Source organism: Arachis hypogaea, chromosome 16, assembly GCF_003086295.3.
Source record: "Arachis hypogaea cultivar Tifrunner chromosome 16, arahy.Tifrunner.gnm2.J5K5, whole genome shotgun sequence".
Taxonomy (NCBI): domain Eukaryota; kingdom Viridiplantae; phylum Streptophyta; class Magnoliopsida; order Fabales; family Fabaceae; genus Arachis; species Arachis hypogaea.
The window spans coordinates 18306239-18377343 of NC_092051.1; the positions used below are offsets into that span (position 1 = coordinate 18306239).

The following is a 71105-nucleotide window of genomic DNA, read 5'->3' on the forward strand; positions in this document are numbered from 1 at the left end:
AAATTCTAAACAAAACTCATTAGGGGAAATTTTTTCGCAAAAATTTTCGAATGAGTTTTAAACTTTTAATCTTCTTTAAAAAAATTTCGAATTTATCATTTTTCTTTCTCTCCCTCTCTCTCTTTCCTCAATTTGTTTCTCTCTCAATTCAATCTCACAACCATTCACGATTAGAAAAAATACAGAAGCAAAAAGGAAGACTGGAAAATGCGTGAATTGAATAAGAGGGCAAAGGGAAAGGTCTGCGAGTTTGATGGTGTTGTAGTTGGTTGGTATGCATGTTGAGGTTGGTAAACGAATCCTTCTATGGGAGAGGAGGCTGAGACCCTATAGCAGCAGCGACGCGTTTTGCCTTAGGAGTCGTGTTTAGCCGAAGCACGACGCTGTGTTTGCTTTTGATTTTACTTACTTAGTGTTTCGGTGGAATAGCTGCTGCGGTTTCAAACTTTGGTTCGGGTTGTGGATCTCTTGGTAATGTGAAAGCTGATGAGGTTTTCGAAGACACTGTTGTTGTTATTCATTGAGCTTTGAGAAGTTCTTCATCGCTCAAGGTCTCTAAAGATGGTCAGTTTTGGGTAACTTAATCACTTTATAGAGTTTCAATCTTTCTTTTTTAACACTATTGGGCTTCAGTTTTCAACATTAGAGTTCTTTTCTTTTGCTGATTGCTTCAAGCATGATTTTTTTTGTCGTTTTTGCTTTGTTGTTTAGGTTTTGCACATATACCAACAAGTTACAGCTTAAAGTGTTGTCGTAAATGATTCTGTAATTCATGGGTAAAAATAGGTAAGCATAGGATTCTTGCAGGTTCCATCTGATTTTGTATTTATGTTTATTATCATTCTACATTGCTTGAATACCAAAACCGAAGCTGACATCTCTTGGGGCTAATATGGCTGTGTGCTTAATAAATATGGTTGATGATGGTTGTTAATAACAACAATGATATATATTATAACAAAATTAGTATTTCATTATAATAACATAATAGTGATAGGTGTTAATAGTATGCACTGAGAGTGATTCCTATTTTCCATAGGCCATAGCAAATTCACTATATATTCCTTTAATATCTTGATTGTAGATATTTTTACATTCAAGCAGAAGAGCTAACTTCATGCCTATTTCTTGCTTTCTGTGAATAATATAAGTTGGCTTTCTGAAAAACATTATTAGTTTTTGGCTTAGGCAATTTAATGTGATATTGGCAAAGGTTTTTAATGACATAGAAAAAAATCCTAGGGATTTTATTGAGTCCTTTCAAATGTGATTTCATTTGGGATAGGAATTTGGATTACCATTTCGGCTTCCCTATGATGAAAAGCTCCTGGCTTGCTTAAATGTTTTCTCCTAACTAATGAAAAAGGATAATCTAACATTGGTACATGGCTTATCCCTTTAGATTTTAATAATATATTTTTGTATTTATATGAGGATGTCTCATCTCTTTTATTTCTATTTCTGATAAAAAAATTTTCTATAAAAGAAAATAATAGTTATTTACTGTTTTGTATGTGTGCTATGCAGATTACAAATCTTTTGGATTGCACTTCATGGTCAGGGGCTGGACCAGGGCTAATGGACGATGTTATTCAAGGTGCTTTTCAAGTAGGACCAGTTGGTGGATTCAAGTTTTAGTCATCTGATGTATCTTTGTCATAATAATTTAATTTATGTCCTATTAAAATAGAAATTCTCATTATAATGGCTTTTTATGTAAATGAAGCTTATTGAAAGAGGATGTGAAGCTCCAATCTATACGGTAACTCACCTTTCTTTATAATTATTTTAGACTAACTATGAATTGTGCATTTGTTCACTCCGTGTTTACATCTTTGATTGATGATGTCTTTTACTACAGATTCTTTTAGTGTTCAGCTACCACAACATGTTAGAGATAGTAGGTTCTTCTATGGCATCCCCTCATTGAGTTTTCAGAAATATCTCAGGAACTGAAGACAATATACACATATGAGGTTTCATGATTTCTCAACCACTCCTAATTTGATTTTATTTGATTTGTTGTGCCTCAACTTTGTGGTAAACATATCTATTAAGAGAGTCTCATTGCTATTATCATGATCTCCCCTTTGATAAAGGATGATGCGGAGTTGGGGTTGAGGTTCAAACAGCAACTGTGCCATTTGTATCAAGATCATAGCTTACTCTGACCTGCCCACAAAATTTGTTCCTAATATTTTATTGTTGGATAGTCTGTATTTGTCTTTTATTAATTATATTGCTGATTTTTTTACCGTTTTCATGTCTTATGTCAGTTCTTAGACATTGAGAATTCGAGGTTGCAATTGACATGCATTGTAAATGTGTTAAGCAATCCTTTTATGTGTTAGCTATTAGGAATAGTAAATATATGAATAAGGAATTTAAAATGGCTTATAAGAATTCTTTTATTTGTTGTGTACTTATCTGATTTGTAGAATTATTGTACATAGAAGTAAACCAGTTTTTAATTTTGATTATTTGTGAGCAAAGTTTGTGAAATAAAGAGTGAAAAAACTGGAAATATTCCTTCGTTACAATTCCATCCCAACTCCTTCGTTCTACCAAAAGTATCCCTTTTTAATTTTTTTTTTCACTTTCTTTTCCATAGTTTGCTATATCATACTAATAATATTTGTTAATTTTTCAGAAGAAAGTGTCGGGCTTCATTTCCAAGTGTTTGGTACCCACTAGCATCTTTAAATATGTAAGTAGTCAGAGGAACTTCCGCAAATCTAATATAGTTATATGAATTTTTTTAGATAATATTTATATTTTATTGGATGATTAGGAGAAAATATGTAGGTGTTAGTTACAACTTTTCATGTGATTTAACGATGTTAAAGTTTCTTTTTTCTGCATTTATTTATTTATATTTTGTTTCAACTTGAGTTTTTCTTTCTTGGAAAAAATAAAAGAATGTGAATGACTTGAGTATGTGATGCAATGGTATGTGTTGTTAACATTCACCGGGTGGTTCATTGCATAAATAAGGAGGATGATTCAGAATGAAAAATAGGAGAAGCTAATAACAAGGAGCTTCGAGTGACTGATGGGCTGGAGTAGAGGCAGGTTGTTACTGTTGATTTAAGCGTCGGAAGAGATCAGAAATAAAAAAATAAGTGGATACATATAATGTGTTGATGAGGTTAAGTCCTTTCCAGACTTTTTTTTAAACCTTAAATTCAAACCTAAAAGTAGAATAACAATCTTTTGTATTAGGATCTGAAAAAAGCATTCTTTTTTTAAATAAAAAAATTTCTACAACAAAAAAACTATGTTAAATTGAGGAAGATATGGCATTTAACAAGATAAAGGTCTCAACTCTCAAGGTGTTGTCCCACATTGCATTTAGTAATAGCAATACTTGCTGGGAGGAGCTGGAGTAGAAGAGAAAGCATGGGTAGTTACCAGTCAATCATGGTTGCCATTAAGCCACATTAAATATTGATCTTGAATAGATTTAATCTTTGTTTGAGCAAACAATTCAGGCTATGCTTGGAAACAAGAATAAATTTTGATGCACATTCAGTAGGATATACACAAAACTGTATCATTGTATTGCTAACTTAAATGTTTCACTAAATTAAATCTAAATCTTAAATACCATTGTAGTGAGTTTTATATACTTAAAAAAGGTTATGTTGTTATAAATAAGATTATACTTAAATTTTTTACTTTTGTTTGATGGCTTATTTTTAAAAAATTTATACAGTTTCAAATTTTGTAATTGCCATTTTTTATTTGATTTTTTATTTATTTATTTTAGCTAACATTGGATATAAAAGTTATTATAAAATTGTGTGTATTGACTTTGTTGTATGTTCAATATGTTACTGTGAAAATTATTGGCTAATTATAAAATAGATGCATGAATTTAAGTTTTTTAAAAGTAAAGAAGTATATAGTAGATTGAAAGGATAGTTACATATTTGTTCTTATGGAAATATATATTAACAAATACAGAAAAGACAAACATTTTTGAAAAATAGCATTTCTTCAAAAGTTAAAATTCTAGAGAAAGTCCAAAGAAAAATGCCTTTTTAAAATCAAATTGTTTAGTTGCTGTAGTAGATGATATTAAAGAATAGTATATAAAAAATATAGTCAAAAGATGAGTCTTCTATACAGAAAAAATATAAATGGATATATATATCTTTTTTATTAGCAGTTATGATTTCTTTTTATCTTTTTTAATTTGAATCTTTCTTCTTGATAGTATATTTCTTTTAGGTTATAAAAGTACTTAATCTATTTATGGCCAAAATCTTATTCTAAAAATAATAATAATTGATAATTTGATAATAAAGTAACTAAAACTTTTTCTTTTTTTTTTTTTAATTTAATAATGCTATTTTTTGTTTTATATATTTTTTCTATTATATTTCTATTTAATTATTTTAATTTCATGCAAATTAGCAATTGCTCAAGATTTCCATGATTCAAATATAAAAAAGGTATTTTATGCTTTCTATTTTAGAATAAAAATTTCCAATAACAACATCCACTTTTATTATTATTGATATCTTCTCTAAATGTATTACTCTTTCCTTATCCACGGTAGCTAATTATGTAAACTATACTTAAATTATTAATTAGTGTAAAAATAAAAGAGCACTATTGGTGTTTGAAAAAATAATATAATATAATTTAATATAGAATAAAGTACTCTTCTAATTTTTAATATTTGGATAAAATAGTAAAAATTCAAAACATCATTCATATTTTTACATCACTTATGAATGGCAACATAACATAATACTTTGTAACATTTTTTTTTACTACCATCTTTTTCATTTGTTTAAAAGATTTCATATACTTTTTTAAACCATATCAATGCTCCTTTATTTTCTACAGCAAATAATATCCTAAAATAATTACATTCATGTTATTATTTATGATGTACAGACACTGATACGGACACGGACACGCCGACATGCGAATTTTAAAATCTTATAAGATACGGGGACACGCGTACATATAAAATATAAAGTATTTTTTAGATAAATCGTAATGATATTTTGATATTTTATTGATATTAAAATATATTTTTTAATTTTTTAATTATTTTTAATGTATTATTTTAATTATATCAAGTATGTAAAATATTTTTTGTTTTAATAAATAATAATATATATTGTATCTAAATTTATTTTAAGAATATATGTTCAAAATAAGACTGAACATGTTGACATGTCATAATATTTAGATGTGTCCAAGCATGTTTGGAGAAGAATTTTTTATTTTTTATTAAGACACAGTTGGACACAGCAGATACGCGTGTCAGAGAGTGTCGTGTCTGAAATGTATCCGACATACAGACATGACAACTCAACAAAGTGTCCGTACTTCTTAGGTTATTATAATTTTTATTTGTTTTGCCCGCGCATCGCGCGGATTTCTTGCTAGTAACAATAATAAAAAGCAAAAACCCGACGAGTTTAGTTCCCATAGCTATAAATCATATGGATTTTTTTTTTTGGTCAGGAAATCATATGGATTAAAGAAGAAGATCCCTTACATGGGCCAGGCCCATGAGTTTTATTATTCAAATGATTTTACTGGACCAAGAATCATGCTTTTTTTTTAAAACGCATCTAAGATGTTCTCACAGCCATTTCTCACCAACCCGGTTTAGCTAAAGCAAAAGCACTAAAGCAGCTGGAAGACAATAACGTAATAAGTATACTAAAAATTAAAAGTACCATGGTTCTCATATTTAGGGCTGCACGCGGATCGGATCGGATCGGATCGGATATGGCCAAAATTTCGATCCGATCCGCACTAAAATTATCGGATCGGATTGGATCCAATATTCGCAGTTTTTAAGGTTGGATCCGATCCGATCCGATCCGCACATTTTCGGATCGGATCGAATATCGGATATCGGATATATTCACAAAACACAAAAATATTTTTAAAAGTTTATTTTTATTAAAAAAATATCAATAAACTTCATTTTTTCTATTCTTTTAAATATGTTTACTCTTAAAATAATATTAAACATACTTTTCTTAAATAATAAATTAAAATAATACAACATATATGATAATTATTAGTTGAAATAAAATATAAAAATAATATTTATTTATTTATTTCTTTATTTTTGCGGATACGCGGATACCAACACAAAATCCGCAATCCGATCTGATTAGTGTGCGGATCCGATCCGATCCGATCCGAAAGCCTTGCGAATCGGATCCATATCCGTAATTTTCAGATCGAATTCGAATAAATACCGCGGATATACGGATCCGATCCGATCCATGAACACCCCTACTCATATTTATTTCCAACGCGGGCAACGCACTAGTGCTACTTGAATGTAACAAATAACTGTGGCTACTCTGGTACATAATGAAATTTTGTGGAACATACAGAAGAAGAATAATAATGTATGATGAATTGTGTGTAACCCATCACTTTTTTAAATAAAAAATAATTTTACTATCAAATATATTATACGAGATAATATTCAATTTAGTCCTTAAACTTGCATGCGAATCTCAATTTAATCTCTGAAGTATCAATTTTTTCTATTTAGTCCTCAAACATTGCTAGTGTGACTCATCTTAGTTTCTAAAACAATTTTTAACGTAGACGTTAATAGAACACTTGCATAGATAATCGGATGTCAAACCGTATTATGTGAAACGACATTGTTTTTATTTTGGCATTCAAATAGCCCAAAATAAGTGATGTTTATTGAAACTTTTCCTCCCAAAACAAGTGATACGACATTATTTTTCAACTATTTGAATGTCAAAACCAAAATGACATCGTTTTACAAGTTCTAGTATGGCATCTGACTATCTATATCAGCGTTTATTAATATTTGTGTGCCGAAAATTGTTTCAAGGACCAATGTGAGTTATGTTTACAAATTTTAAAGATTAAATAAAGGCAATTGAAACATTAAAGACTAAATTAAGGCTCGTATGTAGATTTAGGGACTAGTATTAACTCAGCACTATACTTTATGTATATATTTACTCTATATGTGAGTATTGCCCACAAAGAATATGTACCAGGCTTTATTTTTTTATTAATAATTTAAAAGCAAGTCTAAGTATTTATGTAGAAATAGTAGAATGAGGAGGAGATGGTTTTCACTTGTCATATCTTTACAACTAGAACTGAGGAAGTAGCCGTCATTATTTAGAGTGTATAAGGGTAAATTGTGATCTAATTTGATGATGGACTTTTAATTTTGTTTGAATTTCTTCAAAACTTGGATAGAACAATTTCCCGCATAAATTGATCAGGTGCTGCACAAATAAAACAAAAAGCAGCAATGAGATACACATCATAAACTATATAACATAGAATACTAACCTACCAAACCTAGTTGAATTGTTGCAGGACATGCAGCATAGAATACTAAGAATCACATGTTGCAATTGAGAATTGTACCTTGAAGACCCGTGAAGAGATTGAATTGCCCTCTAGCCTGGCGTAGGAACATTTCTACCCCACTCACTGTTATTGCTCCAACTGCTTCTGCTGCTTTCAATAGTCTTGTTTTTCTTGGTGTATACACAGCATCAAACACCAACTCATAATCTTCCAAAGTTTCCTTTTAAAAACATATCAATTAATAAACCAAACTCAGCAAACAACACCACTTACCCTTTGATTTATATACATCAACGGGTGTATGTGTAAGTGTGTAACATCATATAGTTTTAGTTGAGGAGTAAATAACCTTTGCCATATCTGACCATTTGTCCAAAGGAGAAAACGACTCTCCACAATTCGAAAATTGTCCTCAACCATTCAAGTAATTTGTCTAAGCGGCCCTTGTAAAAAGTGACATGCTGATGTGTCGGGAGCCTTTAGACCACCAAGAGAGACCGTTTAGACCAGTTACTTGAATGATTGAGGACCGGTTAGAGATTTACAAATGTGGAGGATCGCTTTGTCCTTCGGACAAATATTGAGGGATTGGAGAAGGCATTTAGTTAGTTCAGTGAAATTATATTTTCTAAACTAGACTCCCATTAAACATCATTTCATTATCTAAAAGAATTTAAAGTAAGAATGTAGAACCTCTGATACTGAAATTCTGTCTGCAATATTAGGATGCATTCCTATTGGTGTTGCATTTGCAAGAATTGCTCCTTTCTCTGGCTGAAAAATGGCCAAGTCTTTGTAATGCAGAGCTTCACCAAATACAGCACTTGCAAGAGATTTTGCTCTGTCTGATTCAACAAAATGAGACTTAGGAAACAATATCCTTAAAGAAGTTCAAATAACAGTTCAATTTGTGAAAGGCATAATAACATGCTTTTAATACCAAAATCAATGTCGAAAATGACTATGCGAGCTCCTCTACTCTTAGCACCAAATGCCAGTGCTCTTCCAGCACCACCGGCACCAACTAGCACGAACAATCTTCCAGCAAGAGGTGAACTTAAGCATGCTCCACCATCATTGCAACCATGCTCTAGAATTGGTTCATAGATATATATATCAATATCATTATATCATCTCAGATAAAATTACACCTATTATAATCTGATCAAAGAACAATGACATTGACAACTAAAGCGCAAAATGCGCATACGTTTAATAGATTTCACTTTTAAGGATCATACAAAAACATTTGACAAGTTCAAAGCAGTTATAAACATAGCATTTGAGGAGTATAACCTATGAGAGCATCCTCAATAGCAGTGATTGCACCCTCACAATCTGTATTGTAGCCAACTAGCTTCCCATCAATTGGTCTTCTTACAATAGTATTAACAGCTCCTATAGACTGGTGAAGCACGAACCGAGACGATTTTATCACTTAATATTTTCACGAAATCACAAAAATTTAAGCTGATAGGAAGAGGTATATGAATGATTATGTATCTAACAAATACGATCAGATCATTTCATAGAAGATGGACTTCATCACAAAAGGACAAGCAAACCTGAGCAAGAGGATGGACTTCATCACAAAAGGTTAGAACTTTTTCCTTGTATGGAAAGCCAACACTGAAGCACAGAAGAAAGAAGCAGGTCAGAAATCACAAAATAAGAAAAAGGAATACCAAACATATAAAATGGGTGACACAAACATATAAATATGGCATACCTATAACCCGCAAAATCGGGGCTTGTGTAAGTGCTAAAGAATTCTTTAAGATCATCAACAAACATGGGGACATACATTCCATTAAATTTTGCATGTCTGAAAGTAGGATTATGCAGCAAAGGGCCTTTGCTGTGGCCAACTGGTTTTGAAATTAGGCCAAAAACTTTGGTATCCTCATTTACATGTTCCAATTTATATGCTTCCCGGAGAGTTTCCAAAGAAGGCATACCAGGGATTGGATTTCCATCCAAAGATCCATAGACAAAGAACCCTCCGAATTTCGGACACAGAAGCTGGCTTATTAACCCTCTGTCTCCAACAGAATAAGCAATTAATGGTACCTACAAAATTGTTACCACAAAGAAGAAACAATTACTATGAAAATTCTTACATCCATGTGAATTAAACCAATGAATATATGAAAATCACATGCCTGAGAATAGGGAAGTATACTAAATATTCTTTCAATTTCTGTAATGTCTTGTGCATTTGTGACAAGCTTGATGATATCTGCTCCAGTTGCTTTCATAAGTGTAACAAGCTTAAGGAGTTCTGATTTTGGAGGGGTCACTCCATCCACATAGGACGAAACAATTATTTTTCCATGATTACCATGGTTTTTCTTATATTCCATCATGGTCTTAAGACAAGAAGAAGCTGCCTGAGAAAACATTAAGACATAAATGAAGACAAATTGGACCAACCATACTTATACATGGTGGTACTAATATGTTTTTCTCCAAGAAACCAAACACACCTTAAGCTCAATGTCTATGAAATCAGCTCCCAATTCCATAGCAAGTTGTAATGCTTCCAACCGAATATTCTCATCTCCTTCGTATAAACCACCCTCCCATTTTGGCCTTCAATAACACATCAAGCACAGTATTAACCATCATGGAGTAACAAATGTATAGAACAGAAAATTTTGAATTTGTATCTTATCAATGTTTTCAAAAAATAACATATATATTAAATTTTTACGTGATTTAATTTTCATGCACTATGCTATAAAATAGTTTTATACAGACAAGTATGGTCACGTTAGTAAAAATAACTAATTTTTAAATTCACTACTTAAAAATTAATATTAACATATAAATCTGATTGAATTACACCATAAAACCTTTTACAATACATAAAAAATTAAACTCATTTTACTCATTTAAATATTTAAAAAATAATTAAAAAATAAATTAAATCTTCCAATCATTACTCTAGAATATAAGGCACAACTATTTCTGTGCATATAGGAGGCACTATTTCATAATTGTGTAAAGACAGAAAATAAAGAGACAATGAGAATTTGTATTTCTCTACTTTTTTTTAATAGAAAAAGTTATTAAAATCTAACTAGCACTTAACCAGCCAAAGAAAAGTGAGTAATTACACATTATTGGATGAAATCTCACACCATTAAAAATATCAATAATAACTAATTGATGGCTACAAATTACAAAATTTGCTGCCCCTAGCACTCCTCTTCTTTTATATATGTCTATATGACTATATTATGTGAATACTAAGATCCGCTACTAAAGTTAGTCACAAGTATAAAATACATATTGAAATATAAATACATATTGAAAATAAATTAAATTATACATATATTTATATACAAATACATTGGTAGCTGACATTGGTAGCTGACTTTAGTATAAGAATAGCATTTTTGATATCCATAATTCTATCTTGATACAATCTATCAAAATGAGATGTAATTACCTATAAGAAAAGAGGATAGGGAGAAGCTTATTGGTGAGGATAGTTTGAAGGTCATTGTGGGGGTGGAAGTTGGTGATATGGTCAAGGCTAACCTCAACAACATCAGCACCTTGTGCCTTTGCTTCATGCATTTTCTTCACAATTTGCTCAACACATTGGCTTCTGATTGGGGCACAAATCATAAGTGCCTCTGCTGAAACTTCGTTACTACCCATTTTCTGAAGGAACTGCACAGACACCCCTTCAACAAAAAATAAAGAATGAAGAGAACTGAAGTCAAATGTTGCATAAAAGTGTGTATATATATAGAATCAGAGAGAGAGAGAGGGAGGGAGGTGAAGTTGTAGTTGGTACAAGTCCTTTTCTACCATCCAATCAAATTGAAATGGAAAGAGTTATGTTGATCCAATATCATTTTTTTATTATTTATGCCACATTGGACATTTGTTGGTGACTCTAACGATGGCAAGTATGTGTACTAATCATCATAAAATTCAGTTTTATTAACAAATTTTGTAATTATTTCTTAAAAAATCTGAGGATCAAACTTTTGTTTTTATTCAAATTAAGTTGATGTACTAATAACACACAGTACACAGTTTTATTTCCGAAAGAATTCTTGTAGTTAAGTTTTTTTTTACACAAATTAAAAGAATTCAACACATTAAGATAGAAAAAAAATAATAAAATAAAGACAAATCTAAGGTTGTTATTCTAATATTATCATCAACAACAAACGTTATCAATATCATACCACTTTTTATAGTTCATGATCAATTTGTGTATGACATCCGCTACATCTGATGTTTTTTGTTAAAAAATTTTCACTTTTTTTTTTCAGTCACATATTTTTAAACTACAGATAAAAAAGTTAATAAGATAAAAACGAACTTGACTATTCAAGATTAATTAATTTTTTAAAAATTATTTTTATTTTAAATTCTAAACTTTAAATTTTAAATGTTAAAAAACACTAGTTATTTTATAATGACAAATTAATTAATATTAATTAATTAAAAGTTAATTATACAAAATTTAAATAGAAACTAATTGTCACAGTCGTGAAGTTCCATCCAAGAGTTGAAGAGGGTAAACAACCACAAGCAAAGGATGAGGATGACAAAATGGAATTTGGACATCATTACCTGAGGGAGGTTCAATTCAAACAACTTGGATAAGATGACAAAGAAATATTTGCATGATATATAATGCTAAGCATGTTGGAGCACAGAGAATGCAAGAGTAAAGGCATGCAGCCAAAAATGTAAATGTAAATGAAACAGCAAATTGTTCTTATTATGAATATATTTTTAGTAAGGTGATAACTATAATACTTAAATTTTGATACTTAATTTATTAAAAATAATTAAAAGTCAATATTTAATTTAAATAATATAAAAATAAATAATTTTAAAATATTAAAAACTTAGAAAAATAAGACAAATTCGACGTAGGAAATGAAAATATATTGAGAGTTTTACTGTTGAAGTAGTAGGTCAGCAAAGTGAATAAATAAACATAAGGAGGGGGGTAGGTGAGAGTTACTGACTAGATGATGTAGTCAGCATGAGTTGGATCCTTGTACCCAATCTCTGTATTGACCAGAAAAGGACAAGTGGTTAAGACTTAAGACACAGATCTCTCTTATCCATTTAGGGTTTTTTCTCTAAAAAAATACATTGCTGAATTTTAAGATACATTGTTAGCCGCAGCATCTTCTGCTCTATTTAAGGCATATGCTCGCCCCAAACACATTTTTTAAGGCATAATTTCACTATAAAATATTCAAGTCAAATCGTATTCTGCCATATTCGGCAAAAAATTCTGATATTAATATATATATATATATATATATAGAGAGAGAGAGAGAGAGATAAAAGGTAAAATATTCACAATTTTTTTTCTATCTTTGTACCTCTTAAACAAGTAATTTTATCATTGAATTAATTTTTTTAAAATAAAAGAATTAATAAAGTGATAAAATAAAAAATAATTATTTTTAAATTAAAATAATCAGACTCAGATATGATAAAAATTATTAATTTAATAATAATTAATCATCCACTTTATTATTTCACCAATCTCAGAAATTTTAATTTTTTATTGTCAGATTTCTTTACAAGTGTTATTTGGCAAACGAAAATATTTGGTAACCAAAATAAATTAGTCAAAAATAGTTAAAACTTATTTTATTTAGTCTTGATTAATTATTGTGACAATTAATAAATACTAAATAAGACAAATTCTAATTTTTTTTTTGTTTTCCTAGTATTATCGGCTATAAATTACGACTAATTGAAAATTTTCATCCCTTCAAAAATAAACCACAAAAACTTTTATAACACTTAAAAAGGTGTAACTAAAATTAAAATACATTTTTTAATTATTTTACAACACTTTTTAATGTGACCACACTTTTTTTATTTTTTCAAATTAAGGAGTATTATTAAATAATAAAATGTGTAATCTTAATTTTAACTACATTTTTTAAATATTGCAAAAAATTCATAACCACATAAAATGCACCATTATTTATCCGGTTGTGAATTGTGATAAATGATAATCTCCGAATCCAAAACATGTGTTCATTTTAATATCTTAATTTGTTCAAAATAATTATTTATTTAAAAGAATTAGATAACGTTAATTTTTTTACTAATAATCATGTTAAATAAAAGAAAAAGAACTATAAGATAAAAAGAGTTAATAAAAACAATTTCGTACAATTAGTCTAAACAGAAACTCTTGAGGGCCAATATTTTTTAATATTTTTTTATTAACATTTAATTAGTACAATTATCAAATTATCTTCAACAAATAAATTTTTTTAATTCGTGTGTACAAATTTTAATAAATATAAATACAAACTATATTAATTTATATGTGTACAATAATAAATATAAATACAAATTATATAAATACAAAATATGTACTTCTTGTGTGCAAACTCTTGTAACTATAAATACAAACTATTATTGATCAAGTGCTGTTTTTAAAATGATAATATTTGTTAATTATATAATATTTTTATAGTGTAAAATTAAACCGACATTTTGGCAGGTAAATAATTCATTTAATAAACTAATCATTCAGATCATCAAGCTAACTATATGATGCAAAATTTGGGATCTTACATACGCTACATGTATAATTGGACAAACGAATGGTAGGGAGAAAAAAAAAAAGAATAGATGACGAGTTAACCCATGCCCAATTCTTAGCGATGGGGGTGGGCATGAGTTGAAGAATGTTTATTGTTTGTTTTTCGTTTCAACCCGACCCGTATTTTATGGGTTTTTTGGGTGTAGGGGGCGGAGGAGGGTCAGAACCTCAAAAAAGATTGTATGGAATATTGAAAGTTCCTTATAAGCAATGGATTAGTTTAAGATCGTCATTAAAGAAATCACCCTCTACCAAATGGTGATCGGTACAATAAAATTATACTATCGTAATCTCCATACAATTTGCGTCCGAACCAACAAGTTCCTCAGGAGCCCTTTCTATACAACAAGTTCAATAACATTTGATAGTGTAAAGATGGCAAAGTAACAATTCCCAGTCAGCAAATTATGCAAAAGAACTTGCAGACATCGTAACATTGTTCTCACTTCCATCATTGACATAACTGTGAACTCATCACGCTTTTACACGTACCACAAATGAGCCTGCACGATTATGTACAAAAGGAGACTGGTTATAAACAAGGAAAATGTTTCAGACACAAACATTGCATATTACTTTGCCATTTCACATTGTGTACAAAGACAATAGTTTGTCATAACAAAATATAGCAAACCATTCGTCACTATTAATGAAATTAACAGCATCAAGTATTCCAGATATAAAATTATACACAAATTAAGCCAATGATGTCAATATCTCTATCAAGTTAAATTAATAATATCTCGAGTCTTGACCCTACAACAGTTATCTCATTCTCAGGGTATAATACTATAATCGATAGTAAGAACAAATAACCAACTCTATTAACAGGTATAAACAAAAAGGGAAAATTCAAATTAAACCTCAATTTTGATTTCGGTATTCAATATGTGTGAAAATTTTCTACTAACAAGGGTACAAAATAAAACTTCCTAACTTGGAACAATCAATTATTGCAAGGGTTGCTGGATTTATTCCACATGGGAAAGATTTGGAAGTCATGAAATTTGAAAGCTAAGTCATACAATCATCATCAAGCAGGACATTAAGAAACTATAACATTTTTGAAAATTCCAGAACTGTTTTTGCCTACAGCTGGATGGTATCCCTTGGTGCAAAGGCAAATACAGCAGCCTGTCTGTGATGGCATAAGGCTGGTCGCATGGTACACAATCAACATGTAAAAATGATACTTATAGTCTATAGAGTGAAAATACCCTATAAACTTCTCACCATTAGCCATTAGATATCAAATAGACTGGACCCTTTTCAAACCTTTTTCAAACAGTTCCGATAATTTCACACAATAACTCTTACACCCAAAAAGAGATAATCATCACTCAAACTTACATAAGGTTATATTATAATCTGTACTCAGAAGATAACATTCATAGTGAATGCAAACTATTCCTTACAATCTCTTCACTAACAAATGCAAACTAAATAGAAGTACTCACATGCTGGAAGATTTGATATATCTGCAGTAACTGCACAAGTAATTCCCAAATTTGAAAGAGCTCCTCTAATGATGCCACATGGGTAATAAAGATGCATGCTTATTGTGCTTGCAGCCTTGTTTTCAGCTGTAGTCAAAGAATCGTCCTCGGCTGAATTAACTTTATCAGTTGATGGATCAATCGATATCCGCTCAAGCCAGGGGAACTTATTATCTTGCAATACAAAGGTACCCTGCAGCAAGTAGCAAACGAATACCATGACCATCCATTCCAATCTAAAACCATATAACAAACACCACCAAATGAATACAGCTCTAATCTGAACTCACTCTATGGTTTGTTTTCAAGTTGTCTATTTGCTTCTTAAAGAGCTCAGTCCAAAAATCCTTGCAGATGAACTTTATGGCTTCCAGATGATCACTGAATCGCGGTCGCTCCATGGTGTACCTGACCAGTCACCAGAGTATGTTTAAACACACCAACACTTTCCTCCAATTCATTAAAATTTCATGATCAAACCATTATAAATATTCATTAAGTAAAACTATATAGAGAAGCAGAATCATGAATCATAGTTAAAAGGCTTAATTTATTGTGGTGCATCTTAATTTGCAAGTTAACTTTCTAGATCGGTCCAACTAGTGTTAATGAATTTGGCAACAGATCTACATCCAGAAGCTGAAACGACGCAATGGTGGAAATTAGGGTTTACCTTTCGGAGAGTTGATGACCGACCTGGTATCCAATGGCCTCGATTCTGCGGGCGGCGAGCTCAGGCTTGTTCGCGTAGAATCGGTTGCAATAGCTCGCAACCATCTCCGTCAACAAGCTATCAACGCAACTCTCTGCAACTTCCCTCACCATTTTCACTCTCTCTCTCTCTCTTTCTCTCTCTCTCTCTCTCTCTCTCGCAGAAGATGGAAGAAGCAGAATCACTGTTCACTGGCTCCGATCCACGACATCACTGGGGCAGGAATCAACGCTTTCTCTTTTCGGTTTGGTCAGAGAAGAATCAACTCTTCCATAACTTTGAGTTTAAAATGGGCCTAGGCCCATATCAATTGGGCTTGAGTGTATTGTTGAAGTTATCCCAAATAAAGTTGGTTCTCAAAAAAAGAAAAAAGAAAAAAAAAAGTCATGACCAAAAAAAAAAAAAGAAAAAGAAAAAAGAAGTTTAGCTCCGAGTCGGACGAGAGGACTCTTTCGTACACTCAGGAATGACGGGTCCAATTTCACGCACCTACTTATTCTCAGCGTTCTTCTCTCGCTCACACTCTTCGCATTCTCCGCCACCTTCTCTCCTCTATATTCATTTTCTTTTTCTTCTGCGCTCTTTCGCTTCAACGCACGCAGTATCGCGATGGCGGCAAATGCACTTACCGGAAACTCCATCTCTATGCGCTCTCTCCGCTCTCAGCTGAATCAAATACCGGTATCGTTTTCATTTTCATTTCCAATCGATCTCTCCTCTTTAATCAGTCGTAACTACTACTACGAACTTAACTTTATTCCTTGTGTGGTGAGAATCTGTTACTGATTTCGCTGCTGTTTTCTTTCTCTAGTGCTTATTATTATGGCTTTGATTCAGTTCTGTGCTGTTTTCCTTTGATTTAGTTTTTTACTAATTGGTTTGTCAAGAATTTATGAGGTTTATAATATCATTTATCTATTATCTTTCGGTAGTTCGTAGTTGTGCAATTTAGTAGCATACTTGTAGAACGTGACGTGATTGAGGTTTATACTAGTAGTGTTGCTACATGTGAAACCCTGCGTTAGCGTCTGCCTCTCTAACGCGGGACCACATAGGCTTTGATTGAACTCCCTGAGTTTCTTAGGATTGAGAAATGGAAATGTACGAAATGAATATAGAGTTGATGTAAAGCTGAAAATTTTGGCATGCACTAAGATCGCTCAGAAATAGCTTATAATTTCCCCACTAAATTGAACAGAAGCAGTTTTCTTAGGAATGTATTTATTTTACTTTATTTTGGTGTCATTTCTTTTAAAATTGACTATCTCAATAAATTTGTTGAACAGGCATGTAGTTTAATTTCCAGCTCAAGTTCGGTTTTAACTTCCAGCTTTGGGCGGAGGAATGTTTCTTTTAACTTGCGGCCACGCTCAATTCGCCTCACAGTTTCCTGTGCGGTATGTAGCTAGTGAAGTGTTTCAGCGTTTATTTTTCAGAGATTAACCATCATTTGCATGAACATCAAATCACCATATGTTAGACTGCTTGAAACTTTAAAAAGGACTTTGTCACTGGGTTGCACCTTTAACAAGTTATATTATCTGTTTGGAGCTAATTAAATTGATAGAAGTTGTGATTGGAAAAATAAAATGATACACGGTTTATAACCTGTGATCACAAATCTCAACTATGCTTTTCTATTAAACTAGGGATTGTTTTTTCATTGAATTAAATACTGAACACATAAGATATGGTTTGGACTGAAGAAACGTGAGTAAACTAGCCAATAGCCGTAACCGTTTTCTTAGAATATGTGAACTAAATAATATAATGGGTTCTGGGAACATGTTATCTGAAGTCTCTACTTTGTTTATCAGATGAAGATTTAGTCTGACACTATGTCACTTGCCTATGATAGTTCGTTATCCAAGAATTTTTGTTTTCCTTTTATTTATTTTTTCATTGAGTACACTGCTATTGAACGCCATAACCAGGCTAAACAAGAGACAGTAGACAAGGTGTGCACAATAGTAAAGAAGCAGCTTGCTCTACCTGATAGTTCTCCAGTTACTGGGGAGTCAAAATTTTCAGCCCTAGGAGCTGATTCTCTAGACACGGTAATCAAGTAATTCTTAACATGCTATTGTTTAATGCTCATTTCTTACATTGCATTCACCACTTTGTTCATAAATTAAGAACCATGGGTCTTGAAACTTGACTTAATTGATGATATCATGCCTTTTAGGTTGAGATTGTGATGGGTCTTGAGGAGGAATTCGGTATTAGCGTTGAAGAGGATAGTGCACAGAGCATCACTACTGTTCAGGAAGCTGCAGACCTTATTGAAGAGATCATTCAGAAAAAGTGATAAACCATGTATACCGGAAGATATTGGTACACATGGACTCATTATCAGAATTGTTCAATATCTATGGTGTGGGATAATTTTGTGTGTCGTGTTGTAGCTGTGTGAAGCTGCGAAAACAAGTTTGTCAACCCTATTGTTTGTCGAAATGATATGGAACCTTTATATTTCATCAAGTGGGTTATAATTAGTGCTATTCCATGTTATCTTCATTGGAGCAACGGTTGTAATCTCATATATTGATGTGTTATAATAGCAATTTCAATTGGCCGTTGCTGCAATTCATGTTTTTTCCGTCTGCTTCCAAGAATAACAATGATGATATGGCCTGGCTTGAGAAAATTAAACATGTTCATTTTCGGTTAGATTTGGCCACCTTATGAAACCATAATTGGAAGGAGATTCAGACTCATTAAAAGTCGGTTCCGAACTAAAAATGCGCGCTTAAATACCAAATGAATAGATTATATAGTTTAGGAAAGTTATTAGGTGTACCGAAAATACTAATGTTTCAGTTGTTTTAACTGTTGATCTAAATTATAAAAAATATATAATATATATTAATTATAAAAAATATATAATATATATTAATTAAAATCAACAGTTAAAACAACTGGAACACCGATATTCTCAGATATACCTGATAACTTTCCTATAGTTTATTCAAGTCATTGATTGCTTGTAAGCCGTTTGTATTAAATACCAAATGAATAGATTATAGTTTATTCAAGTCATTGAATAGTTTATTCCATGAAGCAAAAGAAGTCATGGTGTGCCAGTAAAAGAAAAAAAGACGCATCAGCTTTCCAGTTCCTCATGCATTTCTTAACCAAGGATAATTAACTATCGCGCATTTCCAAAATCACTGAAGCTTGTCATATATCTTGCCTTAAAAGTTAAAACTATTCAATGTCCACTGCCTGTTTGACGCAACAATTATATAAACAAAGCTTATGTAGAATAAAAACAGATCATATGTAATAGAAACGCATAAACTAATTTTTAAATTCTCTGCTCAAAAGTCATCTAAATGTATAATATAAATATGATTGAATGATGGTGTAAAATTTCTTACACTATCAATACACTAAAATTAAAATTTATATAACGGCAAATGACATGTATAAAATAACTGAATGAGAAATTTATGCAAATACAACATTCTAAAATACATTATATTTGAGTCCTAACTCTATTCTATATAAGTTGTTATAAGCTACCATGGTTTTGGTTGTTGAATTTATACGTAAACCGCAAAATCTTGTCGCGAATTATGAGAAGTAATAAAAGCCCGTAAACCGCTTGATTCGGGTGAGTTTTGTAAAATAGATTAAGTGAAAAAAGGTTAAGATGAGAGATTAAGGATAAATAAACTTGTGAGAAAAATACTTTTATTAATGGCAAATATGCAACACAAAAACTAAAGATAAGAAATAGAGGTAAAAAACAAGTGTTAAGACCTTCACTAATGTCACAAAAGAATGAATGAGCTCTTTTAGAATTGACAATGGTTAATTAATCTTGTTGTTGGAACACCCGAATGCTAATTTTTTGAATTTTTGTTTGAAGTTGATGAACAAAATGAAGAACAATGGAAAAGAATTAGAGAAGAGAAATTGATAGGAGCTCTCTGGTTTTTCAAAAAAAAAAAAGTCTTTTTAGAAAAATGAGTTGAACTCTTTTTATAGTGTAAAGTAGGGCTGTAAGTGAGTCGAGTTGAGACGAGCTAGACCAAGCTCAAGTTCGGCTCACAAAAATTGAGCTTGGCTCACGGCTCGACTCATTAACAATCAAGCCTATTTCTTAAGCTCAAGTTCGACTCACCGAAAGCTCACGAGCTGGCTCGAGCTCACGACTTGGCTCAAATAATAGAAACATAAATACATAATTTATAATTCTATATCAATAAATTATAAATTTTTTATTTATGTCCTACATCAAAATTATATGTAAAAAATAAATATAAAATTTTAAATAATTAATATCATTAATATATATAATATTAAAAGTATAGATTAAATGCATATATGATATGTGTATTAATATATATAGTTAGTTCACGAGCTAATGAACTGAGCTTATCCAAGCTCAAACTCGGCTCATTTAATTTATGAGCTCAATTCCAAACTCAAGCTTGGCTCACTAGCTCACGAGCTTAGCTTATCGAGCTATTAACGAGTCGAGCTCGAGCTAGCTCATGAGCTGACTTGACTCACTTCCAGCCCTAGTGTAAAGCCATCTTGAGTGAGGAATACATTGTCCAATAGTTATAATGTAAGGAGGCCACTCAGATAAACATGCCTAAAACGTCTTTTTTTAAAGATTTTTTTATGTTGTGTTTTAATTAGTTTTGGTATAATTTATTCGGTGTTCCTCATCACATATTATTAAATTCCTCAAAAGATTTTCTTTCCAAAAACAATAAAAAACATTTAATTTGGACTAAAACAAAAAAGGTAATAGATTAACTATTAGATTTTTTTTTAAAAGATTATTTATATAAAAAAATATATCACATTCATAAATATATATTCGTACAAGCTCAAGCGTTTAATAATTTTTATAAATAAAAAAATAATTAATTTATATTCGTACAATATATAAAATAATTACTATATTATTATTATATTATAGATTAAGATTCACTAATTTAATTTTTTTTATTTTTAATATAAGTATTAGAAATAAATAAAATTTTTATAATTAAATGTAGTGTAACAAAATATATATAATATTAATTAGTTCTTAAAAATTTTAAAAAAATAGTTTTTCATTTTAGTAAAATAACTATTTATTAAAGTAGACAAATTAATTATTTTTTTCTCATATACGATTTTTTTAAGACATAAAAGCAATTAATTAGGACATTGGTTAAGATAATTAAAGTCACTATTTCATTAAATTTTTAATTTAAAGAAAAATCCTAGTTAATTTTGGTATAGAAATTTCGAATTTAAAAACATTTATAAAAATTATGTTGAATTTTGATTTATTTGATTTTCATTTAAATTAATCACTACATAAGTTAAAGTTCTGTTTTGAAGTTATATTCGAGCTTTAATCTGATTTTTAAAGTTTTAATTTACTTAGTTTGATTTTTTAACTTAGATATCCGTGACTCATATTAGGGTTTTAAGTGTTTAGTTGAAAATAAAAAATAAGGTAAAAAAATTTCAATTGTCACATCAAATAGTCACTAGAATGTATAATGTAGCATTTGTTAGTCCATTTCAGCATGTCGTTAACGATTTTGTGAGACAGTGACAAAAATAAGATTAGGAACCAATGTGAGTCATAACTATTAAGTTGGGAGACATAATTGTTAGAACTGATTAGAACCAATTGGGAGACATAATTTGTTGTTACTTGATTAGGAACCAATTGTGAGTCATAACTATTAAATTGAGTAAATCGAAATTTTTGAAATTAGATTGAAATATAATTGTTAGAACTGAACCAGTGATCGAACTGATCAAGCTACTGGTTCACTGGTTTATTGGTTCAACTGATAAATCATTGGTTGAACCGATAAAACTGGTCTCACGTAAATATAAAATATAAAATAGTTAAAAACTTAAAATTAAAATTTGAAATGCATATCTTCACTAACATTTTATGAAGAATCAAGTCTCAACTTCTAAAAATAACTAATATAAAAAAAACCATAAAATTTTAATACTACAATAGTATCTTATTTTGACACAATAAAAAAATAATTAATTCACAAAACCTATCATCTAACTATAATATCAGTAGATTTTAACACTAACATCAAAACAAATAACCTTAATCACAATACTAGCAATAAAATAGATCAAGTAAATTAATAAATTTTTAGTGAAATTTATATTTATATTAATAATGGTATATAATTAAAATATAATTAATTTTAAAAATAGAAAAAACAAAAATTAAATTAAATTAGATATTTATGTATAACATATAATTAGTATTTGTCAAATATAGTACTTAGAAGTGCAATGGCTAAGTGGCAAGTAGAGGTTACTTTTGCTCTAAGGTTCTTGGTTCAAGACCTTGTGGAGTCAACCGAACTGGACTATAATCCAGTTCTAGTCCGGTTCACTAGTTTTTTGGTCGAACCAACCGATCCAGTTCGGTTTTTACAACTATGGATATAATAATGGTAATTAAGTTGACCATTCAGTTGTTTTAATGGTAATTAAAATCTAATAATAGTTTATAATAAAAGAAACATTCTTTTGCAACAATGAACCTATAGTAATAGTTAGGGGTGTTCATAGATTAGATCATATCCATATAAATCCACAGTATTTATCCGTATCTGATCTGTAATTTGAGAATATGATCTGATCTGTAAGATGATCGGATTGGATCGAATCGGATCCACACTCTAATCAGATAGAAGTAAATATGTTTAAAAAAGTAAACAAAAAAAATTATTGACTTTTTTTTTATAAAAATAAAATTTTTTTATATTTTTTATTTTATGGATATATTTGATATCTGATCCAAACATAAAAAGTGCGAATATCGAATTTGATCTAATGAGTTTAGTGCGGATTGGATCGAAATTTCAGCCATATCCCATCTGTAAACACCCCTAGCAATAATAACTAAAAAATTATAATGATTATATTTTTAACTAAGAGGAAGTGCAAAAAAAAAAGTACTAAATACAAAAACATTTAATCAAATATTAAAAAAAATTTTACTTTAAAACATACAGTTGGACTTTTTTTGCTTATATATATATATATATATATATATATATATATATAATAATAATAATAATAATAATAATAATAATAATAATAATAATAATAATAATAATAATAATAATAATAATAATATTATGATAATTGCTTTGTATATCACATAAATATAAACGTTTTTTTTTTCTATGATCTTAAGAAAGATTTTGTAAGTCTCTAACTTTGTTGTCGATTTTTGTAGTGTTAGCTCTCATATTATCAATTTGATTCATATATAATTCGGATGATAAATTATTTGGTGACGTGCTTTCTTTTTTACTGTGATATACTTATTTTATTATTATTATTATTATTATTATTATTATTATTATTATTATTATTATTATTATTATGTACATTAAAAAATAACAGGCCAAATTATTGCCATAACATAATAGAAGTATGGAAGTTTATCATTCTTCTCTAATGGAGGAAACAAAATTCTTTTCAATAATTTATTTAACGTTTAGTAGAATAAAAATAAATTTTATTAGAATAAATTTTAGTATGAGTTTAATATTTTTATTCATCATAAAATATTTATAGAATTACTCGTAGATAAATTTTGGAAAAAAGAAAAAAAACCATGATTTTTTATTTTATTTTTAAATAAACTTTATTTTTAATTTTAAAACAAATTTTATTTTTATTTTTTAATAATATTAATTTTTTATCGTATATAATTATTCAATTATTTTTTAATCATATATAAATAAATTACTCTTAATAAGACTTTTTTGTGTTATTCAATTATCTTTTTTTAAAAAATAATTAATTATTAAAATAATTAAATTTTTCACAACAAAAATAATAAAAAATTATGAATGAAAAAAATTAACCATCCTGATACTTTTTTGTATTTTTATTCATATTTTAATTATAAACATAAATATAATTTAATTATATTATTTATGAAATGTGACTATAGATGTAGATAAAATTTAGTTATATTACTTATATATAGTTTCATTGTATTGTATTGCTTATAAAGTTAGATTATAATTATGACAATAGAATTGTTCTTGTATTTTTATATGTGTGACTAATTGGTGGTGTTAAAACATTACTCTTAATTATAAATAAGGTTTATAATTTAAAAAATCAAAGACTCAATTAAAAAGATACGAAAAAAATGATGTTAAAATATTCTAACTCTTTAAAATAAAAATATTCGAAATTTAATTAAAAATTATTTAAAATTTAAACTCAATAAAAATTTATATTCAATGTATTTTGTATTAAATATATTTAATAACCTATTATATCATATTATATCATATTGGTTGAAATTAGTTTTTATAATGTTAATTTTTTAATAACACTTTATTAGAAAAAACCATCTTTTCAGAATTTTTTAAAAACTAATTAATATTATATATATTTTATTACAATATATCTTGTTATAAAAAAATTATTTATTTTTAATGCTTATATTAAAAATAAAAACAAAATTTAAATTAGTAAATTTTAATCTATAATATAATAATAATATAATAATTATTTTATATATTATACGAATAAAAATTAATTATTTTTTTATTTATAAAATTTTTTAAGAGCTTATATATATATATATATATATATATATATATATATATATATATATATATATTGATGAATGTGATATATTTTTTTATGTAAATAATCTTTTAAAAAAAAATCTAATAGTTAATCTATTACCTTTTTTGTTTTAGTCCAAAATAAATGTTTTTTATTGTTTTTGGAAAGAAAATCTTTTGAGGAATTTAATAATATGTGATGAGGAACACCGAATAAATTATACCAAAACCAATTAAAACACAACATAAAGACATCTTTAAAAAAAGACGTTTTAGGCGTGTTTATCTGAGTGGCCTCCATAATGTAATATTTAGCATATCCTTTTTATCCCAAAACTTATTACTAAATAGGGTAGTTGGCAGAAAATATTTTGACTTTCCCATCATTTCAAATCTTTTTAACTAAAACAGTGCTCATGACATGTGACATTAGTGAAAGAATATTTAGTTTGGTTTCTTTTTAACTAGATAACACTCTCTACACTTTAAATCTAACCAATCTACTTCCACCAATTTAGTTTTCATTAAAGAAAAATTCAACTTTTTATGCTGTTTTTTTGGGTTTTATCCCAACACCTCTAAGAAAAACTTAGCTCTTTTTGTCATGTTTTCGGATCATTTTAAAATTATTTTTATACAAAAATTATTCATATTTTTTATGCACAATCATAAATGCCCATTAAGTCTTTGAGAGTACAAAATGTTCCTTCAAACTACATATTTTGTATCATCATCTTGTTAGGGTATCTTGAGATATCAGATGTTCTTTGTCTTTGTATCTGAATATAATTTTTTTTGTTCTCATGTAACCTATCTCAACCCCTATGTATATTGGATTGTTACTTTTGAAATCAACTATAAGAAAAATGTCATATCTTCATTTGTACATGTTTCTAATAATAATACAAATAGACAAAAAATGAATTAAAAATTAGGAGTAATATTCATTTGTAACAAGAAAATGAATTTTTAAACATATTAAAAAATATATATTTGTCTAGCATAATCTTGAGAAATTCGAAATTTTTTTTTTTTAATTAGAGAAATTTACTAATAGAATGTTCAACATTTGTATTTCCCTAAAACTGTAAAGTGTAAACTTAGAATATCATACAATACATTCATATACTTCACCAAATAGAATATGAGATTACAAGAGTACGAGGAGTCAATGATTTTATCACGTAAAGAATATCAAAAATAATTTTCATACCTCTGATTTTTCTTCATTAGAAAACTTCCTAGTTGCTCCCTTACTTGCAATGTTCTTTGGCTTTTTGAATATTGCTTTCAAAAGATTGAGGTATTCAAATGCTCCAATGTTGTTTTCTTTTAATTTATTATAGTTGTTGATACATAGTTGAAGACTTTTGAGAATGTACCTTTATGAATTGAGCAAAAATTGACGTTGAGTGTTTTGCATTTTCTTTTTTTATTTTGAATTGGTGTCCTTTGAGGTGATGTTTTTTATAGAGGTATTTTTCGAACAACATTCTTATAATAGTATAGAATTTTAAAATTGAAATTGTTATTTACTTCAAAATAAGTATTAAAATCATCTTGGGGAAAGTAAAGAATGATAACTTTCTTGATTTTTTTCATGAGCGATATCTTCTATTGAGATTTTTGGAGTTAATTGAAAACTCTTTCATTAGGAGGCTGCTTGATAATATATTACATCTTTAACTTTTCAAAACCTAGGCATAGTGAAAAAGTAGATGAGTTTCCTTGCCCAACTTTATTGGTTGATTGTGTATAACATGATTTTGCGCATTAACAAACATATTTAAAAACACTTGAAGGGACAAATGTGATATATAATATGCATTCATGTGCAAGTGTTTGTATGATTTATAGGTACCTCGACTTTACTTAATTAGACCATAGCCATGATCAAAAGACTCTACCCATACATGATAATTTTTTATGGCATCTAACATTATTAATAAAGATGGGTATATGTATTAAAGAGAGATAGTAGAAAAGTTCTAACCCTTCTTTGGATAGAATATTTTTGTTGTAGAGATCTTCTTCCATGGTAGAGAGAACTTTTGTTGTAAAAAAAATTCTTGTTGTAGAAGAATTGGAGATCATGTTAACTGTAGCTAGTCCCAAGTAGTATTGATGACTCATAAGAAGGACTGTTATAAGAACTCCTGGATGCTGGCTCAGAGGGTGTCAAATGTGCGAACTTCGATGCACATGTATACTTTTTTTTCTTTTTTAAAACTTGCTTTTCTGGTGTGTACTCATAATTTTAAAGAATACCTGACTGATAGAGTTGAGCGGACATCTTTATTCAAATTATTAGTACCTTTTTAAATGAACTCCTTTTGAATGAACGTTTTTTAAGTGAATATCTTTAGAGTGACACTTTCTCTGTGTCATCTTATAAATGATAAACACTTCTTTATTTTCTTCTCATTGCTTCTTTAACGAAAAAAAGAAAATACTTTAATGTGTGTTGATCATGATTTATATATGTACCCCTCATTCTAGGTGTTTTTTTTTTCTACGAAAACCTGATGAAGATGGAGAGAACACCTTTAGACACTTTTTCAGGTGTACCACATAAGTTTTGTAATATTTGAATGATCATGTATATATTTATGTTTTTCTCTCCAAATTGCTATATGAACATTTTTTGCAAGAGATAATCAACTAGAGTCATCATAGTTGTTACTTTCTCTCAAAAAAGTAAGTTGAACACCTCATGAATTGTTACGGCCTGGCCCAAACCCCCTTACAGGCTGGCCTGACCCGAGAACTACTCGACCCGAACGGTCGGGGGTGGGGGGCCCGCAGCCGACCCGGACACGCGTCCCTGACAGCTCTGATACAGCTGTGAGGAGTACGCCTCGGAGAAAGTGGGCCTGTCCTTGTCGGGCCCACCTCTGACATAGTATATAAAGGGAAGGTCTTACCCTTCCCCCGAGGTACGTGACACATCACTCTACCCCCTTTTCGCCTACACATTTACTGACTAGAGCGTCAGAGTGTCTTTGCAGGCGACACCCCCCTTTCCACACGAAGTGCTCGAGACCCCGCCTACACCCAACCGGCAGCCAACGACCAGACGAGATCCCCATCACCAACCAGGATACCAACCTGAACCGTCCGGTACCCGACTTACCGAACATTGGCGCCGTCTGTGGGGAAACTCGTCCATGGACTTCGTACTGGTCCAAGGTGGAACAGGCCACGAGGCCGAGCCCGTAGGGGACCCCGCCGCGACTGCTTCCCGGCAGTTCACAAGATCCCCTCTAAGACACACAACACAATCTCACGAGAGACGCCCCATCGGGGGAACTGGCGACAACCACGCCAGAATAATGCAAGAGATACGCCACAGAATGCAAGACTTGGAACGCCGGCTAGCAGATAGGGAGCACGACCAGCACATCCCGGAACAAAGTCACTCCCGCTCTCACTCTAGGAGCCACTCCAGACGCACGCCCAGCCCCCAGGCTGAGTCCGAAAGCGCTGGGGAGAGAGGACGCGCGAAAAGACGCCATGACCTCGTCATCTATGCCAGACATGAGAGGCGGCATACAACGGATCGCGGACACGAAGACGCTCGTCGGGAAGACGATGAAGGAAGAACTGCGAGAACCCAGGGACCCGTGATAATGGGAGCGACCCCGTTCCATCGTTTCGTACTCGAGGTCCGGCTGCCAAAACACTTTGACAAGCCAACGGACATGAGGTACGACGGAACGCAAGATCCGCTGGAACACCTCACGGCCTTTGAGGCCAGGATGAACCTAGAAGGAGTGGGAGACGAGGTAAGGTGCTGTGCTTTCCCGGTCACTTTGGCGGGACATGCGATACGGTGGTTCAATAACCTCCCGCAGGACTCAGTGACCGGTTTCGCAAACATCAGCCATGCCTTCTTAGCCCAATTCACGACCAGGATCGCAAAAGCAAAGCACCCAATCAACCTGCTTGGGGTGACTCAAAGACCCGGCGAGATGACCAGGAAATACCTGGATCGGTTCAACGATGAATGCTTGGAGATTGACGGGCTGACGGACTCGGTAGCAAGTTTGTGCTTGACGAACGGACTCCTGAACGAGGACTTCAGAAAGCATCTTACTACGAAACCAGTCTGGACAATGCAGGAGATCCAGTGTGTAGCGAGGGAATACATTAATAATGAAGAAGTCAGCCAGGTCGTCGCTGCCAACAAACGGCAGCCCTCTCACAACCAAACCCGGCACCACGAGAGCGGAGAAAGACCAAGGGAACACGCCAGGGACGGTGGTGCGAACAAGACACCAAAGTCATTCCCCCGAGTCGAGAAGTTCACTAATTACACCCCCTCACAGCACCGATCATGGAAGTTTACCAACAAATAGCCGAGAAGGGAATACTGTCGAAACCCCGACCTCTGAAGGATCGCACGGGGGGAAACAAAAGCCTTTATTGCGAATATCACAAGGGATACGGGCACAAGGCCCAAGACTGTTTCGACCTGAATGATGCACTAGAGCAAGCAATCAGGGATGAGAAGCTTGCCGAATTCTCCTACCTCATTAGAGAGCCGAGGAGACAGAATCGCGACCACGAGGGCGAGGACAGGTTCCGGGCGACAAGGCGACGCTAAGAACCGGAGGAAGACGACCACGGTCTCACGGTGGTAAACATAGTAACGGCGAGGAATTCGGCCCCGAGGTCGATATCGGTGCAGAAGAAAGACGCCAAAGTCCTGGCAGTCTCCTCTTCATTTGCGAGAAGTTCCCAAAGGCTCCCATCCATCTCCTTTGGTCCAGAAGACCAATGGTTTGACGAGGCCCTGGAAAGCCCCCCATGGTCATCACGGCCAGAATCAGAACCGGTCTCGTCAAACGGATCCTTGTGGATACAGGGGCAGACTCAAACATCATGTTCCACAACGTATTTGATGCCTTGGGACTGCGCGACGCCGACCTAGCGACCCACCAGCACGGTGTGGTAGGGTTGGGCGACCACTTCATCAAGCCCGATGGGATTATCTCCCTCCCGACCTCCATGGGACAGGACAGAGGCGAAGGACAGTAATGGCCGATTTCGTAGTTTTGCGGGATTCCACAGCCTACAACATCATCCTGGGGAGGAAAACCATCAACGACCTTGGAGCAGTGATCAGCACGAAGCTGCTCGTAATGAAGTTTGTTATCGATGACGGATCCGTAGGATCCATTAGAGGAGACTTAGAAACGGCAGTCGCCTGCGACCACGCCAGCCTCTCCTTGAGGAAAAAATCCAAAGAAGCATCAGGGTTGTTCCTTGCCGACCTGGATGCCAGAATAGACGACAAGCCCAGGCCCAAGCCAGAGGGGGACCTGGAAAAATTCCGAGTGGGGGACGCGGAGGAGAAATTCACATTCATAAACAGAAATCTCCCCCATGAATTGAAAGAACCTTTGATGGAGATGATTAGAGCTAATGCCGATTTGTTTGCTTGGACGCCATCCGACATGCCGGAGATAGACCCCCAACTCATGTCACACAGCCTGGCCGTCAAGCCGGAAGCCCGACCAGTGGCCCAAAGGAGAAGGAAGATGTCACAGGAAAGGGCAGAGGAGGTGGCCAGGCAGACGGCCGGCCTCCTCAAAGCAGGGTTCATCTGTGAACTAGACTACTCCACTTGGCTATCAAATGTGGTTTTGGTAAAAAAGCACAATGGGAGGTGGAGAATGTGTGTGGATTACTCCGACCTCAACAAAGCGTGCCCCAAAGACTGCTATCCCCTTCCCAACATTGACGCACTCATCGACGCAGTGGCAGGGTACCGGTATCTGAGCTTCATGGACGCCTACTCCGGGTACAATCAGATACCGATGCACCGGCCCGACGAGGATAAAACGGCGTTCATAACGCCAGGGGGATCTATTGTTACAAAGTGATGCCATTTGGCCTGAAAAACGCTAGCGCCACGTACCAGAGGCTGATGAACAAGATATTCAGTGAGCTCATAGGCAAGACAGTGGAAGTCTACGTGGACGACATCCTCGCGAAAACCGCACAGCCTGACGATCTCCTAAGTGACCTGGGGGGCGTGTTCGCGTCCCTCCGACAACACGGCATGAGGCTCAACCCGCTCAAATGCGCCTTCGCCATGGAGGCCGGGAAGTTCCTAGGGTTCATGATAACCCAAAGAGGGGTAGAAGCCAACCCGGAGAAATGCCAAGCGATTCTCCAGATGAAGAGCCCGGGTTGTATCAAAGACGTCCAGCGATTGGCAGGAAGGCTGACTGCGTTATCCCGTTTCCTCGGCGCATCAGCAGCGAAAGCCCTGCCCTTCTTCAATCTGATGAAAAAGGGGATAGCGTTTGAATGGACTCCTGTATGCGAGGAAGCATTCAACCACTTCAAATAAATCCTAGCAACACCTCCGGTGCTTGGGAAGCCTAAGGCCGGAGAACCACTCTACCTCTACCTAGCCGTAACGGAGGAAGCACTTGCAGCAGTGTTGGTACGAGAAGAAGGGAAGGCTCAGCAACCAATCTACTTTGTAAGTAGGGCGCTACAAGGAGCAGAGCTGAGGTATAGCAAACTGGAGAAACTGGAGCTGGCACTCCTAACCTCCTCCCGAAGGCTGAGGCAGTACTTCCAGAGCTACCGTGTCGTCGTGAGAACGGACCAAGCAATTCGCCAAGTACTCCAAAAGCCTGATTTGGCAGGAAGGATGATGACTTAAGCCATCGAGCTCTCCCAATATGACTTGTAGTACGAGCCCCGACATGCAATCAAGGCACAGGCGATGGCTGATTTCCTAGTAGAGGTAACAGGTGATCCCCCCAAGGAAACGGGCACACGGTGGAGGCTCCACGTAGACGGGGCCTCCAACCAAACGTCCGGGGGTGCCGGGGTGATCTTAGAGAGCCCGGCTGGGGTCATATACGAGCAATCGACCAAGTTTGAATTCCCCGTATCGAACAACCAAGCGGACTACGAAGCCCTCTTGGGTGGGCTAATCCTAGCCCGGGAAGTCGGGACGACAAGACTGGAAGTGTGCAGCGACTCACAGGTCGTCACCTCACAAGTGAACGGAAGCTATCAAGCCAGAGACCCGCTGTTGCAAAGGTATTTGGAAAAGGTTAGAGAATTGACCAGGTAGTTCCAGGAGGTCACAGTCCAACACGTTCCGAGGGAGAAGAATGTAACACCCTACCACACTAAGCTTTACGCTTAAGCCGTAAAACAAAGGTGGTGTGGTATTACGACCTCTAAAATAAAATGAGTACATGTAATAGTAGAAGAATTATAATATGCTAGGAGCCTTGAAGAAAAGAGGAAACAAAAAATCGCAAAATAAAAGCGCAACGCTCTAGGAACGGGTTAACCTGCGTGCTAAGGAAACCATAACTATTAAACATATGATAACAGAAGTAGGAATAGAGTGCCAAAGATACAAAATAACAAGCTCCTAACTCAGCCTGCGAAGTCAAGACTGGCCAGAGAATATTTACATATATATACATACATATCCAAGACCCAAAAGTACATATACACAATCCTGCCTCTCCATAAACCTCTAGGAGGATCAAAAGAACAAGATATGCGGAGAGAAAACTAAGTACATATATACACATCATAGCATAACAAAATAACTCTGTAACCACTCCGCTTCAAGGGTCCAGACGCCTAACGAGATGTCTCTCGGCCTGCATCTGAAAAAACAACAACATAGTATGGAATGAGAACCGGAGGTTCTCAGTATGGTAAAGGTGCCACACACGTAATATATAAGGTCCTGGGAATGCCAGAGGCAATCCTAGAACGCCGACACTCAGATTATAGAGCTTAAAGTATTAAACAGGAGCCATAAAAGGTGGTTTTCTAAAAATATTTAAACCCAACTTAACTTAACCTTAAATCTAAGTCCCATACTGCCATTCCTCCATACCTCCAACTTCATCATGTATTTTCACAGACAAATAGACAGATAAAGGCAAGCACAAGAAGGTTACAAATACTGCAGGTAACAAATACACATTTAACATGGCAAGTACATATAGGCACACCCAATTAAAGCACAAGCAAGTAATTCAAGTAATATGCAGATGATGCATGCCTGTCCTATGGCTGATGAGGCTCATCTGTCGGTTATCCAGCCAACCCGACAAGTCTGAATTGTCCTTAGACTGTCCCCCGACGTGCATCCCCAAGAGTCTATGCATAGATTTTTCTCAAATAATTAATATTGCTCAATGGGGGTAACATTCCCGGGAATTTATATAGTGCCCGGTCACACTTACGTCGTAGGGTCAACAGAGTATCGAGTTTTCAACCTGGTACACGTGGTGGCAAGCCACGGCACTTAATCCAGGGAACCTCGTATCTCAGATCATTAAATTATTCATGCCATATAAATAATTCAATTATAATTCATCAACATCCACATCATTCTCAATCGCATCTCATTCATGATCATAAATCAATCATATTCAATCCCTATCTTTCATTATCACACCACCCATTCTGTCCATCAATAGTTTCGATTCAAAACATAATTCATTCTTTTCTAAATGAATCAAACTTAAAACATGCTCATTTTCTTAATAACTCAAAATCAAACCATATAACATTTGAATCTAAATCTTTTTAAATAATTATCTAAATAAAATCTCTAATTTTTTATAAAATTTCGGCAGCATCTCCTCTAAAACTCGGACTTTGCCACCCTTTTCGGGTCCAAACCTGCATTCTTTTCAATTCAACATACCCTTCCTCATCATCATAACAATCACCACAATAAATCTACCTCAGATCAACAATTAAACTCATGCAATATTCGAGTCCAACAACCAAAATCCAACTAAGAATCATAGTTCACAAATCCTAGGCTCTTAACACAAAATACCTCATTATCACAACAACCTCCACAATAATTAAACCTCAAATCAATAATTCACCAAATCATTAGTTAATCAACAAGCACCAAACTAACCATGTTCATCAACAATAACATTCAACCATAATTCTCTCCAAATTAACATAACAACATTCACCATCCAAAATTAAAAACTAATTATCCAATAAACTTCAACCAAATATATTCATCGACAAATTACTAAACATTAAACATACACCTGCATTCCAACTTATCCAATGGTCATCTAGCCTAAGTTTTCACAGAACATTATATATTAAATGCAAGAAACCTAAACCATACCTTGGCCGATTTCCACGTAACGACCAAAGCTATTTATTCAAAACCAAGGCAGCCCCTCAAAACTCAACTAATCCGCTTCCTCCAAGTTCCAGTATTCACAATTCCAAGCTCCAATTATTTATTCACAACCTAATACACATTCATAACACATATATATCCAATTTAATACTCAAAGCTCAAATTCAATGAAAATAAAATAGAATTATCGTATCCTCACCTTACCCAAACTTCACATAAGCAAGAGTGAACGTTTCTCTCAAGCTAATTGGATCCTAAAACATCAAAAATCAAAGAAATTCAACATTCCCACTTAAAATTCGAAAATTGGGGGAAAAGAAGGCTGAGTGCAAAATAATGAGTTACCTATGAAATTGTTTCGGTAGAAACGTAGAGCTCGACGTGGTGAACGCGTGGCCGCAAACGGTGCGGCGATTGGAGCTCGGACGGAGAAGTTACGAGGATCGGAAATTAACGTAAGGTTTCGGGAGCTTTTTTCTCATTTCTCCTCTCCCTGGAAGCTGCAAGCTTCGTTTACGCTGAATGAAAGAAAAGAGAAGGCTTCAGTCTTCTTAAGTGATGGGCTGGTTGGGCCCACGGGCCCGGTTTGGGCCCGGTTCGGCCCGTTCGGTCCAATCTTGGACCGATTTTCTCGAAATTAGTGTCAAAATTCTCGTTTCGATGAGCTCTACCCTAATTTAATATAATATTCACATTTCTAATCCTCCTTATTAAAAACTAATTTATTGACTAATTATCTACTAATTTAATCAGGGTTTACATTCTACCCACCTAACAAAGAATTTTGCCCTCAAAATTCAAATCTAGTTACCTGAAAAGAGATGTGGATAGTCCTTCCGCATATCTGATTCAAGCTCCCAGGTATGTTCCTCGATACCAACTCGACTCCAAGCTACTTTTACCAATGATACTTCTTTTCCGTGTAATCGTTTAATATTAGTATCATCAATTCTCACTGGAATTATTGGAAGTGTTAGATCTTCTCTTACTTGGATTGGTTCTGGTTCCAGGACATGACTTGCGTCAGGAGTATACTTCCGAAGCTGTGACACATGGAACACATCGTGCAAATTCGAAAGATACGGCGGTAAGGCAATTCTATAAGCCACTGGCCCAATTCTCTTCAGGATCTCAAACGGTCCAATATAACGGGGATTCAGTTTCTTAGTCTTAATAGCTCTTCCCACTCCAGTGGTTGGTGTAACTTTCAAAAAGACATGTTCTCCTTCTTCGAACTCCAAAGGCTTTCGCCTCTGGTCAGCATAGCTCTTTTGGCGGCTTTGGGCTATAACCATTCGACTACGAATCTTCTTTATCTGCTCAGTCATTTCGGCTATCATCTCAGGCCCTAATAAACTCCTTTCTCCAGTTTCATACCAACACAACGGAGATTGACATTTCCTGCCATACAGAGCCACATATGGAGCCATTCCGATGCTCGCATGATAGCTATTATTATAAGCAAACTCTACTAATGGCATATACCGGTCCCAGCTCACCGGTTGGTCCAAAACACAAGCTCTTAGCATATCTTCCAAGGTCTGAATAGTTCTCTCTGACTGACCAGCTGTCTAAGGGTGATACGCAGTATTCAAACTTAACTGAGTCCCAAATGCACGCTGAAAAGCTCCCCAGAACCTTGATGTAAAACGAGAATCCCTGTCAGATATAATGGTAGAAGGCACACCATGTAACCTGACAATCTCTTTAATATACATTCAAGCTAATTCTTCCATTGTAAAACTTATTCGGATAGGAAGAAAGTGAGCTGATTTTGTCATTCGATCCACAACTACCCAATTAGCGTCACAACCAGATCGGGTTCTAGGCAAACCTATCACAAAATCCATTACGATACTCTCCCATTTCCATTATGGAATCTCCAAAGACTGAAGGGACCCTGATGGTCTCTAATGCTCAATCTTAACTTTCTGACACATTAAATATTTAGATATGTGTAATGCCACATCATTCTTCATCCCTAGCTACCAGAATATTGCCTTCAGATCCTGGTACATTTTAGTGCTCCCTGGATGAAGTGAAAACCCGCTCTTATGAGCTTCCTTCAAAATACTCTGTCGCATGTCTCCGATATCTGGCACAATAATCCGGTTCTTGAACCTCCATAAACCATCCTGTCCTTCTGACACTCTCCATTGTTTCTCCTGTTCGACTGCTGGTAATACCTTACGTAACGCTTCACTATCTCGATGAGCCTTCAGAAGTTCTGATTTAAAATCATTTGAAATCAGCAACTGACTCAAACACAGGATTCCAGATTCTTTTCTAATCCCCAAATTCAAACCTTGAAATGCCCTTAGTAATTCTTCTTCCCGTAGCATCACCCAAGCTGCATATAAAGATTTCCGACTCAAAACGTCTGCCACAACGTTCGCTTTTCCTGGATGATAATTCATTTCAAAATCATAATCTTTTAGAAGCTCCATCCACCTCCTCTGACGCATATTCAACTCTTTCTGCTAAAAAAAGATACTTCAAACTCTTATGATCTAAGAAAACATGAAACTTAACGCCATAGAGGTACTGCCTCCAGATCTTTAAAGCAAACACAACAATAGCAAGTTCTAAATCATGTGTCGGGTAGTTCATCTCATGCGGCCTTAACTGCCGTGAGGCGTATGCTACAACATTCTGGTGCTGCATCAGAACACACCCCAACCCTTTCAGAGATGCATCAGAATACACTTCAAACAGTTCACTTGGTTCAGGTAATACCAATACAGGTGTAGTAGTCAACCTGTGCTTCAATGCTTGGAAACTCTCTTCACATTCCGGAGTCCAGATAAAAGGCGTATCCTTCCTAGTCAACTTAGTTAAAGGTAAGGCGAGCTGTGAAAATCCTTTAATGAATCTGATAATACCCCGCCAAACCTAGGAAACTCCTGATCTCTGTCACTGAAGTTGGTCGCTCCCAATTCATCACTGCTTCTACCTTAGCAGGATCCACAGCTATCCCCTGCTTACTCACCACGTGGCCGAGAAACTTCACTTCACTTTTCCAAAACTCGCATTTAGATAACTTAGCATATAACTTTCTGTCTCTCAGAATTTGCAGCACAGTTCGCAAATGATCAGCATGTTCCTCCTCAGACTTAGAATAAACAAGAATATCATTAATGAAGACAATAACAAACTTGTCCAGATACGGTCGAAAAATCCTATTCATATAATCCATAAATACTGTCGGGGCATTAGTTAACCCAAAAGACATCACTGTATACTCATAATGACCATAACGCGTCCTGAAAGCAGTTTTCGGAATATCCTCGTCTCTAACCCTTATCTGGTGATAACCAGATCGCAGATCAATCTTAGAAAACACGCCGGCACCTTGTAACTGATCCATTAGATCATCGATTCTAGGCAACGGATATTTATTCTTCACAGTGATCTTATTCAATTGCCGGTAATCGACACACAACCTCATACTCCCATCCTTCTTCTTTACCAGTAACACTGGCGCTCCCCACGGAGAAACACTTGGTCTGATAAAATGCTTACCCAACAGATCTTCCAACTGAGCTTTCAGTTCAGCCATTTCTAAAGGTGACATCCTATAAGGAGTAATTGAAATCGGACCAGCTCCAGGCACTAACTCAATTGCGAATTCAACTTCCCGGTTAGGTGGAAATTCATTAATATCATCCGGAAACATATCTGGAAATTCACATACAATCATAATCTTCTCTAAACTCTGATCATCACCTAATACTCCCGCAGTTAATAACATAATACCCTGACATTCAGTTCCAGAACAGTTTACTATCATAGAGTTCAAATAGTAACTATTCACTACAATCGGTGCTTCTGACCCTTCCGGCATAAACTATACTGACTACTCAGAACAATCTAGCAAAATAGGATTCTTAAATAACCAATCTCCCGACTATCACAGCGCCACCTGCCTGCAGGATACATCGTGTCCCCTGTCACCAATGCTGAGCCTCGCTTTGCAGCTGATAAGTTCCAAACTCAATCCATTGCTCCTTAGGAACCTGCAATGCCATTTCCATAGCCTGGATCCAATTATCTGCATCAGTGGGATTTGAGGTTCCCCTAAAAGTCGGAGGGCAAACTTTCAAAAATGTAGTAAGTGTCATAGGATCATCCTCATCATTATTATTCCCATGATTACCCTGATTTATCTGGTAACTCAGCACCTTAGCTGTTGCCTGCATAGCTGCAGCCATATTTCCCAGGACAGCCATAAAGTCTACTGAATCAGTCCCTGTTAGGCTAGGAGTAACGGTGTCTATCCTATCTCTACCTCGCCTACGACCGCGTCTGCGAGTCAACATATGGTCCTTATACACACTAAACAAGTGATATTAAGTTGATCAGTCTTAATATCGCAGGTCTAATGCTTTAACTTCCAAATGCATGCTCACAAACGTTTATGCTATATATATCAATCAGATATCCTAATAGCACATAAACACATATACAGAGAATGCACAGAAGCACAATCAGTCCGTCTTTCAGGCTCTATAGGAACGAACTGCTCTGATACCATAATGGAAATGGGAGAGTATCGTAATGGATTTTGTGATAGGTTTGCCTAGAACCCGACCTGGTTGTGACGCTAATTGGGTAGTTGTGGATCGAATGACAAAATCAGCTCACTTTCTTCCTATCCGAATAAGTTTTACAATGGAAGAATTAGCTTGAATGTATATTAAAGAGATTGTCAGGTTACATGGTGTGCCTTCTACCATTATATCTGACAGGGATTCTCGTTTTACATCAAGGTTCTGGGGAGCTTTTCAGCGTGCATTTGGGACTCAGTTAAGTTTGAATACTGCGTATCACCCTTAGACAGCTGGTCAGTCAGAGAGAACTATTCAGACCTTGGAAGATATGCTAAGAGCTTGTGTTTTGGACCAACCGGTGAGCTGGGACCGGTATATGCCATTAGTAGAGTTTGCTTATAATAATAGCTATCATGCGAGCATCGGAATGGCTCCATATGTGGCTCTGTATGGCAGGAAATGTCAATCTCCGTTGTGTTGGTATGAAACTGGAGAAAGGAGTTTATTAGGGCCTGAGATGATAGCCGAAATGACTGAGCAGATAAAGAAGATTCGTAGTCGAATGGTTATAGCCCAAAGTCGCCAAAAGAGCTATGCTGACCAGAGGCGAAAGCCTTTGGAGTTCGAAGAAGGAGAACATGTCTTTTTGAAAGTTACACCAACCACTGGAGTGGGAAGAGCTATTAAGACTAAGAAACTGAATCCCCGTTATATTGGACTGTTTGAGATCCTGAAGAGAATTGGGCCAGTGGCTTATAGAATTGCCTTACCGCCGTATCTTTCGAATTTGCACGATGTGTTCCATGTGTCACAGCTTCGGAAGTATACTCCTGACGCAAGTCATGTCCTGGAACCAGAACCAATCCAAGTAAGAGAAGATCTAACACTTCCAATAATTCCAGTGAGAATTGATGATACTAATATTAAACGATTACACGGAAAAGAAGTATCATTGGTAAAAGTAGCTTGGAGTCGAGTTGGTATCGAGGAACATACCTGGGAGCTCGAATCAGATATGCGGAAGGACTATCCACATCTCTTTTCAGGTAACTAGATTTGAATTTTGAGGGCAAAATTCTTTGTTAGGTGGGTAGAATGTAAACCCCGATTAAATTAGTAGATAATTAGTCAATAAATTAGTTTTTAATAAGGAGGATTAGAAATGTGAATATTATATTAAATTAGGGTAGAGCTCATCGAAACGAGAATTTTGACACTAATTTCGAGAAAATCGGTCCAAGATTGGACCGAACGGGCCGAACCGGGCCCAAACCGGGCCCGTGGGCCCAACCAGCCCATCACTTAAGAAGACTGAAGCCTTCTCTTTTCTTTCATTCAGCGTAAACGAAGCTTGCAGCTTCCAGGGAGAGGAGAAATGAGAAAAAAGCTCCCGAAACCTTACGTTAATTTCCGATCCTCGTAACTTCTCCGTCCGAGCTCCAATCGCCGCACCGTTTGCGGCCACGCGTTCACCACGTCGAGCTCTACGTTTCTACCGAAACAATTTCATAGGTAACTCATTATTTTGCACTCAGCCTTCTTTTCCCCCAATTTTCAAATTTTAAGTGGGAATGTTGAATTTCTTTGATTTTTGATGTTTTAGGATCCAATTAGCTTGAGAGAAACGTTCACTCTTGCTTATGTGAAGTTTGGGTAAGGTGAAGATACGATAATTCTATTTTATTTTCATTGAATTTGAGCTTTGAGTATTAAATTGGATATATATGTGTTATGAATGTGTATTAGGTTGTGAATAAATAATTGGAGCTTGGAATTGTGAATACTGGAACTTGGAGGAAGCGGATTAGTTGAGTTTTGAGGGGCTGCCTTGGTTTTGAATAAATAGCTTTGGTCGTTACGTGGAAATCGGCCAAGGTATGGTTTAGGTTTCTTGCATTTAATATATAATGTTCTGTGAAAACTTAGGCTAGATGACCATTGGATAAGTTGGAATGCAGGTGTATGTTTAATGTTTAGTAATTTGTCGATGAATATATTTGGTTGAAGTTTATTGGATAATTAGTTTTTAATTTTGGATGGTGAATGTTGTTATGTTAATTTGGAGAGAATTATGGTTGAATGTTATTGTTGATGAACATGGTTAGTTTGGTGCTTGTTGATTAACTAATGATTTGGTGAATTATTGATTTGAGGTTTAATTATTGTGGAGGTTGTTGTGATAATGAGGTATTTTGTGTTAAGAGCCTAGGATTTGTGAACTATGATTCTTAGTTGGATTTTGGTTGTTGGACTCGAATATTGCATGAGTTTAATTGTTGATCTGAGGTAGATTTATTGTGGTGATTGTTATGATGATGAGGAAGGGTATGTTGAATTGAAAAGAATGCAGGTTTGGACCCGAAAAGGGTGGCAAAGTCCGAGTTTTAGAGGAGATGCTGCCGAAATTTTATAAAAAATTAGAGATTTTATTTAGATAATTATTTAAAAAGATTTAGATTCAAATGTTATATGGTTTGATTTTGAGTTATTAAGAAAATGAGCATGTTTTAAGTTTGATTCATTTAGAAAAGAATGAATTATGTTTTGAATCGAAACTATTGATGGACAGAATGGGTGGTGTGATAATGAAAGATAGGGATTGAATATGATTGATTTATGATCATGAATGAGATGCGATTGAGAATGATGTGGATGTTGATGAATTATAATTGAATTATTTATATGGCATGAATAATTTAATGATCTGAGATACGAGGTTCCCTGGATTAAGTGCCGTGGCTTGCCACCACGTGTACCAGGTTGAAAACTCGATACTCTGTTGACCCTACGACGTAAGTGTGACCGGGCACTATATAAATTCCCGGGAATGTTACCCCCATTGAGCAATATTAATTATTTGAGAAAAATCTATGCATAGACTCTTGGGGATGCACGTCGGGGGACAGTCTAAGGACAATTCAGACTTGTCGGGTTGGCTGGATAACCGACAGATGAGCCTCATCAGCCATAGGACAGGCATGCATCATCTGCATATTACTTGAATTACTTGCTTGTGCTTTAATTGGGTGTGCCTATATGTACTTGCCATGTTAAATGTGTATTTGTTACCTGCAGTATTTGTAACCTTCTTGTGCTTGCCTTTATCTGTCTATTTGTCTGTGAAAATACATGATGAAGTTGGAGGTATGGAGGAATGGCAGTATGGGACTTAGATTTAAGGTTAAGTTAAGTTGGGTTTAAATATTTTTAGAAAACCACCTTTTATGGCTCCTGTTTAATACTTTAAGCTCTATAATCTGAGTGTCGGCGTTCTAGGATTGCCTCTGGCATTCCCAGGACCTTATATATTACGTGTGTGGCACCTTTACCATACTGAGAACCTCCGGTTCTCATTCCATACTATGTTGTTGTTTTTTCAGATGCAGGCCGAGAGACATCTCGTTAGGCGTCTGGACCCTTGAAGCGGAGTGGTTACAGAGTTATTTTGTTATGCTATGATGTGTATATATGTACTTAGTTTTCTCTCCGCATATCTTGTTCTTTTGATCCTCCTAGAGGTTTATGGAGAGGCAGGATTGTGTATATGTACTTTTGGGTCTTGGATATGTATGTATATATATGTAAATATTCTCTGGCCAGTCTTGACTTCGCAGGCTGAGTTAGGAGCTTGTTATTTTGTATCTTTGGCACTCTATTCCTACTTCTGTTATCATATGTTTAATAGTTATGGTTTCCTTAGCACGCAGGTTAACCCGTTCCTAGAGCGTTGCGCTTTTATTTTGCGATTTTTTGTTTCCTCTTTTCTTCAAGGCTCCTAGCATATTATAATTCTTCTGCTATTACATGTACTCATTTTATTTTAGAGGTCGTAATACCACACCACCTTTGTTTTACGGCTTAAGCGTAAAGATTAGTGTGGTAGGGTGTTACAAAGAACACACGGGCAGACCTCCTATCTAACCTAGCAAGCACGAAGCCTGGAGCAGGCAACCGGTCTCTCATCCAGGGCATGGTAAAGGAGCCAACGGTTGCCCTCCATTTGGCAAAATCAAGCCCCTCCTAGTTGGACCCCATCACAAACTTCCTGGAATATGGCAAACTACCTGACAATGAGAGAGCATCCAAAACGTTGAGGAGGGAGGCAACCAAATATGCAATCATACAGGGACAACTGTTCAGAAAGGGACTCAGCCAACCCCTATTGAAGTGCTTGCACCCCGATCAGACAGACTACGTACTTAGAGAAGTCCATGAGGGATGCTGCGGCCACCACATCGGGGGCAAAGCCCTAGCAAGGAAGCTCATCCGAGTTGGGTATTACTGGCCATCAATGATGAAAGACTCCAGTGAATTTGTGAGAAAATGTGTCAAGTGTCAAGAGAACGCCAACTTCCACAGAGCATCGGCTTCCGAGCTGAGTCTACTGACGTCCTCCCGACTTTTCGCACAATGGGGGGTCGACCTACTAAGACCCTTTTCAGTTGGCTCCGGGCAAGTCAAATACCTCATAGTTGCCGTTGACTACTACACAAAATGGATAGAGGCTGAACCACTGCTCAGTATATCGTCAGCCAACTGTAGGAAATTCATGTGGAGGCAGGTGATAACACGGTTCGGCATCCCGGAAGTCGTCATCTCGGACAACGGAACGCAATTCGCCGACAAGAAATTCACAGAATTCCTCACCGGCGTGGGCATAAAACAGAAGTTCTCCTCGGTAGAGCACCCCCAGACGAATGGGCAGGTAGAGTCTGCAAACAAAGTCATCTTGCTAGGCCTCAAGAAATGGCTAGACAGCAAAAAGGGGGGATGGGCCGACGAACTTGCCTCCGTCCTATGGTCCTACCGCACAACCGAGCAAAGCTCCGCAGGCGAAACCCCCTTTCGCCTGACATACGGAGTCGATGCAATGATACCAGTGGAGATTGGCGAACCGAGCCTGCGGTTACTTCTAAAAGGAGTAGAAGAGGCGGTTGAGAAGGACCTAGTGGATAAGGCTAGGGAAAGTGCTCACTTGTCAGAAGCAGCACTGAAACAAAGGATGGCGCTACGCTACAACACCAAAGTGCTCAGAAGGGAGTTTGAAGGGAATGACCTCGTCTTGCGACGCAATGATATTGGGCTACCGACACCAGGAGAAGGAAAGCTGGCGACAAATTGGGAAGGCCCCTACAGAATCAAAAAAGTGCTTGGCAAGGGCGCCTACAAGCTGGAAAGACTCTACGGCAAAGAAATCCCGAGAACATGGAATGCAGGTAACCTGAGGAGGTTCTATTCATAGCTTGGGCACACTGGCCAAGTGGCCTGATGAGCTAGATAGATGTTTACTTTAATCAAATGTCAATTTCCAGTGATTTACTTTTATCAAATGACTACCATGTTCATGAACTTGTCTAGCTAACGACTAATCTTTACTTGTCTAAATTCTTCCATCTACTATTCTCCAACACGTACCCCACAAAATTGCGTTCTTCAACGGCAACCCAGGACTGATCACCCCGGGAGCCAGTCGGATCATAGCCATAACTAATGGCCGCGATAATGACCAGAACGGTTTCAACCATGTTACCAATGTAAACGGAAAAACGGACACAGGCAATAAGTCCACACCAGAAAAACAGTAACGAAAAACAAAATACTGCTAAATAAACAAAAGACGATAATTACTAGCCGACCAAACGACCCAAAGTATAAGTGAGTTTCAAAAAGATCACCAAAAGGCCATAAAGCTACATAAAATCACAAGGTACAAGAGTTCACTTTCGAGGCATGTCGACAATCTTGCCATCCTGAATCGTCTTAAAAACCCCAATCGCTGAGGTGTCGAAGTCGGGAGCTACAATCTTTACCTGGGCCTTGAGGGCCTCCTCAGTCATGAAGATCGCGTTCTTCCCCTGTTCCTTGGTCGCCTTATGCTTTCTCTTGAGCTCTTCAACCTTGGCTTGAGCAGCTCTAGCCGACGAAACGGCCTGGTCACGCTCCTTTTCCAAGGCCGCCATCCGACCCTGCGCGGCACTCAACTGGCTCTCAAGAGTCATCTCCCGCTCGACTAAACGGGACACCGTCTCATTGGAGGCTTTCAACTTCTCCTCAGCAGAGGCAGCTTTCTTCTCGGCAGCCTTGAGCTTCTCTCCTGCCTCGGACAACTGTCCCTGGAGAGACTCAACTTGCACCTTGAAATCGTTGTTCGCCTTACCAGAAGATTCAAGCTTTCTTCGAAGAGCCTGCATTCCCGACAACTCAAACTCGGCCTTCCAAGCTATCACGGCCCCCCGGAGTAGCGTCCGATACATCCACCTCGCCTGCCCCGCCAGGTCGGTGCCAAGGAAGTGCTCCTCCGTACCAGGGATCAGCTGGGAGTCAATGAAAGTCCCAGCATCAAAGTTTCTCTCCATCACGGTGAGGGTTCCTTCCGGGCTGGCGGATGCCCTCAGCCTCTCAGGAGTATGAATAAGTTCCACATCATCATCCTCTTGGCGGGTAGAGGACGAGTGCCCAACGAAGGCCGCCTCTTCGGGAATGGGGGAGGCTTGCACCCCAGCCGAATTCTTGTCAGACATCGCAGTGTCTTGAGGAGAGGGTACAGCTTGATCTTCCTTCTCCTTGGCAGGACCTTCTGACCTCCCGTCGACCTTCTCGTCCGTCTTCTCCTCGTCGCTATGCTCTAAAAAGGTCTTGACCAAACCTTCAAGCCCGGTTACCGAGGTAGACATCTCCACTACAGCAAACAAACAAACACGTTAGTCGTGAAGTCGGGAATAACAAGCAATGATAAACAACACAAAGGTACAAGACAAAACAGCTCACAAATATAGCTCCTAGCGGCCTTCCGTTCACCCATGAGGAGGTGTGGGTTCACAGGGTTCTTTCCAAAAAGCACGAACAACACATCGGCAATCCTCTTATTTAAAGGGGACATCCCCTTGTAGATCACCTTAATGAAGGAGTTGGACCCCGCCCCGAACCTCCAATACGTCGGGATGAGGCGTTCTCCCTCTAACGACAACCAAAAGGGATGGCGACCTTTGACAAGACGAACTTTGAAATATTTGTCCTTGAACCCATGATAGGAGTCTTCGAACAAGCCAAATATCCTCCGACCTTGGGCAGATCGGAAAGACAGAAACCCTTTCCTTGCTTTCCCTTGTTTGGAAGGGTTAGTAAGATTGAAGAAGAAGAGAAAGACATCCACCGACGCCGGCATCTCGAGATATTCACAAACCATCTCGAAAGAACAGATAGAAGCCCAGCTGTTCAGATGAAGCTGCGACGGAGACACGGATATCCAACTAAGAAGCGACATCTGGAAGTCGAAAAACGGTATGCGAACACCCACCTGGGTGAACATGGCTTTGTAAAACCAAATCCAGTCGGGAACCCGGGGGGAGTGAAAATTAATCTCATACAGCCGCTCATTGGGGGCAGGAACGAAGACGTCGTAATTGGCCTCCTCGTCTGTCCCCCCGCACAGATACTCGGCTTGACGGAACTCCGTCAACTCCTCCAGATCCATCTGATTCGGCGAATCCTTCACATCGGAGGTCACCCAGGCATAAGGGTCGTAATTCGCGGCAGAAGCGGAAGCCCAGGAAACAACGCGAGGCATACCTACAGTGGGGTACTACTCCGTTAGTCTATGAGATCGGGAGCCCAGGAAAAACCCAGAAACTATGTCTATCCTATTCAACAGTTAAGATCAAGCATGGCTAAAGTTATCCATCATACAAGCCACCTAAGAGCCTACCCTGGAATGGTACCCCTCCCCTAGCGCACCTACTGGCACTAAAAAGCTATGCATCAACGAAAACCAAGCAAAGCAGTGAAAGCATGCAGCAAACACAAGCAACAAACATGCAGCAATAAAGCACAAAAAGCAAGGATCGAGAGTTACCTGAATTGGTTGTAGGAACGTAGGAGAGAAGGAAGAGGCACAGAAATGCTCGAACGAAGTTTTGGATATCAGGGAGAGGGGAAAATGAGAGTAACAAGAATGGGAGAGAGAGAAAGAAGAAATTGTTTAAAAACCGCTACACAAAGTGCGAAAGGGCCAGGGGCAAAATGGTCTTTGCACGTGGGGTTTTGCAACCCATTATGAGCATTTAATGCTCAGTGCGAAGAACGAAGCGACGAACGGTTACCTCAACAACCAAGAGACACGCGCGCAGGGGGCAAGTCCCTCCCACGGGTGGCCGACCTGACGACGACGCATGGAACAAGAGATGACACGCCACTAATAGCTCTCACGACTATTATTGGCGCGTGGGGGCACTGTTACGGCCTGGCCCAAACCCCCTTACGGGCTGGCCTGACCCGAGAACCACCCGACCCGGACACGCGTCCCTGACAGCTCTGATACAGCTGTGAGGAGCACGCCTCGGAGAAAGTGGGCATGTCCTTGTCGGGCCCACCTCTTACACAGTATATAAGGGGAAGGTCTTACCCTTCCCCCGAGGTATGTGACACATCACTCTACCCCCTTTTCGCCTGCACATTTACTGACTAGAGCGTCGGAGTGTCTTTGCAGGCGACACCCCCCTTTCCACACGAAGTGCTCGGGACCCCACCTACACCCAACCGGCATTTCTCGTTGAACAAATGTATGCTGTATTGTTGCTTGCCAGCTTCTTCTCATGATGAGTTTAAGTATTTTCATGGTGATGTCAAGACTTTGTCATTTCAGTTTTCAACTTTGAACCCTTCCTTTGTGCTTTCTAGCGACTTCAACCGCATTTTCAAGAAACTTGGATATCAGATGTTTCTGAACGTGTAGATATTCTTTACTATGCACACCTTGCAAACTTGTAGGGTGTTCATAGAGATATTATAGGTGCACATCTAATTAAATAACCTTAAGTTATTTAAATTCAACGGTCTTTATTTTAAGAATCTTTCTTCCAAACAGAAGCCTCCATTTGGTGTACCTGATTTTGTTGGAGAGAAATTCTTATCTAAAGAGTATGATATCCTTTCTTCTGGTGTTTCTGCTCTTCAAAAAAAAAAAAAAATTAACAAACTTAAATTTGAATTGGACACCATGAAGGCTAAGCTAGTCATCGTCTGTCTGAGCGAGAGCAATCAACCAAGTATAATGAGATTTTTTTTTTATCATATCGTTTGATGATATTTTGCAGCTTTTCTCAGCTATTTTTGTGAAAGATGTAAGACTTTGACAAAGTATTTTTTTGCTATTTTTTTATTTTTGTTGTTACACCTCTTTTTAGTTGTCATAATTCCCCTTTTATTTAATACTATACATACTCCTCCAAGAAATTTTATTTTCTTTGCCTACTTGTGTGATTATTTTATTTCGGATACACATTTTTTTTTTTGCAGAAAGAGGGTATAATTTTAAGAAAAGCAGAATTATTCATTGTTATTTTTTTCATCTTTGTTTTTCGAAGGCCAGAAATGAAGGTACCCAAAATTTTTCTTACCCGATTCTTGCTCTCTCTTTTTTATTTTAAGGAGCTCATAGAGGTGAGATACTTCATTTTCTAGAATTTTTTTTTCAATGTAAACCTTTTAAGATGTATTATTTATAACCTTTGAGTATAGGATTGAAGATGAATATTTCCACCACTGCTTCAACGAACATTGATTTACCATGGCAAAATTTTCTATTGAATTAGTTGGATTCCCAAAACACCAGGTATTTTTATGGGCTTTTGCTAATCTTATGAGCAGAAAATTGACAGCTTCAAGTTTTCTTCAGGCTTTTGAATGATTCTTTAAGACTTTGGCTACCTCTTTCTGAACGTAGAATTTTAGCTCGAGCTTCTTAAATATGATAGTACACCCTCAAAATTTCAAAAGATCCCTTACTAATCTGTCTTCATCTGAGAACTCCTCTATAGTGATCATTCCTCCAGATTCATCTACAATCTCAATCAACATTATCTCTCTTACAATATCTATGATTCAATAGCGGTTTCATGTACATCTTTTTTCGTAAACCGTGATAGTGTAAAACGGTTTATGGCCACCCTTTGTTGCTCCTAATCTGCGATTGGCAACAACAGTTTATGAGTTTTTTTGGCTGCTCATTATCGCGGTTTACGTATAAATTCAGAAACTACGGTAGCCTATAACAGTTTATATAGAATAGAGTTAGGATCCAAATGTAATGTGTTTTAGAATATTGTATTTACGTAAATTTCTTATCTAATTATTTTATATATGTCATTTGCCCTTTATATAATTTATAGTTTTTGTTAAATATTATGTGCATACAAAAATATTATATTTTTTTTGGTTGCTTACAGAATTTTTCGGCTCGACAGGTCAAGAATTAATCAGTCACAAATCTGAACTTTATTTAAGCATTTGTCGTTGGCTAATGAATTACTGCATGCACAAGGCGAGACTTGCTTAAGCAGACTAGTGATCTAATTACTAGACCAACCCAAGTTGGTTAGTCACCATATATTTATCAAAAATGCTATTTAGTACACCAAAATTAGTCATCAATGTATTTATGTATAAAATACATGTGTGATTTAATTTATTTTCAATATATATATTCCAACATGTATTTTATACTGGTAGCTGATTTTGGTGGCTGATTTTGGTGTACATGTATCATAATCGTATATTTACATATGATATACATGTAATTTAATTTATTTTTAATATGTATTTTATATTTTAACAGTGAAAAGCTCAAGAACTAGTAGAATTCATTATTTTTTGCCAACACTTTTGGCTATCAACCCAATTCCTTTAATCTAACAATCCTACACTCTTAAAGAGATAAGTATTATTTTGGTCCCTAATGTTTAGGGTCAGAATCAAAACCGTCCCTTATGTAATTTTTTATTTAGAATCTTCCTTAATGTTGTATTTGATTTTAAAATCGTCCTGTTAAATAATTTTTTTTAAATGACAAAAATATTCATTTTTCCACCATTTCTTTCTTCTTGTTCTTCTTTGATGAGTTTGGAAAACTCTAAATTAATATTTGTGATGACTAAACATTATTAATATGATTAATTACAAAGTTATTTTTGATCTAATATTGATTAATTTAATTTTGTAATACACATTTTATATTTGGGCCGAAATGAAAAGAAGAGATCCCAAGCCCAATAAAATCAATATTCAGCCTTGATGTTAAAATTATTATGAGGATGGTGGCTGAAACAAGTGTTTTATTAAATGGGCTAGCAATTGTGATAAGAAGCCCAATTAAAGGTCTTGGTATGAGACCAAAAATGCTTGGTCCGAAATTAAAAGGAATTGGGGCACAATATTATTTTATTCACTTAACAAAAGAAATCCATTCCTTTGATTATGCACTGCATGCTCCAACGGAACTCCTTTACTCATCATGATGGATTTCAAAATTTATTAGAGTAAAGTTAATAAGTGCATGGGAAATATGAGAGAGAGTGTCATTGACATGATTGATGGCATTAACATTACACGCCACCCAGGGAAGTAAAAGCAAGCTATTTTCAATTAATGTGTTTAATCACTTTGAATTGCTTTTCTTCAGATTCTCTCTTCTCTCTCATCTCTTTCTTGCTTCCTCTTCGGTCACTTCAACAGAAATTATGGAAGCCATGGAAACTACTTTGAGCTATCAAAATGAAGAAAGAGCAAGCTACAAGACCATCACAATGATGGCAAGAAAACACAAAAAATATAGTGGCTGAGATTCTTATCACATATGGTAAGATATGGTGATGATATCTTAGCCTCTCCATACCAAAAATGGAGGAAGAAGATTCGGCCAGCTAGAGGAGATTCTTGAAGCATGGCTTGTCTTTGATTCTGCTCAACCACCACAGGGAGTAGCTAGAGTGGCGAAGTGATGGTTGAAGGCAGAGATTAAAGCAGATGAAGTCATCATCATCATGAAGCATCAAGGGCCAGAATTCCATCTTGGAGAGCAAGCCAAGGATGGAGAGCTCGGATTGATGAAGGGTGATGATCAAGAAAGGACTAGAGGTAATTGCATGTTGGTTAATGCATGGTTATCTCTTCTCTCTCTTTGTGGCCGAACCGGTTTTGTTGAAGGAGGAAGAAGTTAGTTCGGTTTTGGCTTCAAGTGTGGAGGCTTTCCTCTTCTTTAAAAAGGGGGAACAACCACTGTTTGAAGCAAGGAGTAAGATTTGAGAGTGCAAGGCACAGTGTTCTCAGAGCTACCTGAGCTAACAGTTTTCTCTTCTCCTTCAATGTATTCTGTTTAGTATTTTTCTGTTTAATTTTGTCATGTCTTGAGTCTCATGGAAAAAGGCAAACAGTGAGGTTTGTAATGAAAAAGCCATAGAGCGGAAAAAGGCAGAGAGTGCAAAATTAAAAGAAAAAGCCATAGATGTCTTAGAGTTCCTTTGTTCATCTATGTTGTGTTTCATGATTCTGTGGGAATCCCCTTGTAAGTTGGGTTAGCACTTTACAAGTTGTAATCTGTTTGATTATAGTGAAATTCCATCATTGTTGTGATGGAGACTGGATGTAGGCTGCACTGCACTTAGCAGCCGAACCAGGATATATCTTGGTGTAATTTTCTTCCTCTCCTACTCCATTTCTGTTTTCTACTGCACAGGAGCAAAAACAAAAATGTCTCGTGCCAAGTGACGAGACAAAATGAAAATGTCTCGTGGCTAGGGACGAGCTAAAAACAGAAAAGTCTCCTCTGAATCCAGCAAGTGTTAGCAAGCAAAAAAGGGGCTAAGATTCAACCCCCCCTTCTCTTAGCCACTGAAACCATCAATTGGTATCAGAGCTTGGTCTCAAAGAGATCAAGCTTTGCAGCTTGGAGTAAAGATCCTCATGGGAGAAAACAGTGGCGCAAATGTGGTGTCCTATAATCTATCTGAAGGTCAATCAAGCAACAGACCCCCTCTCTTCAATGGGAAAAACTATACCTATTGGAAGGAGAGGATGAAAATATTCGTACAAGCAGTGGATTACAGACTTTGGAAGATTATCCTTGAAGGGCCTCAATTTCCAACTACCACAAGTGCAGAAGGAGTTGTTTCTCTCAAACCAGAAGCAAGATGGACCGAGGAAGATAGGAAGAAGGTGGAGTTAAATGCCAAGGCAATAAATCTGCTCAACTGTGCTATAAGCTTCGAGGAGTACCGACGGGTATCAAGATGCACAACGGCAAAGGAAATCTGGGACAAATTGCAAATCACCCATGAAGGAACCACCATTGTCAAGAAGACTCGAGCAGATATGTTGAACAGAGAGTACGAAATGTTTGCAATGAAGGAAGGAGAGTCCATTGATGAACTGTTTGAACGGTTCAACTCTATCATTGTTGGCTTAGATGCTCTTGGAATCACACATTCAGAATCTGTGCTAGTGAGAAGAGTGTTGAGATGTCTCACAAAAGAGTGGGAAACAAAAGCATTGATTATTTCTGAAAGTAGTAGTTTAGACTCCATGACACTTGATGATTTGAGAGGAAATCTTCTTGCCTTTGAAAATTCTTATTTGAAAAAAGATACAAAAAAGAAAGGAATTGCCTTTTCTTCTGTGACTAACCCTCTGGATGATGAATCCAGTGATAATTCCTCTGAAAATGAGTTTGTGTTGTTTGCTAAAAAATTCAGGAAAATGGCTAAGCTCAAAGGCAAAGGCGGCAGCTCAAGGAAAGCGAAGAAAGACTTTAGCAAGGTAACTTGCTACAATTGCAAGGAAAGAGGACACTTCAAATCTGATTGTCCCAAAATGAAGAAGGAGGAAAAGCCGAAAAGAGGAAAGAAGAAAGGACTAATGGCCACTTGGGAAGACTTGGAGAACGACTCTGATGATGATGAAGAAACAGAGTCCAAATCAGAAACATGTCTCATGGCAAACCACGTAGAGCAGGTAGTCTTTCATAACCCTAACACTGAAGATCTTCATCTTATGATAGACCACCTTTCTGAAAAAATAAGATGTTTTCTGCTGGAAAATCAAGAACTTGAACAGCAAAATACCATTCTTAAGGCCGAAAACAGTTTTCTAAAAGAAAAAGTGAGAGAGGCCGAAACTGCTTGTGATCTTGTTGAAGAAAATAAGCAGTTAAGAGCCCAAGTTAGGAGCTGTGAAAGTAACCATTGTGTTCTTGAATATGTGGACTGTTTTAAGCAAAATGAAGAGTTGCTTAAAGAGGTTAAAAGACTTGAGGAAGACTTAGCCAAGTTTACACAAAGTTCTGAAAATCTTAATCAAATTTTGGCTAGTCAAAAACCTCTCTATGACAAAGCTGGTTTGGGGTTTGTTAAATCTGAAAAATCAAATTTTGAAAATATTGCTTCATCATCTAGTGATACAAGATTTCAAAACCCCACCTACTTTGACAAAAAAGCAACTCCAAGATTTTGTAGGCTATGCAATAGAAATGGACACTTTCCCATTCAATGCTTTTTCGGTGAAAGAATGGTTGGTGACAAAGTTTATAAAATTGTTTTTGATTACAATGGCTTAGGACATAGAAGATGGTTTAACGTAAAAGGATCCAAAAAGATTTGGATACCTAAGGTTACTTGAGCTTGTTTTGTAGGTGTGCCTAGCATCCAAAAGAGAGGAAAACATGTGGTATATGGACAGCGGATGCTCTAGGCATATGACCGGAAAGACAACCTTCTTCATAAAGCTTGATGAATATGATGGAGGGCTTGTCACTTTCGGTGATGACGCTAAAGGAAAAATCGTGGCTGTTGGGAAAGTGGGTAAAAATTTCTCAACTTGTATAAATAATGTTCTCCTTGTACATGGATTAAAACATAACTTACTTAGTGTTAGTCAACTTTGTGATTTGGGTTTTGAAGTTATTTTTAAGAAATCTGTTTGTATAGTTGTGTGTGAGAAAACTGGGAATGTTCTTCTTGAAGCCAAAAGATGCAACAATGTGTATGGATTAACTCTTGAGGACTTAAAAGAACAAAATGTAACATGTTTTACCTCTTTTGAATCTGAAAAATGGCTTTGGCATAGGAAGTTGGGACATGCTAGCATGTACCAAATTTCTAAGCTAGTTAAAAGGAATTTGGTGAGAGGAATTCCAAACATCAAGTTTGATAAGGATCTTACTTGTGATGCATGTCAATTGGGCAAGCAAGTAAAATCCTCTTTTAAATCAAAAGATGGAATCTCAACCAAAAGGCCATTGGAAATGTTACATATTGATCTTTTTGGTCCTACTAGAACACAAAGTTTAGGAGGTAAACACTATGGCCTTGTAGTGGTAGATGATTACTCTAGATTTGGTTGGGTACTTTTCCTTGCTCATAAGAATGATGCCTTTCATGCCTTTTCAACTCTTTGCAAGAAAATTCAAAATGAAAAGGATTTAAAAATTGCCCACTTAAGAAGTGATCATGGAAAGGAATTTGAAAATCAAGATTTTGAAAAATTTTGTGATGATTTAGGAATTTCTCATAACTTTTCATGTCCTAGAACTCCCCAACAAAATGGGGTAGTTGAAAGAAGGAATAGAAGCCTTCAAGAAATGACTAGGGCTATGCTATGTGAGAATGAGGTTCCTAAATTCTTGTGGGCAGAAGCTGTGAACACAGCATGCTATATTTTGAATAGAACAATCATTAGAAAAGGGTTAAAGAAAACCCCTTATGAGCTATGGAAAGGAACCTCTCCAAATCTTAAGTATTTTCATGTTTTTGGATGCAAATGTTTTGTGTTGAATAATAAAGAAAATCTTGGCAAGTTTGATCCAAAATCATATGAAGGAATGTTTGTTGGATATTCTACCACAAGCAAGGCATATAGAATTTATCTCAAGGAACATAGGACAATAGAGGAATCCATACATGTTACTTTTTGTGATTCTAACTTAATTCCCAGTACTGTGATAGATAATGATTCAGATGAAGAAGGAGCAGGAACAAGCAAAGAAAATCCCAAATCTGTTCAAAATGAAGAATCTGCCAGTCCAGTTTTGGCTCGTCAGATTGAAGGAGAAACTCCCATTTTGTCTCCTGAGCAGGCACGAGCAACTGAAACAGAAAAACCACCAGAAACTCAACAAAGCTCTACCCCTGTCCGAAGACCTAGAGAGTGGAAATCCATGAGGGGTTATCCTCATGATTTCATAATTGGCGATCCCTCTCAAGGAATAACAACAAGATCCTCCACCAAAAGGCAATCCGAACCTAGCAATCTTGCTCTCTTGTCACAAATAGAGCCCAACAATGTCAAACAAGCTCTTGAAGACCCATCATGGGTTAAAGCAATGCAAGAGGAGCTTGCACAATTTGACAAGAATAAGGTTTGGACACTAGTACCTCATCCGGATGGTAAGAAAGTTACCGGTACTAAGTGGGTATTTAAAAATAAACTTGGTGAGGATGGACAAGTTGTTCGTAACAAGGCTAGATTAGTGGCCCAAGGTTACGATCAAGAAGAGGGTATAGATTTTGATGAGTCTTTTGCTCCGGTAGCTAGAATGGAAGCAATTCGATTGCTTCTTGCCTATGCCGCTCATAAAGGTTTTAAAATGTTTCAAATGGATGTTAAGTGTGCATTCCTTAATGGATTTATTGATAGAGAAGTGTATGTGGCTCAACCCCCCGGCTTTGAACATAAAGAGTTTCCAAATCATGTTTTCAAATTAACTAAGGCTCTTTATGGTCTTAGACAAGCTCCAAGAGCTTGGTATGAAAGGCTTAGTGCTTTTTTGTTGGAAAATCAATTTCAAAGGGGTACCACCGACACTACTTTATTCATTAAAACATCTAATGATGACATACTTCTTGTTCAAGTTTATGTTGATGACATTGTATTTGGTTCGGCCAACATTTCCTTGTGTGAAGAGTTTGGAAAACTCATGACTAGTGAGTTTGAAATGAGTTTAATGGGAGAGCTTACTTTCTTTCTTGGCCTCCAAATTAAACAAACTCCTAGTGGCACTTTTATCCACCAAGGAAAATATGCAAAAGAACTTATTAAAAAGTTTGGCCTAGAAAACTCCAAATCAATGGGCACTCCAATGCATCCCAATACTAAACTTGAAAAGGATGATGATGGCCAAGATGTGGATGAAACAAGGTATAGAGGAATGATAGGTTCACTTATGTACCTTACCTCCTCTAGACCGGATATAGTCCAAAGTGTGGGTGTATGTTCAAGGTTTCAATCTCATCCAAAAGAATCCCATCTTACGGCTGTTAAGCGCATCATTAGATACATTAAAGGAACTTGCAATTATGGCTTATGGTATCCTAAATCTGATGAATTTTCTGCAGTAGGGTTTTGTGATGCAGATTATGCGGGAGATAGAGTGGATAGAAGAAGCACATCCGGCATGTGTTGCTTCCTTGGAAGCTCACTCAATATGTGGTCAAGCAAGAAACAAGCCACTGTTGCTCTATCAACAGCTGAAGCTGAATATGTTTCCGCATCTGCTTGTTGCTCACAATTAATTTGGTTAAAAACACAATTGGAAGATTACAAATTAAAAATCAATAGTATTCCCTTATTTTGTGACAATATGAGTGCCATAAACATTTCAAAAAATCCTGTTCTGCACTCAAGAACCAAGCACATTGAGATAAAATATCATTTCATTAGGGAACATGTGCAAAAGGGTACTATTGATATTCAATTTGTGAAATCTGAGGACCAAATTGCTGATATTTTTACAAAACCTCTATGTGAAGACAGATTCTGTACTCTGAGAAAAAGTTTGGGAATGTTTGATTTGAGTTTTATTGAAAATATGTGAATATGTGACTCTGTTTAGTTTTTGCTCGTAGGTTTGGACGAGAAACAATTAATGGCATAAAGGAGGAGCTCTGGTCAAGGGGGAGGCAACGCAGAATTTAATTCCTATGGGTCCCACTGAATCTCTTTGACCCCACTCTGACCGTTTTGTTAGTTCATCATTTTTTCTGAAAATCAAAATCTTTCTGTGGTCTTATCACATCATATCTTAATAGGGGAGGATAGTAGAAAAAGAGAGTGACTGATCTAATGATACTCTGAATTTTCTGATGCTTATTGCCTGCCAATTTTATTTGATCTGATATGTTGGCTGAACTTTATGTTGCTGGATATTTTTGCTTGATTGAATTGTTTGGCAGGAAATATTTTTGAACATGTTGAGTTTTGGTTACCTGTTGCTGCTGCTGAATGCTCTGTTATTTTGCTCTATGTGTATTTGACTCAGGGGAACTAGTTTCATGTGTCTTGGATGGCTGTACCAAACTTAACTCGATGCTGTTTTGTTTTATGCTTGAATTATTATGGATTGCATTGCTTTGCAGGGTTCCTCCTTGATGACAAAAGGGGGAGAAGAGAAAGAGGGCTGATTTGAAACTGTTATGTTTCATTAACTTGTTTTGCTTTGTATAATGTGTTGCCCTGTTTTGCCTTGTTCTGATCTGGCTCTGTTTTGAATACTCTGTGTTAGTGGATTAATTTCGAGTTAAGCTTTGATTGTCATGTGCTCAAATGCATGTGTGCTGACTGGACCATTGTGTTTTGGAAAATAAATATTTTACCTTTTGTATGTTGTTCTCATTTATTTTGCGGTGCCCCCATGATGACAAAAGGGGGAGGAAATTTAGGTTCCAAAATTGAAATTGAAATGAAACAGGGGCTGTTCTGGAAAAACAGGGGAACAGGGGATGAAATTTTCAAAATTGAAAATTCATGATCACCCTTGTTCAAAGAATGCATATTGATGTTGCATTCTCTTTAGTTGCTGCTGCATTGGTTTATCATGATACTCTTTTGGTATTTGGATTATAATGTTTGACTTATTTTGATACCTTGCTGTTTGGTTCATTATTGATAAACCTGTTAGCTTTGGAAACTTATTTTGGCAGTTCCTTTAAAACTTTGGAAAGTACTAAAACTGCCCTGTTTTGATCATGAGTGCTTCAAACATTTTTCCATCATTTTGTTTTGCTCTGATATCTGTGCAGGAAATGTTTGAAAAATATTTGATATTTTTTTTGAAAAGTTTGAGCAGTAAATCAGTTTATGATATCAAATGAGTTTTGATTATCAATTAAAACTGCTCATAAATCAAGCAATTTAGCATTATAAAATTTGCTAAATAACATTGTTACTTGAAGCTTGATTTAAATGTTACAGGTTTATGCTTCCCTTGGTAAAAGAGCATATATTAAGGGGGAGCCATGTGACATTTTGAAAGGGGGAGAAATTCAAAATCAAAGGGAGTATTCTTTACTCAATCTTTAAATTTCTTTCCATTTCAATTTTAATAATGTTTGTCATCAAGGGGGAGATTGATGAGTTTGGAAAACTCTAAATTAATATTTGTGATGACTAAACATTATTAATATGATTAATTACAAAGTTATTTTTGATCTAATATTGATTAATTTAATTTTGTAATACACATTTTATATTTGGGCCGAAATGAAAAGAAGAGATCCCAAGCCCAATAAAATCAATATTCAGCCTTGATGTTAAAATTATTATGAGGATGGTGGCTGAAACAAGTGTTTTATTAAATGGGCTAGCAATTGTGATAAGAAGCCCAATTAAAGGTCTTGGTATGAGACCAAAAATGCTTGGTCCGAAATTAAAAGGAATTGGGGCACAATATTATTTTATTCACTTAACAAAAGAAATCCATTCCTTTGATTATGCACTGCATGCTCCAACGGAACTCCTTTACTCATCATGATGGATTTCAAAATTTATTAGAGTAAAGTTAATAAGTGCATGGGAAATATGAGAGAGAGTGTCATTGACATGATTGATGGCATTAACATTACACGCCACCCAGGGAAGTAAAAGCAAGCTATTTTCAATTAATGTGTTTAATCACTTTGAATTGCTTTTCTTCAGATTCTCTCTTCTCTCTCATCTCTTTCTTGCTTCCTCTTCGGTCACTTCAACAGAAATTATGGAAGCCATGGAAACTACTTTGAGCTATCAAAATGAAGAAAGAGCAAGCTACAAGACCATCACAATGATGGCAAGAAAACACAAAAAATATAGTGGCTGAGATTCTTATCACATATGGTAAGATATGGTGATGATATCTTAGCCTCTCCATACCAAAAATGGAGGAAGAAGATTCGGCCAGCTAGAGGAGATTCTTGAAGCATGGCTTGTCTTTGATTCTGCTCAACCACCACAGGGAGTAGCTAGAGTGGCGAAGTGATGGTTGAAGGCAGAGATTAAAGCAGATGAAGTCATCATCATCATGAAGCATCAAGGGCCAGAATTCCATCTTGGAGAGCAAGCCAAGGATGGAGAGCTCGGATTGATGAAGGGTGATGATCAAGAAAGGACTAGAGGTAATTGCATGTTGGTTAATGCATGGTTATCTCTTCTCTCTCTTTGTGGCCGAACCGGTTTTGTTGAAGGAGGAAGAAGTTAGTTCGGTTTTGGCTTCAAGTGTGGAGGCTTTCCTCTTCTTTAAAAAGGGGGAACAACCACTGTTTGAAGCAAGGAGTAAGATTTGAGAGTGCAAGGCACAGTGTTCTCAGAGCTACCTGAGCTAACAGTTTTCTCTTCTCCTTCAATGTATTCTGTTTAGTATTTTTCTGTTTAATTTTGTCATGTCTTGAGTCTCATGGAAAAAGGCAAACAGTGAGGTTTGTAATGAAAAAGCCATAGAGCGGAAAAAGGCAGAGAGTGCAAAATTAAAAGAAAAAGCCATAGATGTCTTAGAGTTCCTTTGTTCATCTATGTTGTGTTTCATGATTCTGTGGGAATCCCCTTGTAAGTTGGGTTAGCACTTTACAAGTTGTAATCTGTTTGATTATAGTGAAATTCCATCATTGTTGTGATGGAGACTGGATGTAGGCTGCACTGCACTTAGCAGCCGAACCAGGATATATCTTGGTGTAATTTTCTTCCTCTCCTACTCCATTTCTGTTTTCTACTGCACAGGAGCAAAAACAAAAATGTCTCGTGCCAAGTGACGAGACAAAATGAAAATGTCTCGTGGCTAGGGACGAGCTAAAAACAGAAAAGTCTCCTCTGAATCCAGCAAGTGTTAGCAAGCAAAAAAGGGGCTAAGATTCAACCCCCCTTCTCTTAGCCACTGAAACCATCATTCTTCTTTCAGGAGAACAAATTCTCTTGTTCTTTTTCTTCCTCCAGAAAAACAAATTCTTTTTTCATTAACAAAACTCAAAATTTCAAATTTTTAAATACAGTTAACAAAATCTAATTACAAAAATTAAAAATACCCAAATTCATCTTCAATTACAAAAAATAAAAAAATTATAAATTTAATTACCAAGAAATCAAATACAAGAACAAGAACAAAAATTAGGGAGAAACAAGAAATCCAAAAACAAAAAAAGCAACAGCAATCCAGAAATCCATAAATAAGAACAAGAACAAAACGAACAATAAAAATTAGGGAATTAGGGATTATGATGAACAAATCCGTGATTCAAATCCATATTCAACAAATGCTAATAATCAGATTCAACAACACCAACAACTAAAACATTATTCAAATCCAGAAACAACAACATCAAATTCAACAACCAAATCAACACACAACAACAATAAAATCAGAAAATGACAAATCAAAATCAGATTAGAAGTAAAAGTAGAAGCAGACCCAGAAGAAACAGAAGCAGAAGCAGAAAGCAAGAAGCAGAAGACGAAGCAGAAACAGAGGGCGAAACAAGAAGCAGAAGCAGGGAGGTGCAGCGGCGAAAAGCAGCAGCGAGAACGCGGCGGTGAGAAGTAACGGTGCAGAAGCAGAAGCTCTCTTCCTAGTTCGCGACGGCGACGACAGCTCCAAGCTTCACCGGCGCCGTCCCTCTCCCCCGCTTCCCCCTTCCCCCTCTCCCTTTCCCCCCTCGCGTCCTTTCCCCCTTTTCCTTTCTCCCCTGTCCCCTCGTGTCTTTTTTTTTTTTAATTTTATAATTTTTTATTAGGACAGGAGTAATTTAGTAATAAAATTAAAAATTTTATTAAAAAGGACGATTTTAATATGAAATAAAACGGTAAGGATGATTCTAAATAAAAAATTACTTTGAGGATAGTTTCAATTCTGATCTTAAACATTAGGGACCAAAATAATACTTATTTCTACTTTTAAACATTATTGACTAACTAAGAATAAAAAATAATAAATTGTACTAACCTTTCAATATTTTTATTTTAATATATATTTTATTCTAGTGGCTAATTTTAGTGTATACTAACTTTTTTTTTTAACTTGTTTAATATAATACTTCCTTAATGAATAGCAACATTAGAAAGTAGAGACTAGAGACAGTGATATAAAAAATGACTATAATATCTTTATTATAGAAAATGACTAAAATACTTCTATTATATATATTAATTTTGAAAATCTTAAATTCTAATATTTTTATTCTTTGTCATCATAGTGTTAGAATTTAGATTTTTCAAAATTAATATATATATATATATATATATATATATATATATATATATATATATATAAATAGTAGTATTTTAGTTATTTTTATAATAGAGATATTGTAGTTATTTTTTATAAAAAATATTAATTTAGACCAGTTTAAAATTTAATTTATTGGTTTTTTAACTAAACTAATCTATTTAGTCTAATTTTAATAAAAATGACACAATTTAATCAATTATATATGTTAAATTTTAATAATTAAAAACTATCTTAAAAAAAATGTTTTTGATATCTTTATCACACCCATATATTAAATAACCAAACAATACAGTCACCAAAAAAAAAATAACCAAACAATATTTTTCTTTACCCATATTTTCCGTACCTTTGTTCTAAGATCTTGACATTATTTTACACTATGATATTTCCAGAAATCTTGGTGGTATTAACACTTGAAAAAGATGATATATAAGGCAATAATGGTCGTATTATTGACATGAAGTTCGGAGACAGTTACAAAATGGAAGGGTTCGGGGGAGAATCCACGTCACGCCTAGCAACCACTAGGCCTTAGAGATCCATGAATTCAGTTGCCAATTCTCTCTTTGTTCTATTCACCTCCTAATAACTTCTAATCTTTCTGAACCATAAAGTTTCTCAGGCAAGTTTCACAAAATGTTTACAATCGTTGCCGTTCCATAACAATGTGATCACTCACTCACTTTTATCTTTCTTTTGAATTTTGAAGATGGATCGGCGGAGATCTTACGAGAGGCAGCAGAGTTCAACGCCGACGACGCCGACGTCACCGTCGTCGGGTACGCCGCAGAACCTCCACGCACGCGCTGGTTCCACGGGCTCCGTCATGGCGAACCCCCGGAGAGTGCAGAACATCGCCGCCACCAAAGCGGCCGCTCAGAGATTGGCACAGGTGATGTCGCATTCAACGGTAGACGTCGACGACGAAGACGAAGAGGAAGTTTCTCTCGACTATTCCACGCTCAGTGTCGGCATTGGCCTCGGAGCTGCAAGACCTGCTCGACCTCACTCTCCAATGGTAACCATATATCTATCCATATTTACATACATACATACATACATATTCATTCATAGTTACATTGCCTTCTGAATCTGCTTCCAATTCCATGTTATTGTTGTTGCTGCTTCTACAAGAGAGTTCCAGCTATTCCGGAGCAACCTTCATCCTCAAGATCGCGTTCACCATTGGTAATATATAATCTCAATCCTGCGATATTTGAATTGTTAGAGTTGGATTTATCATTTGATTGGAACATTTATTTGTTTCTTCTGTAAATTCTATTAGCTAGTTCGGCCAGCTCAAGAACAGATTCCATCTGCAAGACCACAGTCACCGGCGGTAAATTTTCCCCCCTTTGTTTTGTTCAATGATTTGGAATTATGCTTAATATTTGAAAAGATTTAATGAATTTTTTTTTTAATTTTGTTTTTCTATATTAGTCAGTTCGTACCGTTCAAGAACGACCGCAATCTTTGAGAAGCATATCGAGTGGTAGAACGCTTGTAACTTCTGCAAATAATGCTGTTGCTGCTGTTGACCAGCAACCGGTGCGACCATCGACGCCGCTGAATAGTGTGGCGGCAGAGCAGCCAACTTCTGCTCGTTCAATGATGTCGAACAGAGGACCGGAGCAGTCGCCTACTGCTCGGTCTATGATGATTAATCGGACACCTCAGCCGCCAATGCCCAGTAGCACCACTGGCGATCAGCCTCCGTCTGCTCGTGCATCGGCGATCCGTCCGACCCCGGTCAATAAGGTGGTTATGGTGCCGTCTAGTGTCCCCATCACACTCAGGCGTGATTCTTTTGCAAATGTTCCTCCCTTGGATACAACTACCTTAGATTTCAAGAAAGACAGAAGGTACTCCCTTACACTCAGGCCAATAAGCTAATGGTTTTTAGTATTATATTCGAATGCATGCTATAAACTACGGGTTGAGTTTGAGAATCAAAATTTTTGGATCCAATTTATAGAAATCACATGTTCAATGATTAAATTCATATTGTGAGACTAATAAGTTCTGGGACTTTAGCATGATGATGCTTAACAAGTTAATTAACATGATAATATGTTTTTGTGGGATGACTTTATTTTATGCAATGCAATTTTGGTTTTGCTTAATTTTTAGTGTAATAAAAAAATTATTCACACACAAAAAAAGAATGTAACAAAATTTCTGTGTGATGTTTTTTATTGCATTATTACAGTTAGTTACTTCGTTTTCAAATTTATGGCATAATGGTTAAAGATGTGATATCTATAGTTTTGGCAAGTATCATTACTGAAAATTTACCTTCAAGTTTCTGCTGCATGTTTCTGATGAACATGTAGAATGTCATTCGATTTGGGGAGCATGAAAGTAAGATCAGAACCTTCCAATCAGCGTCCTCCTACGGAGCTTGAGGATGAGGTATTGTACTGTCTGGTCCATGTCTAGTTACTATACTCATACCTATGGATGACCTATTTTGTTAGTTGTTTGTTACTTTGTTTCACTTCAATTTCTATTTATTCCTATCTTCTATCATCTTTTAATTCTGATCTGCTGCTCCTGCGTGCATTTCATATTCTTCAACTGCCGTGGAGCGGTGGAGTTGCATGAGTGCATGGCTGTTGCTTCTTTTCTGCAATCTACTGACGAGATGTAAATTTCAATGTAGCTTGATATACTACAAGAAGAAAACGAGAGTTTGCATGAAAAGGTAAAACCCAACGGATTGACTAATTTTGTTTCTTATATACAAACACCGGTTTTGGGCACAACATTTGATATGTGTTTCCACAGCTTCGGCTTACAGAGGAGAAGTGGGAGGAAGCTGAATCCAGGATTAGGCAACTAGAGCAACAGGTACTTTCAGTTGGAAAATTAAATGATATACTTAAGAGTTGAAATTAAAGATGTACGTTAGCTGATAAATTGTGCAAATATTAGTAATTTTTTTAACAAAATAAAAAAATATTTTTAATGGTAAATAATAGATGGTGACTTTTATGGTATTTATTACTTGGCGTCTAAATTTTGTTGAACTTATTTTTTTGTAGTAAATTTTAAATATTTAAAAATGATTTATTTTTAATACTTTTTAAATTAAACATTAATTTTTAACATTTTTTAACAAGTTAGACACTACTTTTTAGTCACGGCAACAATTACCATAAAAGATAGATTAACATAAAATATGATGTAAGTAAAATCAATTCACCTAATCCACTTTACATTCCTAAATACTATATCAATTAAAAATCACACAATGGGATATGTTGACATTTGACTACTTCTGACTTTCACATACCTTTTTGTAGCTTGCTTTTGCTAATCTTGCAGAAGGTACAACTTTGGAGGCTCGCCTTTTAAACAGGCAAGTTTAGCATTGAGACTTGAGAGTTTGAGACCAGAATCCAGATGGTATGATGATAAAAATAAAATAAAAGAAAAAACTCTCTGTCACATGCATGCAGCTAACACACTCAGTGTGGTTTGGTCGTTTACTGGAGGTTGGAACAAATAATTAGTAATCTCAAAATATTGTGACTTTAATTAGTTATGAAATCATTAGCCTATAAATTAAGAACTTGTTTTTATTTGGTATTCTCCTATGTTCATTTTCTAGTTTTACAATGTTTTTCACAAAATCTTTTTCATACACAAGAAGATAAACAACTCCACTAAAGGAATCTTGGTACCTTATATGACATCATAAATTTTAGCGAGTAGGTTCGTCTTCTTTTCATTTTATATAAACAACTCAACTAAAAATTTTGCATTCTGAAAAATGTTCATTTTATTTGTTCAGGAAGGAAGCAGCAATGCAGCAAAGAGAGGTTCCTCTTCTTTTCATTTCTCTTGATCTTTTTTCTGCATACATGAGTCCTTCTGCTGGGATAGGCTTTATTACAAGTAGTTACCCTCATCCTATCACTGATGGCAATCTGATATATAAATAATTAAAACAAAAAAAAGAGTTAAATCATATTATATCTGCCAATTTTTTTCCCATCCATCATGAAACGGTCTGTTTAATTAAACAGTAGTTAATTGTAGCCTCATCGCATGGCCAAGGGAACTTACGCGAAACGCAAATGTGTTCTTAAAAGGAAAAATCATATCGTTTCCATTTTCAGGCTGCTCTGAGAATTGCTTCTAAGGGTCGTGGAAGTTTGGAAGCTGCAGCGCAGAGGGCAGATGCTGAGGTATCCAGCATTTTACCTTGTACGTTTTATGGTTTTGTTTCAAATTCTTTTTGGCAAATTCTAATAGGTTATAAAAGGTAACATCTCGTGCGTATGAAATTTAATTGGAATTTCTTTTATTCTTTTGCATTAGGTTGAAAACGAGGAGGTGGTGGCTGCATTGGAAAAGCTACGGCTTGTGACTCAACGAATGATACTTACGGCAGAAGAAATGGTTTGGTTCATTTATTACAATTTTTTAACTTTATTTATAACCTTTTTCTTAGTTTGAGTGAATTTTCTGCTTTGTTTCGTGTAGGAAGAGGTTACTTTAAAGAGGTGTTGGCTGGCACGATATTGGGGTTTATGCGTTCACCATGGTAAAGTCATCTTGCAATTCGTTTTGACTTTCGAAGCCTAAACTCAATCGTTATTAATCCATGTATTTAGTTAATTGTTGGCCAATCAATAAAAATATATTAAGCTAATCTCAATATTTAATTCTAAAAAGGGAAAAGCAAAATAGAAACCAATACATGGGTCCTTGAACATTTTTTACCATAAAAAAAATATAAAATGCAATGCAATTTCATCTTCCTGTTTCATAAAATATTTAGAAAGTATTAGCTTTGTATTAGAAGAAACTTCCATTTTGTTGCAATTGATGGCTCTGAAATATATTTCAGGTATTCACGCTGATATTGCTGAAGCAAAATACAACTACTGGTCTATCTTCGCGCCTAATCCTTTTGAAGTTGTATTAGCTGCGGGAAAGAAAGCGAAACTACCAGGAGGAGGTGGTGACATTACTTAGGATTCTTATTTCTAGCTTTTCTCATTTGCCTTATTCAACTCTCGACAATTAGTTGCAGTGATTGACTACTTTCAATTGTTTCTTTTCTTTTCTGCTACACATAGGTCGCAGTGTAGATGAGGAGGAAAATAAACGTGACTTGAAGGACCTTACAGGGGAGGGAAATATTGAGAGCATGCTTTTTGTCGAGCAAGGGTTGCGGGAATTAGCTTCACTAAAGGTGTCTTTTATATCTTTAGTTTAAAACTGTTCAGGCATGCCCTTCTTTGAGTTTAGTTTAACGGTTTGTCTATGCAATATGCAGTGAAAGGAGAGCCTCTAAAAATTTGCTCCAAATTAGTATGAACTTATTCAATGGCAATTACTAGTTACCACAGAAAACTTTTTGACTTGCTTATTCTTTGAATGGTTTGAAGGTTGAAGAAGCTTTGGCAGTTGCAATGGCTCAACATAGGCGACCAAATTCACTGAAAGCAGGTTTTACAGGTGTAAAATTCTATAAAACACGTACTAAATGTCCTATTATTGAGGTTATTCAAATGTTCTTTTTCTAAAAAATTTCTAATTATACGTCTGACTCCTTTTTTTTATGCAGACGATTTGAAGCTGCCAATTGAAGGGCAATGTGACGCATTTGGTAAGTTTTCAATGTCATACTTTGTCAACCTTGAGAATCATTCTCACAAGTCACAACTTGCATGCAGATGTCTATAAAACACTTGAAAGTTAACATCTATGTTCTATACTTTTTATATGACCTTAAAGATTTTTATTTATTTATTTATTTTGGCATTCAGAATTGACCCAGGAAGAGGCCGAAGATGTGTCTTTTAAGCAGGTACTTCAAGAAAGAAAACCCAGTGAAAACTTTACACATTTTTTTATTATGATGGATTTTAGATTTAACTTGGAATTTTCTTGATAAGTTATCTCGATATCAGCTTCATTTGATTATATTCGTTTCTTCTCCTTCATTATGTTTGTTCAGGCCTGGCTTACATATATTTGGAGGAGAGCGAAAACGCATGAAATTGAAGCAGACATAGCAGACGATCGTTTGCATTTCTGGATCAACCATACTTCTAAGACACCTAGCTCACAAGATGCGGTTGACGGTACAGTCCAACCTTAATTACTTGTTTCTGTGTCCGTGTCGTATCGGGTGTACGTTTCATTGTCCATTTCAGTGGTTGGTATGCTACTGTCTTCTGCTTTGAAGATTGAGAGAAACACACTAATATAAATCTTCCAACTCTAGTGGTTGCATGACTTGGGAATATAATAGATTCGGATTTACCACTTTACAAGCAAGTAGAGAAACTGAGTAATACAGTAGTAAATAATGCTGATTAACCTCTTAGCAAATATTAAGGCTGCCTTTTGGAATAAGATTTTGTAGTACATTATCCCTTTGTGCAGTTGAGCGTGGACTTGCTGAGATCAAGAAGTTGGGTATTGAAATTCAGCTGTGGGATGAATCACGCAGAGAGTTGCTGGAAGAGCCAGAAGATGAGAATACCAAAACACCCAGTCGTGCTGACTTTTGATATATACAATTGAATTGAATTGAAATGAAATAGATTCTTCACCAAATTATTCCTTTCACACAAATTCCCAAAAAAGTATGATAGGCTGTATTTTAAGTGAACGATTATTATATTTATAAGCCAATGCCATGAATTTGTTGTGAGAGTGTAAAAAGTACTAAATTATTTATGTAGTTTAATTTTCTGTTTTTCTAAATTGTGTAAGTATCAATACATTATTGATATTCTGTAAGAATTTTAGAAGTACACAAAATACTTTAGAATAAATCTAATTTAGAAACAAAAAAGAATCTAAAATTATTATTGGCTAGTTTTTTTTTAGATATTTTTTTATCAAAGATAGAGAAACTCAAATTCACAATTTTTTAGATGAATATGAGAAGATTATGTCATTTAAATTATAATTCATTGACTTTTTCTAGACAATAAAAAGATAATTATTGGCAAGTTACATTATTTGTATGCCCAAATAAAGAACTCTTTAAGTTTTGATGAGGATTAAGAAAAAAAAAATACGGAACCCCAATCCAGAGTATGTGAAATTTTGTTTCTCAAGCGATTTTTCACATGAACATAAGGTAGAGTTGTTGTGTAGAGTAGACAGTGGATGGCAGTAGCATAATCTCTTCATCTTCATGTTCATTTAAAAAGCAGTTGTTTGAAGTATTAAGATAGAGATTGAAAAATTGAAACTCAATATTATGTTTGTTAGTAGTACTAAAATTTTTGTTTTTGTCTCTAAAGTAGTGTTTGGTGGAGAGACAGAGACGAAAAGACTGAGACTGAGAGGCAAAGACTAAATAGATAGAGATTGAAATAAATTTTAGTATTCTGTTTGGTGCAAAGTGGGAGATAGAAATTAAAACAAGAATGAAACTCTAATTTAATTTGTACAAAGGGTAAAATTGGAATTAACTAATTGAAATGAGGATATTTTAGGTATAAAATGTTATTAAAGTTTCAGTCTTTATCTCTAAAAATTTTAGTCCCCTGTGTCCCTATTCTTTGAAGGTATTGAAAAACATGATACTGAATCTCAGTCTCCCATCTCAGTACTTCAAAACAAACGCTACCTAAGGAACACATGACTAAAATTTTTTAAAGATAGAGATTGAAATTTTAATAGCATTTTATACCTAAAATACTTTTAGGTTAATTAATTAATTCCAATTTTATTTTTTGTACAAATTAAATTAGAATTTTATTCTTGTTTTAATTTCTATCTCTCACCTTACACCAAACAATACTAAAATTTATTTCAATCTCTATTTCTTAGTCTCTGTCTCTCCATCTTAGTCTTTTTGTTTTTGTCTCTTCACCAAACACTACTTTAAAAATAGTAGGTTTGAGTCTCATTCTTAATTTAAAAAAAATTATTTTATCAATTTTTTTATGTTTACAAAAATTTGTTTTTGATAAAATAAGACAGGATTTGAATTAAAAAAAATTAATTAATTAAATAATTAATTTAGACTCTACCAGCTTAAATTAATTAAAAAATATTTAAATTTAAAAAATTAAATAGAAATTAGGAAATAATAATGATGGAGATGAGGTGGCAGTTGGGTAGGTGAACGTGGCAGCAAATGCTGGTGGCGTATTGGTCCGTGAAGCTCGTGGTCTTACACTCTCAGTCACTCTATATAACCAAAAAACCACACCTATTCGGCTATTCCTCTTCAAATAGACACATCTCCTTATTCTAGATTCTTCTTTCCCTTCTCAGTCAAGGGGTTCCCTGAGGTAACATAGCTCCTATTTTCATTTTCTCTTCGCTCACTGACATTCATTTCTTCAATCTTCTCTCTTCTCTCTGGTAGTTTTTTGTTTTTCTTATTGTTCTCCCTGAATCTCGCTTTTTGTGCTGTTTTTCTTCGATTCATCATATCCGAATGCCTCTATACGCTATTAACGGACCGATCAACTCAACTGGCAGCTAATTTAAGTTGATAATCAACTAATTGAATTCCGTCGCTTGTTTTTTTTTTTTTTTATTTAACTTGAGCGATTTAACATATTACTTCATGTTTTTTATTTTTAATTTTTTAGGTTTTAGAATTGCTATGTAAATTTGTTAGTCTCTTTAGTTATTGATGATCGATTTAGCTTTTGTAGGCAGATGTTAGTTTTTTCTAAATCTGAAATGAATTATTTTTTATTTTATTTGTTTAATTAATTAATTAATTAATTAATTTTTCAGATCACAACTGAAAAAATGGTGAAGGCTGTGGCAGTTCTTAGCAGCAGTGAGGGTGTTAGTGGAACTATTCAATTCTCTCAGGAAGGAAATGGTAAGTTTCCAATTAGCGGAATATTTCTGTTTCTGTTTGCTTGTACTTACTATAAAAGTTTGCAATCAAATGAATTGTTATTATTGTGAATTATTGTTGTATAGGTCCAACCACTGTGACTGGAAATCTTGCTGGCCTTAAGCCTGGTCTTCATGGGTTCCATGTCCATGCCCTTGGAGACACCACAAATGGTTGCCTGTCAACTGGTATGCCCGTTACCCATTATAATGAGTTCGAACTGATTGTAAACCTGTAGTTTCGGTTGAAATAATATTGAAACTTTCATCATGTGAGATAGTATTGAAATGCTTAATTTCTATGCTTTTTTATATTCTAGGACCGCATTTCAATCCTAACAACAAGGAGCATGGTGCCCCTGAAGATGAGAACCGCCATGCTGGTGATTTAGGAAATGTTAATGTTGGAGATGATGGTATGACTTTGTTCCTTTAGTACCCTTCTTATCAAGTTTAGTTGTTGGTTCCTTTTGCTTTAAATGCATTTCTCTATGTTGCCTTAGCATGTGACATGCTTGTTTGGTCTTTGTTCTAAAATTGGTTTCTTTCATTGTGCTTCAGGAACTGTTAGCTTCTCCATTTCCGACAGTCAGGTATGCTATTCATCTCCTAGTTTTAACGTGTTTGTGTTGGACATGATCATGTTAAGAGTGTGATTGACTCTTTAAATAAGTGGTCTCTTATTAAAATATGTAGGACTCAATTTGAATAATTGTGCCCATTTCTCTCTCTTTTGTCATTATGCTTTAGATATAAACATAAAACATAAGAGGATCCTGAGTTGCAAGTTTCAGTTTTTGATTAGTTGTGTAATATTCGCAGATCCCTCTTAGTGGACCAAACTCCATTGTTGGAAGGGCTGTTGTTGTCCATGCTGATCCTGATGATCTTGGGAAAGGTATTCACCAATAATCTATTTCTTATTTGGTGGTATCTCCTTCATTGATCATCCATTTAGTACCGTCCTTCATGTTGTTTCATGCATAAATGAAATGTTTTGATTCACTTCTTTTTTTTTTTTTTTTTTTTTGCAAATGCTTTCTATGTATTGTGGCCGACAACTTATGGATATTATTTGTTATGTTGTGTAGGTGGGCATGAGCTTAGCAAATCCACTGGAAATGCTGGTGGCAGAGTAGCTTGTGGTAAGCATGTTTCACCACAGTAAATGTTTATGTTGACATTCAAAATTACAGATTTAATTTCAAATTTCCTCCCTTTTTAATTGTGAGGGAAAGGGAAAGGGAAAGGAAAAGGAAGGTTCTCTATAACAAAATGAGGGGTTTTAAAATTGCAAAGCCATGTGAAACCCTATACTTCTATCCTCCTCTTTCCTTTCCCTTTCGCTTTAGACACATCTTGTTATCTTTTCCTCGTGTTATTCCCAAACAAACCCTAGTGTTTGTCAAGTTTGTTTATTTCTTATAATCTGATGTCTCGTTTCAATTTCTTTATGCAAGAGACTAGT

The 71105-nt window shown here is 35.6% G+C and overlaps 5 protein-coding genes and 2 long non-coding RNA genes across 9 annotated transcripts in view; 4 read left to right on the forward strand and 3 right to left on the reverse strand.

Moving 5' to 3' along the window:
- Positions 1–7021: 7021 nt before the first annotated feature.
- On the reverse strand, positions 7022–11541 carry LOC112758200 (bifunctional 3-dehydroquinate dehydratase/shikimate dehydrogenase, chloroplastic). Of its 2 annotated transcripts, none has more exons than XR_011873954.1 (10): positions 10811–11541; positions 9843–9948; positions 9519–9746; positions 9086–9426; positions 8922–8985; positions 8653–8761; positions 8297–8446; positions 8050–8197; positions 7414–7576; positions 7022–7268 (listed from the first exon to the last, which is right to left on the reverse strand). XR_011873954.1 is itself a non-coding variant. In XM_025806807.3 (10 exons), exons 1-10 carry the CDS (start codon positions 11023–11025, stop codon positions 7225–7227), a joined length of 1572 nt encoding a protein of 523 aa, XP_025662592.1. In that variant the 5' UTR covers positions 11026–11541; the 3' UTR covers positions 7022–7224. The 2 variants fall into 2 exon arrangements, 1 of the variants encoding a protein (XP_025662592.1); XM_025806807.3 differs by having other exon boundaries at positions 8050–8201.
- Positions 11542–14150: 2609 nt separating this feature from the next.
- On the reverse strand, positions 14151–16488 carry LOC112758201 (uncharacterized). Its single transcript, XM_025806809.3, has 4 exons — positions 16142–16488; positions 15759–15876; positions 15430–15661; positions 14151–14475 (listed from the first exon to the last, which is right to left on the reverse strand). Exons 1-4 carry the CDS (start codon positions 16291–16293, stop codon positions 14447–14449), a joined length of 531 nt encoding a protein of 176 aa, XP_025662594.1. The 5' UTR covers positions 16294–16488; the 3' UTR covers positions 14151–14446.
- A 137-nt stretch (positions 16489–16625) lies between these two features.
- LOC112758202 (acyl carrier protein 1, chloroplastic) lies at positions 16626–18766 on the forward strand. Its single transcript, XM_025806810.3, has 4 exons — positions 16626–16861; positions 17467–17577; positions 18115–18237; positions 18366–18766. Exons 1-4 carry the CDS (start codon positions 16790–16792, stop codon positions 18486–18488), a joined length of 429 nt encoding a protein of 142 aa, XP_025662595.1. The 5' UTR covers positions 16626–16789; the 3' UTR covers positions 18489–18766.
- Positions 18767–32178: 13412 nt separating this feature from the next.
- Positions 32179–34478, reverse strand: LOC140179707 (uncharacterized). The gene is made up of 4 exons (XR_011873512.1): positions 34301–34478; positions 34155–34209; positions 33938–34066; positions 32179–32432 (listed from the first exon to the last, which is right to left on the reverse strand). It is a non-coding gene; the product is annotated as an uncharacterized lncRNA (long non-coding RNA).
- A 5360-nt stretch (positions 34479–39838) lies between these two features.
- LOC140179708 (uncharacterized) lies at positions 39839–42138 on the forward strand. Its single transcript, XR_011873513.1, has 4 exons — positions 39839–40017; positions 40109–40163; positions 40252–40380; positions 41886–42138. It is a non-coding gene; the product is annotated as an uncharacterized lncRNA (long non-coding RNA).
- Positions 42139–61212: 19074 nt separating this feature from the next.
- On the forward strand, positions 61213–67525 carry LOC112759117 (uncharacterized). The gene is made up of 20 exons (XM_025807938.3): positions 61213–61418; positions 61506–61814; positions 61931–61984; positions 62082–62135; positions 62237–62658; positions 63130–63208; positions 63459–63500; positions 63584–63646; positions 64102–64157; positions 64584–64620; positions 64921–64989; positions 65123–65203; positions 65288–65348; positions 65655–65765; positions 65887–66002; positions 66199–66268; positions 66378–66419; positions 66580–66620; positions 66771–66897; positions 67202–67525. The coding sequence occupies exons 2-20, from the start codon at positions 61506–61508 to the stop codon at positions 67327–67329; spliced, it is 1962 nt and encodes a 653-aa protein (XP_025663723.2). The 5' UTR covers positions 61213–61418; the 3' UTR covers positions 67330–67525.
- A 1368-nt stretch (positions 67526–68893) lies between these two features.
- The window catches only part of LOC112758207 (superoxide dismutase [Cu-Zn]), a 2559-nt gene continuing 347 nt past the window's right edge, over positions 68894–71105 (forward strand). The window contains exons 1-7 of one of the 2 annotated variants that reach the window (XM_025806816.3): positions 68894–69072; positions 69530–69620; positions 69725–69826; positions 69958–70053; positions 70199–70230; positions 70460–70535; positions 70729–70782. In XM_025806816.3, the coding sequence (XP_025662601.1) occupies positions 69545–69620; positions 69725–69826; positions 69958–70053; positions 70199–70230; positions 70460–70535; positions 70729–70782 (436 nt within the window). In that variant the 5' untranslated portion in view covers positions 68894–69072; positions 69530–69544. Of the gene's footprint in view, positions 69146–69529; positions 69621–69724; positions 69827–69957; positions 70054–70198; positions 70231–70459; positions 70536–70728; positions 70783–71105 lie in introns of both variants that reach the window. The other variant, XM_025806817.3, reaches the window with a different exon arrangement.

Bases quoted from the DNA above. Each gene is read 5' to 3' on its own strand.
- LOC112758200 (XM_025806807.3), bottom strand. From the start codon at position 11,025: ATGGGTAGTAACGAAGTTTCAGCAGAGGCACTTATGATTTGTGCCCCA. The intron at 9,949-10,810 runs GTAATTACATCT...GTGTTATTGAAG, and splicing joins CCTATCCTCTTTTCTTATAG to GCCAAAATGGGAGGGTGGTT. The intron at 8,986-9,085 runs GTATGCCATATT...TCTGTGCTTCAG, and splicing joins CCCGATTTTGCGGGTTATAG to TGTTGGCTTTCCATACAAGG.
- LOC112758201 (XM_025806809.3), bottom strand. From the start codon at position 16,293: ATGGTGAGGGAAGTTGCAGAGAGTTGCGTTGATAGCTTGTTGACGGAG. The intron at 15,662-15,758 runs GTGAGTTCAGAT...TACTTGCTGCAG, and splicing joins ACTTGAAAACAAACCATAGA to GGTACCTTTGTATTGCAAGA. The intron at 14,476-15,429 runs GTGAGTACTTCT...ATAATCGTGCAG, and splicing joins TATATCAAATCTTCCAGCAT to GCTCATTTGTGGTACGTGTA.
- LOC112758202 (XM_025806810.3), top strand. From the start codon at position 16,790: ATGGCGGCAAATGCACTTACCGGAAACTCCATCTCTATGCGCTCTCTC. The intron at 17,578-18,114 runs GTATGTAGCTAG...CGCCATAACCAG, and splicing joins GCCTCACAGTTTCCTGTGCG to GCTAAACAAGAGACAGTAGA. The intron at 18,238-18,365 runs GTAATCAAGTAA...CATGCCTTTTAG, and splicing joins GAGCTGATTCTCTAGACACG to GTTGAGATTGTGATGGGTCT.
- LOC112759117 (XM_025807938.3), top strand. From the start codon at position 61,506: ATGGATCGGCGGAGATCTTACGAGAGGCAGCAGAGTTCAACGCCGACG. The intron at 61,815-61,930 runs GTAACCATATAT...TGCTTCTACAAG, and splicing joins CTCGACCTCACTCTCCAATG to AGAGTTCCAGCTATTCCGGA. The intron at 66,003-66,198 runs GTGTCTTTTATA...AATGGTTTGAAG, and splicing joins GGGAATTAGCTTCACTAAAG to GTTGAAGAAGCTTTGGCAGT.